The 72,089-nt window shown below is 37.2% G+C and overlaps 3 long non-coding RNA genes and 1 other non-coding gene across 5 annotated transcripts; 3 read left to right on the top strand and 1 right to left on the bottom strand.

The window, feature by feature from the left end:
- The first annotated feature begins 14,695 nt into the window (after positions 1-14,695).
- Positions 14,696-17,647, top strand: LOC141621347 (uncharacterized). The gene is made up of 3 exons (XR_012532250.1): positions 14,696-14,859; positions 16,055-16,140; positions 17,467-17,647. It is a non-coding gene; the product is annotated as an uncharacterized LOC141621347 (long non-coding RNA).
- A 17,926-nt stretch (positions 17,648-35,573) lies between these two features.
- On the bottom strand, positions 35,574-38,468 carry LOC141621346 (uncharacterized). Of its 2 annotated transcripts, XR_012532248.1 has the most exons (6): positions 38,124-38,468; positions 37,746-37,911; positions 37,428-37,489; positions 36,856-37,116; positions 36,574-36,643; positions 35,574-35,764 (listed from the first exon to the last, which is right to left on the bottom strand). It is a non-coding gene; the product is annotated as an uncharacterized LOC141621346 (long non-coding RNA). The 2 variants fall into 2 exon arrangements; XR_012532249.1 differs by lacking the exon at positions 36,856-37,116 and having other exon boundaries at positions 38,124-38,461.
- Positions 38,469-55,955: 17,487 nt separating this feature from the next.
- LOC141624424 (small nucleolar RNA R71) lies at positions 55,956-56,062 on the top strand. The gene has a single exon (XR_012534231.1). It is a non-coding gene; the product is annotated as a small nucleolar RNA R71 (small nucleolar RNA).
- A 10,912-nt stretch (positions 56,063-66,974) lies between these two features.
- LOC141621345 (uncharacterized) lies at positions 66,975-69,592 on the top strand. The gene is made up of 3 exons (XR_012532246.1): positions 66,975-67,064; positions 67,156-67,243; positions 69,415-69,592. It is a non-coding gene; the product is annotated as an uncharacterized LOC141621345 (long non-coding RNA).
- Positions 69,593-72,089: the final 2,497 nt, after the last annotated feature.

The raw sequence follows: 72,089 nt of genomic DNA, 5'->3' as shown, positions 1-72,089 counted from the left end.
TCCCCCCAAATCATAAGACTAGGGCAAAACCCTAAAAGACAAATGACAAAACTCGTAGAACTAGAGGCTTACCGACACAATCAACGCGAAGGAAGGATGAACAAGACTCACGAATGATCCACGAACTTGAGAGAGATTTGGAGATGGTTAGAGTTACGTTGAAAGTTAAGGTTTTGGTAAAAGTGATTAAAAAACTGTAAATCTCGTTTATATAACTCTAATTCTCTCTTAATCAAACCGCGGAAATAATCATCGTCATACCGGATACTCGGTCGAGTATAGAGTGTACTCAGCCGAGTATCCCTTACTCGGTCGAGTATTCCCATACTCGGCCGAGTATTCCTGGACAGTAGCCTGACCAGAAATACACGACGCACTTACTCGACCGAGTAAGCCATATTCGGCCGAGTAACAGACTTAGAAAAACCGTAGTATTACACATCTTAAATCAAGGTTTCATTTTAAAACGTTGCGCAGATCTTTTGAAATTTATCTCAAAATAAACAATTTGGATCTCTGCCTTCAAATGTGACCTAATTATTTCTTGGTGCTTAGTCTTTGTTGATGTAATATTGTGTTGGTCTAAATATTGTACGATGATGCTAGGTATGATCTTCCAATTTAAAAATCTTGTTTTAAAGTTTTTCGGATTTAATTGAGTAATAAGACTCCAATCTCGTTAACAATATAATGCATTGCCTTAATTCGAGAATCTCATCTTAAAATTTTGCCAAATTGTTTTTATACCATAGGGTACATGATTAAATTTTACATTTTCATATTTAAATAAGGTTTCCTTACTTCATAGTGTTGTAATTTTGTTGATAATGTGTTGTTTTGTTTATGTATGGGTCAATGCTTAGCTTACCTTGCGGATTATATGATTTTGATGAGTGAGAACGTATAGACTTGTGATTGAGGGGATGTGAGATGGGAGTGAATCGGCGAGCTCATTAGGATAAGGAGCAAAATGCTAATAATGTGCGATGAGTGAGTGTGGCATCTTGAGAGTTATAAATGGGAAACAAGTGTTTTATTGGAATTGAGGTAAATTTGAGTAAGTGATGTGGATTTGAGTTAAGTAGAGAGGTACATGTATAATGTTATGAGTGGTAAGTCATGGAGTGAATACTATTGGTTTAAACCTTGAATGATGGTTAAGTAGTATTGTAAGTATTGTGGGAATAAGTACATTGAATTCAAGGAGTGATGAAAATTAAAAGATGGTGACAAGAAGTTATGAAATAGGAATATAAGAGAGAATTAGATTGAATTTTTGGTGATCAAGGAGAATTGAGGGTGCAATATGTCTAGTAAAGGTAATAGTGAAAAATGAATGGCGAAACTATTTGAAAGTTAGTGTACATGTGTGATATGGTAATTGATTATCATATTTGTATATCGACGTCGGTTTTTCGGGGGATGATATTTTCTGAGACAAGAGATGAGTTTACCCTGTGAAAGTTGAGTTTTTTTTTTAGGGGAATGTATTTCGTTAGATAAAGTTGTAGATGTAGCATCACCAAGTTGATTATGGGTATAAGTTTGAGAAAGAAATATGTGATGCATGTGGGTTAAATTGTGTTGTTAAGTTTGTTGATCATTGATGTTATATAGGGTAATCGTTTAATTTAAGTATGCATGCACGACGAGTGAGAGTAGTTGGTGACATTTTGGCCTAGCGGTGATAGTATAGATGTTATTTGTAAAGTTGCCTTCCAATCGTCGTGTGAAGCGCCCATAGTGTACATCGTGATCTCGTTGTAGTTTCCATTTTAGGAGGTAGAATGATGGCCTTAGGGCCAAGAGTTCGTCTATTAGCATTTGTGTGATGAAATAGGAAAGCTTGGAAGTAATTTTGAGAGTGAATACCTTCTGTCTAGAAGACACTCGACTGAGTGCATCACGCACTCGACCGAGTGGCCGCCTCCTCGGCTGAGTAGCCGCCTCCTCGGCCGAGTTGCCGCCTATACTCGACCAAGTGGTCTGCTTTGACCCTTGTTTTGTTCATACTTGACCCAAATATTGGGTGTATACCCTTATATTGCGGTTTATGTTAGTTGACTTGTGTTGGATGAACATGTGGACCTTACATGGGTGATATTTTGAGAATTATTTACGTTTGACCATATTGGGTAGTTTTGTTGTTTAAGAGTGAAATTCAAATCAAATTTGTTAATTGACATGTGTAATTGGATGACAAGAATGATGTGATAACCTTGTTTGATGCGTGTTAATTGAGATGATTTTATTTTGTTGTGTACAAGTAAGATGAAAATGCAAGTTAGGTGTCGCCTAGTGGTCATTACATGATTGTGATTGTGGTCTTCCATATAAGCGAAAGTATTAATGATGAATGGGAATAGATATAGAAATACATGTGTGATCATGTGGTGGATTTGACGCGGTATATGCGTGGCATGATATCCGAAAATGGCAATGTAGAACATGGTTGAGTCACATTATAAGAATTTTGCATTGGTTGATTGTTTCCTGGAGTCCGTATAGTTGGTGTTTTGATGTGCATACATGTTAATGTATGAGGATTGACGTGATATTGAAACATAGTAATAATCGAGTTATACCCCGTGATAAATATGTATTCATATAACCGACATGAGTTAGAAGTTATTTATGAGATTAGAGTTTCGAACCGTGGGTTAGACCTGGCGCTTGATCTTTGGGAGGCTCGTAGAGGTACCCGTAGAGAGACTTATAGAGAGGCTTCTAGAGTGGGATTATAGCAATGACATAAGACGATATGAGATTTGATTACGGACTTGTAATGAGTAAGAGAGAGTGTTGAACCTTGAACATAGTCACTTGTGGAAATTGGTAATGAGCGTATAAGAACACATTATGAGCTTGATAGTCGAACTTCGGGGCGAAGTTCTCTTTTAGGGGGACTGTAACACCCGTGAATTTTCCATTTTTGACATTTTAAATTTATTAAACTGTTCGACTACTTTATTTCATATTTTTGAATTATTCAATTTAATTAATTTTATGTCAAACATGATTTTTATAAACGTATTATATAAAAGCTCGTTTATATAAAAATACGTACGATTAAATTATATCTTTAAGGCATGATTTATATAATAATATATGTATACGTATTTTTGGTCGGATAATAATAATGACTGTAATAATAGTAGTTTTCGTCTTAATTTCCGTCTAACATTAGACCGTCACATTTTATTTGAGAATCTTATCTTAACACGGACCAATCGTATGTCGACAACACATATCCTATCCACCCCACACTCTACTTTCACATATTATTATATATTATTATTATTAATATTACGGAGTACTACATTATTATTGTTGTTGTTTGTTCATGCGTGACCCCCACCCCCTGCAATTCTTCTTCTTCTTTTCGAATAAAACAAGCTCACCCTACCAACTACATTTCTATACTATTATTATTATTATTATATATTATTATTATTATTATTATTAGTCATTGTTGTTGTTGCTTTTGGTCCACCCGCAAAAACCTCACACTCTCACCTTACTGACCAATCCCACCCGTTTTCCCTTTAAGTCCTCCCTTCCTTTTACATTTCCTGAAAAACAACAGAATAGAAGGTGCTGCAACAAAAGCAACAAACAAATACTCAGACGCCATTTGTGGCCGAGCTACAAACCAAGATCCCAACCCCATTTCTCAACCAAACTTCACCATTTTTATACCATTGGCTTCCTCTCTTCTTCCTCCTCATTTCTAGGTAAGAAAGTCTTAATTTTGTTAAAGTTCAAAAATACCGTCTCATATAACAACTCGGTTTTCTTACTCTTTTGCTGTAAAGTTTGAGTCTTTACTCTTTTCTTTCGGGTATGGTATTATTCGTCTTAAAGAGGTGTCTGAAACGGACTGTTTGAGTCTGAAACGTCGTGTTGAGCACATGGACCCGTGTTTGTGACTGTTTGGGTTCGGCTTTGGGATGGGTAGGCAGTCTCTCGGAATTGTTTTGGGGTCACATTCTATTTGTGGACCTCCGTTCTAAAACCGTTTCAACGCTGATTTAGTTAGCTCAACCTGTGACTGTTTTATGGCGTGAGAATGGAGTCGTAAGGGGGCGATGGGTACTCGGCTTTGTGCAGAGACGAGTGCTGCTATCGTGGGTTTTCACCTGGTACTTGAGGACTGGGTCTGGGCTCGGTTTTATACACCTTTTTGGGTTCTGTTTTGGACCGGTTTTTATAAGGGTCGGGTGAGATGTGGTTGACTCGATTCGGACAGAAATATTGAGGTTGCTTGACACGGGTTTTGGGGTGGTTGTTTAGGTTGTTGACACGGGTGTTGGTGGCTGTTCGTAAGTTGTGTGGTAGCAGTGGGGAAGGGGTTAAGCAGGCGGTTTTATGGGCCGTATGTGGGGTGTCGTGAGGCCGTGTATGGCCGGGTTTCGAGGTCGGATAAGGGCTGCCCAAATCACAGGTTGAGTGGTTAAGCACTAATTAATTTAGTTGAAACATTTGAATTTCCGTCTCGAGCATGCTCAGGAATCCGTCTTGATATTTATATGTTTTGTTACATTTGAGTACGTGATTGTGGCTGTTATGAGTAGTGACCGGGATTGATTTTGAGTCGGGGCGAGCTTGGTTGAACTAGCTGGTAAAGGGGATAGGTGGTGGACGTAACTTGTGTGGCCTGGCCGTGGCCTACTGTTGGCATGGCCGTGGCCCTCGTGGGCATGGCAACACTTGGCGTGGCTGGCCTGGCCGTGGCCTAGGCAGTGGCCTAGCTAAGTCACGAGTTTGAGGCCATGTGTAGTTGGTGGTTAGGCCGAGTTTGAGGTTGTCATAATAACTTTTGAGCCGTGTCTATAAATTGTTTTGACGCTAGTTTGGTTTATTTAAAATATAATTAAATTAATTTCCGTCTCATATTTTATATAACGATAATTCGTTAATATCGTCCTTTCACATAATTATTTAGGTGACTCATATGTGGTTGAAGATGCAGAGTAATTTTGGGTTTTAGAAGCTTTCTCAAGTTATTACTTGTCTCTTTGCTAGCTTAAGGTAACTATTCCGAGTTACTCGACGATTTAATGTCACATGGATGTTGTGTTTGTTGTTTGTTAAGTGTTTAGGAGATTGATAATGTATTACTTTCGTTTCTCACATGATAGAAATTGGAAATAGCATGAGACTGACATTGTGATACATTTTGTGATTTGGGCCAAGGTAGGCCAAGACTCGAAATGGGCCGTTTGACCGAATGAGTTTGGTCAAACTAGGTTTAAACCGGTCGACCTCGATTTGTGGATGACCCGTCGCGGGACTAGGGTCGAGGGTTTGTCTTTGAGGTGAGATTGGTTGTTATTGGAGGTTTTATGCTATGCCTTGATATTTGTAATTATCATTTCACATGTTGGTTGTTGGATGAATTGGTTGCCTTATACTTGAGTCTTCTTGTCTTGTTGCCATTTTAGCTTATTCTCATGGATTATGATATTGATGGTTAACTATAATTTGGTTATTGATGACATTGAGGATATGGTTGGATTGTCTGCTGAATAGACATTTATATAGCCTTTCACATGATAGAATGTCAGCATTACGTTTGAAAGTTGGACTCTTTGCCCCTCTTATGGTTAAGTGGGTGTCCTACTTGTCTTAAGTGTTGTAGGCTATAGCATTCAGTTGGGACTAGGTCCTAGGTGAGTGACTTCGGTCGATGTCATAGATAGGCCTTTATAGTCTTTGACGAGTGTATGTTCACAGCTTAATAGCCTTTGTGTCTTAGCTTGGTGGGCTTATATCCAAGTTAGGGCATGACCTCCTGACGTACTCTTAGAAGTATGTGGTTAGCTTAAGTACTAGCCAACCCTTTGGTGGACTCCTTAGGGGTACTCATGTGTGTGATCATGAGTCTTGGATGCGTTCCGCATGTCACTAGGTCTCGCGGTTTAGGACTAGGGTGTTTACCTTACCTCGTGGTATAGACTCGAGTTACAAAGTGACTATTGACTGTACTAGGAACTTATGGCTGTCTCTAGATATATTGTCCTTTCTTGTTTGATGATTCTATGAATCATAGAAGGTGAGATGCAAGCTGGCTATGGTTGATAGAGTTTGGATTCCCTGATGTTATGTGATTCACATGATAGTGTAGTATGAGTCGGTCTAGTATTCACATGCTAGGACTATGTGTTGTTATATTGTTGTTCACATGATAAGCACGATTGTCTAGCATTTATATGCTAAGGCTATGTGTGATTCGTATTCATATTCTTATGTTTACATGTTATAGTAATTATGACATTTCGTGGCTGGGAGAACTCGAGTTACTCCCACTAACTCGTGGCTTTCGTATTTGTATAAAATGCGAATGACGGAGTAGGTGATGCATATATGGGGTACATGGACGAGCTAGCGAGCAAAGTAACCTTGGGACCTAGATTGACTTTATTATATTGTGACCCTTAAATACTTTTTATGTCATATACTTTTAGGGACATGTCTCCCTTTCTCATATTTGGGTTGTATAACTTTGTTTCGCGACTTTAGTGATGTTTCATTCATGAGATTTATTTTGGACCTTGCATGTTTGACACCTTCCCATTTGGATATTTTTATAACGAGTTCGGTTTCGTTTCGGTTTTAAAAATTACAGGTTTTTACCCAAATGAACCTATTACAAACATATCCATGCAGTTTTTATCTAGATTTATGTGTTTACTTTTCCGCAATAAACGAGGGTGTCACAGTTGGTATCAGAGCATATTTGCTCTCGACGCACGTTTGTGCACCCCAATATAAATAACTTGACCTTTAAATAATAAACTTGAGAGATGGGTAGGATGGGTAGACTTAGAACCTTATGCTGTAGTCTCTTTGTGATTGCTCTTTGTTAGGTACTAACATGTTTGTTGATTGTCATTTAATAATTGTTGTGTTCTTGGATCAATGACCGTGAGCTTACCAATGTGGTGATCAAGTTTTGGTGCCTATTGCTGAGGATTGAAGATTTGTTCAACTTTGAAGAATGCTTCTACTTCCTCGAAGATGTTTCTCATTCTTTGTGTACCTTGCCCCGTTCTTTACTCCTTAATGCTTATTCCTTCTTCTAAATCCTCTTTTCTTTCTCCTTGTGAGTCACTCTTGTATTTCCTAACTTGTCAATTGTTCCTTGCTTATCCTTCCTTAACGCCTTTTGATAATACTATTTCTTTTGAGAAATGTTGACCTTGGTTGGAAATTACGACCTTTGAAGAGATTGTTTGTGTTTGACCCTTTCTTGGTTTTGAGAGGATTCAATGTTGGAAAGACTTAGGTAGTGCGATAAGACATACTTGATGGTTCTTATACCTATAGATCCTTGATAAAGTGAATACGTTGGATTGGTGGATTTTGTGTCTCAAGTGTGAGTTGCATTTGTTACTAAGGTTATGGAACATGGCATTGTTGTTTATGTTTGGGATACTAGTGCTTAGTACTTTACTTAAAATGGATGAAACTGAATGGTGGATTTGAGGATATAAGATTGACTAAGTAGTCGAGTTTGTGATTGGCTTCCATAATCACTTTGGATATGAGGGCTTGATAATGTATATGTTACCGTGTGAGAAATGTTAAATGTGGGATTACTAGTTGGTTTTAGTGAGTGATATTGATTACTACTTGAGGTATGGTATGAGAGTGAGAGTAAGCTACATTATTGGGAAGTTTTAGCACTTGTTTTAATAACTAGAAAGGGTAACGGTATGGTTGACACCAATTGTTAGGTTAAAGAACATAGTTTCAATTTATGGTTTTAGGAACTTTGAGGTGATAAAGTGTTGTTACAATTAAGACCTTGTTTCTTGGGAATTTGATAGTAAGTAAGTTTTAGGATGTCAAATTTGAAAGAATACTCCTTGGGATGTTGATGACCATAATGGATTGGTGATGTGATTTGGTATTAGTTGGCTCTTGAGAGTTCTTGAGTTGAGAGAGACTTAGTATTGAGAAGAATTTGTTAACCCTATAGTTTTATAGACCTTGAGGTCGCATTGAGTACTTGAGATGATGGGATGATGTTGAAGCTGAGTGTAGTTCCGCTTTTGGGAATCCTTAATAAGTAAGAGGATAGAGAAACTTGAGATCCTATTGATTTTTTCAGATTTTGGGGTTGGTATGTTACTACCTTGTTTTGAAATGAGAACCTTGTGGAATATTTGAGGAACCTTCTCTTGGAGTTTAGAGCTTGGTATTGGGATTCTTGATTGAAGGTTTACTTTTTGAGGAACCCATAGTTGACACTAGTTGGATACGAATATAGCTTTGTTGGAAGCCTTGACCTTAGGCTTGCGAAAGTTGTTTCTGGATGTTTGAGGATTTGGAGCGATGAGATCACACTTATAGTGGAGTACCTTGTTTCAAGGAATAGATTAGGATGAGGTAACATAAGCGATTGAGGAAACCCTTGGGAGTGATGTGGTTATGAGTTTTGTTGTTAGGAAGTTTTCGGAACCGTTTTGAGTGATGTTGTTGTTGGAGATAAGAGTGTCTGGCGTTTCCTTGTTGTCTTATTTCCCTTTCTCCCCGATCATAAGCGTTACCTTTCATACCTCATTTCCTCGCTTCATCTTGCTCCTCCTTTAAGTTTGACACTCGTATCTTGTGAAACTCTATCTTTGACATCCTTGTAATTTTGACTTCAATTTTTACCCTATGAAATTCATTATAGCTCTCTTGTGGCTTAAGTTTGAGCTCTCTTAACATACTTTGTTTTTATGCTATCTAAGTTACTTTCCTTTTTGTACAACTTCTAAACTTTCAAGCTACCAGTTTCGATTCATTCTTAAAAGTTTATGTCACTTCTGCAAACCTAGCCTATTTTTAAAGATTTGAAAATGAAAATTTGATTTAATTCCATAATTGTTCCTTGAGTATAGACTCATTTATCGTAATTTTAATTACTAAACCCGAGATTTCGTTAAGTTTTGTCCAATTTCTCGTTAACTTTGACCTATTTATGACTTCTTTGTCGAGTTTAATGTTACATTTTCGTGATTTGACCCCCATTGGGTTTAAAAGTGAACCCTTTATTTCTATCTTGACTTTTTGCAAAAGAAAATTTGAGTAGATTACCTTTCTCTTATTTTGATTTTAACGTTGATCGGATGTTAGAACTAGTTATTGGAGACCTTTGATAACTTGTTCTACGCTTGTCGGCGAATAGTTTTTGTTTTAAATTTGTCTCTGACTTGGAAAGTTAGCGTTCTTGTGTGCACGACAAGAGCAATTCCGTTCCATGAATGAGACTTATATTTTTGAAAACTCTTCATCAATGTTTTTGAAGGTATTTTGATTTTTGATTTATACAAATGATTTGCCTTTTTACCTTATCTTTGATTTGGAATGTGATGTTCTTGAATACGTAACGAGAACACTTTCGTTCCTTTGATGAGAATCGTTACATTGGAAAATTTTATTTGAAACTTTTGAAAGAATTTTAGTTCTTACGATAAGTAACCTTTTAAATGTTTTAGTTACCGATTTCAATTCCAGTTTTAATTTTTTTTTATATAACCTTTCTTTTATACCTTCAAGTTTCGAGGACGAAACTTTTTAAAAGGTGGGGTGATTGTAACACCCGCGAATTTTCCATTTTTGACATTTTAAATTTATTAAACTGTTCGACTACTTTATTTCATATTTTTGAATTATTCAATTTAATTAATTTTATGTCAAACATGATTTTTATAAACGTATTATATAAAAGCTCGTTTATATAAAAATACGTACGATTAAATTATATCTTTAAGGCATGATTTATATAATAATATATGTATACGTATTTTTTATCGGATAATAATAATGACTGTAATAACAGTAGTTTTCGTCTTAATTTCCGTCTAACATTAGACCGTCACATTTTATTTGAGAATCTTATCTTAACACGGACCAATCGTATGTCGACAACACATATCCTATCCACCCCACACTCTACTTTCACATATTATTATATATTATTATTATTAATATTACGGAGTACTACATTATTATTGTTGTTGTTTGTTCATGCGTGACCCCACCCCCCCTAATTCTTCTTCTTCTTTTCGAATAAAACAAGCTCACCCTACCAACTACATTTCTATACTATTATTATTATTATTATATATTATTATTATTATTATTATTATTATTATTATTATTATTATTATTATTATTAGTCATTGTTGTTGTTGCTTTTGGTCCACCCGCAAAAACCTCACACTCTCACCTTACTGACCAATCCCACCCGTTTTCCCTTTAAGTCCTCCCTTCCTTTTACATTTCCTGAAAAACAACAGAATAGAAGGTGCTGCAACAAAAGAAACAAACAAATACTCAGACGCCATTTGTGGCCGAGCTACAAACCAAGATCCCAACCCCATTTCTCAACCAAACTTCACCATTTTTATACCATTGGCTTCCTCTCTTCTTCCTCCTCATTTCTAGGTAAGAAAGTCTTAATTTTGTTAAAGTTCAAAAATACCGTCTCATATAACAACTCGGTTTTCTTACTCTTTTGCTGTAAAGTTTGAGTCTTTACTCTTTTCTTTCGGGTATGGTATTATTCGTCTTAAAGAGGTGTCTGAAACGGACTGTTTGAATCAAAATAACACAAGGTACGATAAAGATAAATAGTTGTTCACAATCCACCTCCAACTCCCAATCACATCTCATAACTGACTACACACTAAAGTGTGTAGCCCTGCCAGTGGGGGACCGCAACCTTGCCCACCTAAGCCCCCGCTCATCAACGAGCGATAACCCTGTTCATTAATGTGCACATCCCCTCCTGTGCCGGGTTCCACAGAGGGCGAATCTAGGGTGTGAAGCCACTCCCGCAAGTGGCTCCACTCAGCCGAGGACGCACCTCGCAAACATTAATAACCATCTCAACACCAACACCATACTCCAATCCACCAACAACAATCAATCACAATACCAATCGTACAATCAATTACAACACATATCTTAAATCAATTAAACAGTAAACCGAGTAGGGAAACCCTACCTTAGCACAAATCTGACACGAGGCAATCAAGCAAGCTAAAACGGCTCCTCTACGAAGTCTCCACCTAACAATAATCATACAATTGAATCACAAACATGCACAACAACCCCTTCCCCCCAAATCATAAGACTAGGGCAAAACCCTAAAAGACAAATGACAAAACTCGTAGAACTAGAGGCTTACCGACACAATCAACGCGAAGGAAGGATGAACAAGACTCACGAATGATCCACGAACTTGAGAGAGATTTGGAGATGGTTAGAGTTACGTTGAAAGTTAAGGTTTTGGTAAAAGTGATTAAAAAACTGTAAATCTCGTTTATATAACTCTAATTCTCTCTTAATCAAACCGCGGAAATAATCATCGTCATACCGGATACTCGGTCGAGTATAGAGTGTACTCAGCCGAGTATCCCTTACTCGGTCGAGTATTCCCATACTCGGCCGAGTATTCCTGGACAGTAGCCTGACCAGAAATACACGACGCACTTACTCGACCGAGTAAGCCATATTCGGCTGAGTAACAGACTTAGAAAAACCGTAGTATTACACATCTTAAATCAAGGTTTCATTTTAAAACGTTGCGCAGATCTTTTGAAATTTATCTCAAAATAAACAATTTGGATCTCTGCCTTCAAATGTGACCTAATTATTTCTTGGTGCTTAGTCTTTGTTGATGTAATATTGTGTTGGTCTAAATATTGTACGATGATGCTAGGTATGATCTTCCAATTTAAAAATCTTGTTTCAAAGTTTTTCGGATTTAATTGAGTAATAAGACTCCAATCTCGTTAACAATATAATGCATTGCCTTAATTCGAGAATCTCATCTTAAAATTTTGCCAAATTGTTTTTATACCATAGGGTACATGATTAAATTTTACATTTTCATATTTAAATAAGGTTTCCTTGCTTCATAGTGTTGTAATTTTGTTGATAATGTGTTGTTTTGTTTATGTATGGGTCAATGCTTAGCTTACCTTGCGGATTATATGATTTTGATGAGTGAGAACGTATAGACTTGTGATTGAGGGGATGTGAGATGGGAGTGAATCGGCGAGCTCATTAGGATAAGGAGCAAAATGCTAATAATGTGCGATGAGTGAGTGTGGCATCTTGAGAGTTATAAATGGGAAACAAGTGTTTTATTGGAATTGAGGTAAATTTGAGTAAGTGATGTGGATTTGAGTTAAGTAGAGAGGTACATGTATAATGTTATGAGTGGTAAGTCATGGAGTGAATACTATTGGTTTAAACCTTGAATGATGGTTAAGTAGTATTGTAAGTATTGTGGGAATAAGTACATTGAATTCAAGGAGTGATAAAAATTAAAAGATGGTGACAAGAAGTTATGAAATAGGAATATAAGAGAGAATTAGATTGAATTTTTGGTGATCAAGGAGAATTGAGGGTGCAATATGTCTAGTAAAGGTAATAGTGAAAAATGAATGGCGAAACTATTTGAAAGTTAGTGTACATGTGTGATATGGTAATTGATTATCATATTTGTATATCGACGTCGGTTTTTCGGGGGATGATATTTTCTGAGACAAGAGATGAGTTTACCCTGTGAAAGTTGAGTTTTTTTTTTAGGGGAATGTATTTCGTTAGATAAAGTTGTAGATGTAGCATCACCAAGTTGATTATGGGTATAAGTTTGAGAAAGAAATATGTGATGCATGTGGGTTAAATGGTGTTGTTAAGTTTGTTGATCATTGATGTTATATAAGGTAATCGTTTAATTTAAGTATGCATGCACGACGAGTGAGAGTAGTTGGTGACATTTTGGCCTAGCGGTGATAGTATAGATGTTATTTGTAAAGTTGCCTTCCAATCGTCGTGTGAAGCGCCCATAGTGTACATCGTGATCTCGTTGTAGTTTCCATTTTAGGAGGTAGAATGATGGCCTTAGGGCCAAGAGTTCATCTATTAGCATTTGTGTGATGAAATAGGAAAGCTTGGAAGTAATTTTGAGAGTGAATACCTTCTGTCTAGATGACACTCGACTGAGTGCATCACGCACTCGACCGAGTGGCCGCCTCCTCGGCTGAGTAGCCGCCTCCTCGGCCGAGTTGCCGCCTATACTCGACCAAGTGGTCTGCTTTGACCCTTGTTTTGTTCATACTTGACCCAAATATTGGGTGTATACCCTTATATTGCGGTTTATGTTAGTTGACTTGTGTTGGATGAACATGTGGACCTTACATGGGTGATATTTTGAGAATTATTTACCTTTGACCATATTGGGTAGTTTTGTTGTTTAAGAGTGAAATTCAAATCAAATTTGTTAATTGACATGTGTAATTGGATGACAAGAATGATGTGATAACCTTGTTTGATGCGTGTTAATTGAGATGATTTTATTTTGTTGTGTACAAGTAAGATGAAAATGCAAGTTATGTGTCGCCTAGTGGTCATTACATGATTGTGATTGTGGTCTTCCATATAAGCGGAAGTATTAATGATGAATGGGAATAGATATAGAAATACATGTGTGATCATGTGGTGGATTTGACGCGGTATATGCGTGGCATGATATCCGAAAATGGCAATGTAGAACATGGTTGAGTCACATTATAAGAATTTTGCATTGGTTGATTGTTTCCTGGAGTCCGTACAGTTGGTGTTTTGATGTGCATACATGTTAATGTATGAGGATTGACGTGATATTGAAACATAGTAATAATCGAGTTATACCCCGTGATAAATATGTATTCATATAACCGACATGAGTTAGAAGTTATTTATGAGATTAGAGTTTCGAACCGTGGGTTAGACCTGGCGCTTGATCTTTGGGAGGCTCGTAGAGGTACCCGTAGAGAGACTTATAGAGAGGCTTCTAGAGTGGGATTATAGCAATGACATAAGACGATATGAGATTTGATTACGGACTTGTAATGAGTAAGAGAGAGTGTTGAACCTTGAACATAGTCACTTGTGGAAATTGGTAATGAGCGTATAAGAACACATTATGAGCTTGATAGTCGAACTTCGGGGCGAAGTTCTCTTTTAGGGGGACTGTAACACCCGCGAATTTTCCATTTTTGACATTTTAAATTTATTAAACTGTTCGACTACTTTATTTCATATTTTTGAATTATTCAATTTAATTAATTTTATGTCAAACACGATTTTTATAAACGTATTATATAAAAGCTCGTTTATATAAAAATACGTACGATTAAATTATATCTTTAAGGCATGATTTATATAATAATATATGTATACGTATTTTTGGTCGGATAATAATAATGACTGTAATAATAGTAGTTTTCGTCTTAATTTCCGTCTAACATTAGACCGTCACATTTTATTTGAGAATCTTATCTTAACACGGACCAATCGTATGTCGACAACACATATCCTATCCACCCCACACTCTACTTTCACATATTATTATATATTATTATTATTAATATTACGGAGTACTACATTATTATTGTTGTTGTTTGTTCATGCGTGACCCCCACCCCCTGCAATTCTTCTTCTTCTTTTCGAATAAAACAAGCTCACCCTACCAACTACATTTCTATACTATTATTATTATTATTATTATATATTATTATTATTATTATTATTATTATTATTAGTCATTGTTGTTGTTGCTTTTGGTCCACCCGCAAAAACCTCACACTCTCACCTTACTGACCAATCCCACCCGTTTTCCCTTTAAGTCCTCCCTTCCTTTTACATTTCCTGAAAAACAACAGAATAGAAGGTGCTGCAACAAAAGCAACAAACAAATACTCAGACGCCATTTGTGGCCGAGCTACAAACCAAGATCCCAACCCCATTTCTCAACCAAACTTCACCATTTTTATACCATTGGCTTCCTCTCTTCTTCCTCCTCATTTCTAGGTAAGAAAGTCTTAATTTTGTTAAAGTTCAAAAATACCGTCTCATATAACAACTCGGTTTTCTTACTCTTTTGCTGTAAAGTTTGAGTCTTTACTCTTTTCTTTCGGGTATGGTATTATTCGTCTTAAAGAGGTGTCTGAAACGGACTGTTTGAGTCTGAAACGTCGTGTTGAGCACATGGACCCGTGTTTTTGACTGTTTGGGTTCGGCTTTGGGATGGGTAGGCAGTCTCTCGGAATTGTTTTGGGGTCACATTCTATTTGTGGACCTCCGTTCTAAAACCGTTTCAACGCTAATTTAGTTAGCTCAACCTGTGACTGTTTTATGGCGTGAGAATGGAGTCGTAAGGGGGCGATGGGTACTCGGCTTTGTGCAGAGACGAGTGCTGCTATCGTGGGTTTTCACCTGGTACTTGAGGACTGGGTCTGGGCTCGGTTTTTACACCTTTTGGGTTCTGTTTTGGACCGGTTTTTATAAGGGTCGGGTGAGATGTGGTTGACTCGATTCGGACAGAAATATTGAGGTTGCTTGACACGGGTTTTGGGGTGGTTGTTTAGGTTGTTGACACGGGTGTTGGTGGCTGTTCGTAGGTTGTGTGGTAGCAGTGGGGAAGGGGTTAAGCAGGCGGTTTTATGGGCCGTCTGTGGGGTGTCGTGAGGCCGTGTATGGCCGGATTTCGAGGTCGGATAAGGGCTGCCCAAATCACAGGTTGAGTGGTTAAGCACTAATTAATTTAGTTGAAACATTTGAATTTCCGTCTCGAGCATGCTCAGGAATCCGTCTTGATATTTATATGTTTTGTTACATTTGAGTACGTGATTGTGGCTGTTATGAGTAGTGACCGGGATTGATTTTGAGTCGGGGCGAGCTTGGTTGAACTAGCTGGTAAAGGGGATAGGTGGTGGACGTAACTTGTGTGGCCTGGCCGTGGCCTACTGTTGGCATGGTCGTGGCCTGCTATGGGCCTGCTGTGGCCTGGCAACAGCTTGGCAGTGGCCTAGCTAAGTCACGAGTTTGAGGCCATGTGTAGTTGGTGGTTAGGCCGAGTTTGAGGTTGTCATAATAACTTTTGAGCCGTGTCTATAAATTGTTTTGACGCTAGTTTGGTTTATTTAAAATATAATTAAATTAATTTCCGTCTCATATTTTATATAACGATAATTCGTTAATATCGTCCTTTCACATAATTATTTAGGTGACTCATATGTGGTTGAAGATGAAGAGTAATTTTGGGTTTTAGAAGCTTTCTCAAGTTATTACTTGTCTCTTTGCTAGCTTAAGGTAACTATTCCGAGTTACTCGACGATTTAATGTCACATGGATGTTGTGTTTGTTGTTTGTTAAGTGTTTAGGAGATTGATAATGTATTACTTTCGTTTCTCACATGATAGAAATTGGAAATAGCATGAGACTGACATTGTGATACATTTTGTGATTTGGGCCAAGGTAGGCCAAGACTCTGAGCTGGGCCAGTTTGACCGAATGAGTTTGGTCAAACTAGGTTTAAACCGGTCAGCCTCGATTTGACCGATGACCCGTCGCGGGACTAGGGTCGAGGGTTTGTCTTTGAGGTGAGATTGGTTGTTATTGGAGGTTTTATGCTATGCCTTGATATTTGTAATTATCATTTCACATGTTGGTTGTTGGATGAATTGGTTGCCTTATACTTGAGTCTTCTTGTCTTGTTGCCATTTTAGCTTATTCTCATGGATTATGATATTGATGGTTAACTATAATTTGGTTATTGATGACATTGAGGATATGGTTGGATTGTCTGCTGAATAGACATTTATATAGCCTTTCACATGATAGAATGTCAGCATTACGTTTGAAAGTTGGACTCTTTGCCCCTCTTATGGTTAAGTGGGTGTCCTACTTGTCTTAAGTGTTGTAGGCTAAAGCATTCAGTTGGGACTAGGTCCTAGGTGAGTGACTTCGGTCGATGTCATAGATAGGCCTTTATAGTCTTTGACGAGTGTATGTTCACAGCTTAATAGCCTTTGTGTCTTAGCTTGGTGGGCTTATATCCAAGTTAGGGCATGACCTCCTGACGTACTCTTAGAAGTATGTGGTTAGCTTAAGTACTAGCCAACCCTTTGGTGGACTCCTTAGGGGTACTCATGTGTGTGATCATGAGTCTTGGATGCGTTTCCGCATGTCACTAGGTCTGCGCAGGTTTAGGACTAGGGTGTTTACCTTACCTCGTGGTATAGACTCGAGTTACAAAGTGACTATTGACTGTACTAGGAACTTATGCCTGTCTCTAGATATATTGTCCTTTCTTGTTTGATGATTCTATGAATCATAGAAGGTGAGATGCAAGCCGGCTATGGTTGATAGAGTTTGGATTCCCGGATGTTATGTGATTCACATGATAGTGTAGTATGAGTCGGTCTAGTATTCACATGCTAGGACTATGTGTTGTTATATTGTTGTTCACATGATAAGCACGATTGTCTAGCATTTATATGCTAAGGCTATGTGTGATTCGTATTCATATTCTTATGTTTACATGTTATAGTAATTATGACATTTCGTGGCTGGGAGAACTCGGAGTTACTCCCCACTGACTGTGGCTTTCGTATTTGTATAAAATGCGAATGACAGGTAGGTGATGCATATATGGGGTACATGGACGAGCTAGCGAGCAAAGTAACCTTGGGACCTAGATTGACTTTATTATATTGTGACCCTTAAATACTTTTTATGTCATATACTTTTAGGGACATGTCTCCCTTTCTCATATTTGGGTTGTATAACTTTGTTTCGCGACTTTAGCGATGTTTCATTCATGAGATTTATTTTGGACCTTGCATGTTTGACACCTTCCCATTTGGATATTTTTATAACAGGTTCAGGTTTCGTTTTCGGTTTTAAAAATTACAGGTTTTTACCCAAATGAACCTATTAGAAACATATCCATACAGTTTTTATCTAGATTTATGTGTTTACTTTTCCGCAATAAACGAGGGTGTCACAGGGACTGGATGTAATAATTTGGAAATTAAAGAAAGAGTGTGGGAATCGATGTTGGTTTAGTGTGGGAATCGATGTAGGATTAGTGGATTAGTAGCGTTGGTACTATAGAACTTGATAGGTAGCACTAAGGGTGTTCCGGTAGTGAGAGTCACTTGTGAGGTTGGCCTTGTCCGTTGAGTGGATGCTACGAGTTTATGGGACGTCTTTCGGGATAGTGTTACCTTAGGTTTGTGAAAGGAGAGTAAAGACCGAGATTGTGATGGGATATAGAGTATAGAGTTAGTAGTACCTTGTTAGAGTCGTGTGTGAACTTCGGGGACGAAGTTCTTTTTAAAGAGGGAAGATTGTAATACCTCGTAGTTTCTAAGGCGTTCACTCGACCGAGTAGACCAAGTGGACCGAGTATAACCTATATTAGACTTAGTGGAGTTGTGATAATGCCCGTCTGTAGAAGGGTCGTTATAAACTGTCATAACTTGAGATCTAGACATGATATTGATGTGATTTTAATTGGGGGTGATAGCTTGTTCTCTTACGATTCCAACGGTAGGTCACACGCCCAAAATGACCAAGAAACGAGTGAGATATGACTAATTTATGAAAAATGGTCATTGCTGAGAACTACGTCGCGCTCGACCGAGTGAGGTTCACTCGATCGAGTGGACCGACACTCGACCGAGTGAGTGACACTCGACCGATTGGACTCGCCACTCGACCGAGTGGTGCTGAATCAGAACACGGGATAAGGAAATTTTATCCCCTTATCCTTATTCATTCTATCTTCATCCTTATCTCTCCAAACTCTCTCCCTTCTCTATAAAACCCTCGCAAACACCATATTAGGAGATTCAAGCTTGGATTAGAGGATTGCTCACCTTCTCTTTCATCCTTTCACCTTGTAAGTTGATATCTACCCCTTTTTCTAGTCTTATGAACCCTAATTTTTGGGGGTTTTTAATTGGGTTGATTAATTAGTAATTATTGTTAATATATGAGTAATTAGTGGATAATAATAAGGGGTTTTGTGTTATATTATAGTATAGGGTGATTTATGATAGTTAATATGTGATTTATGTTGGATAAGACGGTTTTATGAGATGGATACTTGGTGATTTCGACTAGCTTGTGGATTATGCTAAGAGGTAGGTTAATCCTACTCGGTTTCAATATTGTGGTTGTTACATGTTTTCTGGTTAATGTTGTAATTAATCTCACCTAATTAGAGTAATTGCATTATAACATGTTTAGTCACTAATCATGTCATAAATGAGATAAGCATGATGGTTATTGTGTATCACAATGTAATGATGGCTAAGACGATGTGATGAGTCGGTATTTGGCATATAAAGTGTGTTGGACCATATAGATATATGTTTAGTTTTGATAATGACAAATGTGTACTTTATATTATATATACTCTTGCTCGTAATCGTTTGTTTAGTCTTTAATAGATTGATTAAAGTTTACAATTTAACCAAGTAATGTTATAGCAACCTTGGCTATAACATTGAAGATTTGTGAAGCATCGTTCAAGTAATGTTATAGCGGCTTGATCTATAACATTGAAGATTGTTAAAGCGTCATAGTAACTGTAACAAGTTTCAAGTATGATGATCACTCAAGCAAAAGGCTCGATCAAGTCTATAACAAGCTCAAGATGAAGAGTTTATGATCAAGATAAAGAGATAATTCTACCACTGAAGATCTCCAAGAAAATTAGCTAGTATAGTACATCGTCTAATAACGGTATCTTAAGAAGTAATATTGGGAAGGTAAAGTTATAGTTATTTCACCTATAACTTCACTTACCAAACTTAAGGTTATAGCCATTTCTACTATAACTTTGGGTTGCATTTTAAAGTCACGATTTTAATAATTTTAAAATCAATTTTCAAAAGATAAAATTCTTCAAATATGTTTCGAAATCATGTGTGTATATGATAGAGATGAAATACGGTTTGCTTAGAATGAATAATTTACGTTATCCTATTGGTTAGTAAAACGACTTATTAGTCGTCATGCTACCTAGGGTTTGCTAAATTATCTAAACCTAACCCTAATCTACTCCTTGATATTTTAACCTAGGGTTTCGGCTAAGATGGGCTTATGAGCCGTGTGGATGCCGAGTTAACTCCCTATGCATGTAAATATTATTAGGTCAAATCCATAATATATTGCTATAAGATATTTTCATATCTTATCAATTATATTAGATTTACTTTATTTAATCAATCAAAATATTTAGTAGATTAAATTAAGAAGAGGTAAGATTTGTTTCTTATGAGACAATCTACCATGCCTCACGGCACACTTAGGGTTTCGACCATAACCCTAGTTTCTCTCTTCTACTATATATACGCATGATGTTCATTGATCCAAACAAGCTTTTCGAAATATAAAAATTCCTTGCAAAAAAATTGAGTTTAAATTCTAATCGAGTATTTTATTTGTTTTGCATTTGAAAATCTTTTACGAAAAGTCATGCTCTTTAATTTGCGTATTAATTCTTAAGGTTACGTTATAAGATAATAGTACTTCATATTGTTTCTACTCGTTCAATTGTGTGAACACCTAGAAGAACAATCAAGTGCTTTCTTAGTAACTTAAGATAGTCAAAACCGAATATCTAGTAATATTCAAATTGAGTTATAGCTAAAGTTAGTTATACGAGTGGGTTGATAATTTTGTAATCCGGAGAAAGGTAATAAAATTATTAATCGAGAATAGTGGACGCAGGCTTCAACGTGTGAAGCTGAACCACTTCAAATATCGTGTGTCCTTGCAATTTTCTTTATCGTTCATTTCATTACGTTTATAAATCGTTTAGTTAATTAGTTAAAGTTTAATCAATAAACTTTGAGTAATTAATTATTTAGATATAAAATAAAAAGTGGGCATAAGTTTTTAAATACTCAATTCACCCCCCCCCCCCCCTCTCTCGAGTATTTCGATTTGGATAGACTCTTCAATTGGTATCAGAACCTCGTGCTCTTGATTGCCTAACCGCAAAGAGGCTGATCCGTCTATCTCTTTATCTTTTTATTTTATTTTAATTCCGCTACCTTACACGTGTGAAATGGATTCCAAGTATCTTAAGTGTCCTATCTTTGATGGGAAGAATTATGGACTATGGAAAAATATGATGACACACTACATAAAAGGACATGATTGTTAGTGCTGGAAGATTGTTCAAAGCGGACCAAATATAATTTTGGTCGTTGGATCTACTAAAGGCACTACCTATGAGAAGAAGGAAGAAGACTATATTGAGGCTGATTACAAGAAGGCTGAGAAAAACTCAAAAGCGATAAGGTTGTTGCAAAACGGCATGACATCGACTGAATTCGATCGTTTTTCTTCTTGCACTTCGGCCAAGAAAATATGGGATAGTCTTGAATTGGCCTATGAAGGAACGTCAGCTGTTAGAAGATATCGTATTGACTTGCTGATTCAAAAATACGAACTTTTTAAAATGGAAAAGAATAAATCACTCGATGGCATGTCAGCACGATTTTCTACTATCATTAATGAGCTCGAAAATCTTGGTAGAACTTTTAACTCCGAGGATATTGCTAGAAAGTACTTAGGAGTTTGACAAAGAACTGGCGTCCCAAGGTCACGGTTATGGAGGAAGTTAGAGATCTCACCTCTCTACCTTATGCAGAACTAATTGGAGCTCTTATGGCTCATGAACTCGTCCTGGATGACGATGAGACCGAGTCTAGTAAAAGTAAGGGCATGGCTCTACAAGCTTATGCTAAGGAACATGTCGATGCTGAAATAGAGGACGACGGTTTTGTTTGCTAAATGATTCAATAAAAGAATTTTTAGAAATAAGAAAACAAAATCGTTTAATAACAACAATAAGTCCTATAATAAGAAAACTTCTGAGTCTAAGAATACGTTTGCTAATAGAGGATGCTTCAAGTGTGGAGAATCCAGTCATATGATTAAGGATTGTCCCACATGTGAGAAAATTAAAGACAAAGCAAAGCGCGAGAAGACTAAGAAAGAGTTCAATCAAGTAATGATGGCATCGTGCTGGGGAGATCTTGACACGGAGGACGACGAAGGATCTGAAGAAGAAGAAGAAGTTGTTAACCTATGCCTAAGCAACGTAAGCCTTGACCTATTTCAGACGATGATAAAGATAGCGTGTACTCCTATTGCTGCTTCCTAGGAGATTCAGAAGAAGAAGAAGAAGAAGAAGAAGAAGAAGAAGAAGAAGAAGAAGAAGAAGAAGAAGAAGAAGAAGAAGAAGAAGAAGAAGAAGAAGAAGAAGAAGAAGAAGAAGAAGAAGAAGAAGAAGAAGAAGAAGAAGAAGAAGAAGAAGAAGAAGAAGAAGAAGAGGTAAGCTATCTTGAACTCAAGAAAAGTGTTAAGAAATTGTCTAAGAATGCTTTAATCGAATACTTCGAGCAATCTCTTGATAAATGTCATGAACAAGATCTGGAGTTAAAAGACTTAAAAGAACAAATTCTCGATATTGCTGAAGAGAATCATCTCCTGAAAGCCAAGGCCAAGAAGCTCAAATATAAAGTTACAGCCAATATGGCTACAACTTCAGATGTGACAAATGCTGAGAAAAAGGTTCTTGAGTCCAAAGTTATAGCTAATGAAGCTATAACCTCAGATCTGAAACTCAATATTAAGCATCTTCAAGCCAAGGTTACAGCTAGTGAAGCTATAACCTTAGAATTGAGGAAAGTCAAAGAGCTTCTTGAGTCAAAGGCTAAAGCTAGAGAAGCTGTGATCTCAGATCAAAAGAAGAAAATTGACTCTCTAGCTCAGAAATTGAAGGAATCTAAAACCGTACTATTAAAAACAAAAAGAATGCATACTGAAATGGTACGAGTTCTTGACGAGAGATTCCAAAACTTTCGTGACAATTATGAAGAGACTCATCCTCCCAAGGTTGTTGAGTTAGACCATTCCAAATGCAATAAAGAGATACAGTCTTTAAAAAGACTTACTCTTACATGCTAGAAAGGTCCACGAAAAGTGGGAAGGTAGCACACATGTCCTAAACTTCCTAACGGAGCAATCAAATAATAATAAGAAAATGGGATTAGGACATGAGTGTTATGGTCGTAGAGACCACTCTAAATGTAAATCAACTCCTTCCGAACGAGATTTCAGGAAGAGAAAATATGTCAATCTACCATAATATTTGATTTGCAATTACTGTGGTCATACGGGTTATATCCAAGAAAACTGTGTCAAATACGTTCAGGATTTAAGAAAATGAATCAACTTTGTTAAAGCAACTGACACTGTTTTAGAGGATAATGACTTCCTCCCATCTTAACCTAGCACGAGTGAAGAACGTAATAATAATCATCGTTGGTTCTATGATATGAGCTTTGACTTTAAGAAGGCTACCGAATCAAAACATGTTGGAACTGGTGTCCTCCACAGTTAGTGTGATAACGTATATAAATCTCTTATTGGTTCACAGGGTATACTTAGTATTTTATCAGTTGATTAACGTTTACTTAATAACGGTTGGCTTGCTAGAAGTTTGACGTTATTATCATACTGATGGCGGTGATCAACTGGTCCCTAAAAGTCACACCTAAAGGATGTGTTTGAGAGATGTGATTGTATGAAAATATAATCACATTGATGCCTTATATGACTAAAAGGTTAGTCCATGTATTTGACTAAAAAGTTAGTCAATGTGATGATGAGACAATTATTTAATACAATTAAATAATATTAGCTGAGACGAATTAATTGTTAATTCGTAAATTGAATATAAACTGTTATATTTAATTAATGTATATAATGTTAGCTTAAACGAATTAAGATGTTAATTCGTAATTAAACATAAACGGTTATATTTAATTAGCAAATTATAAATATGCGATATTTATAATTAAAGTATATATTATACGACATTGTCATAATCAATGATTGACAGGCCGGTATTAATAAATCGACTACAAACTGTTGTGTGTGGACTTATTAAATACGTGTCGACATAATTGACAATTGATAAATATACACATTATATATAATTAGAAAATAACCGAAAATAAGAAGATTTTATCCTTATTTTGGTTGTTATTTACTCGGTTTAAGGAAGAGAAAAATAAGAAAAATATCTTCCCATTATTCACTCCTTTTATACGGTTATATGAGGAGTTTACGAGGATCATTTTACTCACTTCTTTTTTACCTAATTTTCTCACATCACAAAAACCCTAAAAATAATTTACAATTAGGGATCTCTTTCTAGCAAGAACAAGGGCATTTCTCAAAGCATTTTAGGTGCAACGATTAGGAGAATATCGATTTCGATATTTGTTCTTAGGCCAAATTGCTAGGACCAAAGGTTAATTCTAATCTCTATTCTTTTGTTTTTACAATTCGTTTATGACTAGTAATTTCATATATCATAATTCGTTATAATCCGAATTTTTCTTAATGAAATATACCGATATTTCCCACAAGTGGTATCAGAGCATAGGCCACGAAATTATTTTATATGATTTTCATAAATGAATTCAAACAAAAAATTTGAGGAAAAAAAAAGGTTCGGTCGTTTCAATTTTTTTTTTTTTTTGCCGAGAGATTTTTTTTGGTTTTTTGATGTTTTGTTTCCATTTGATTTATTGATATTGTTGTTTTAATATGTTAAGATGATAATATGATAAATTTGTAGATGTTTTGATTTAATTAGAATTAAATTGAAATGTAAATGGAAATAGTTTAGCTTTATGATGTTCATTTGTTTTGCTATATAGTTTTTGGCATACATGGTTTTAAATTGTTGTTTAGAATCATGATTCATTAATTTAATAATGTTCAAATCAATTGTGATGAATCACATATTCGGATAATCGATTTAATCATAATTTAGATATTCATTTTTAAGAGGTTAAATTGAATCATCTAGTTTGGATCTATATTAAATTAAAAGTTGATGATTATGCCAATCTTGTTAATATAGCAACATTAAACAAATTTGTTCATCTAAAACGGTATGTTTTCCGAAAAAAAAAATGTTTTTTTTTCGTTTTTTAGGGCATATGCCGCAACAAAAGAAAAAAAAAACTGTTTTTTTTTTTGAAAATGCCGAGAGCTATTGTAAAAAAAAAAAAAAATTTTGTTAGTTTTGGCCAATAATTATTATACATTAAATTTATAATGTATGATTGTTTGTTGTGAAAAGGTTTTGAAATTTTAGATACCTAATTATTTTAAAGAGGTTTAAAATAATGTTGGATTAATTCATATCACTAGTTAATGTGAATTAAGATTGGAATTATTGTGAGTAATTGAGGAATTGTCACATAATTTTGATAATTTTAGAATAGGTGGTTTGGATAAATTACTCTACATAATTAAGGAATTATATCTTGAATGATTAATTTATAGTTGATGCATTTTTATTTAGTTGTATGAATTGTTGAATGGTTTAATTTACGTATTTTTGCAATCGGTTGTAATTTTGTATTACCTAGTGTGGCCTTAGTTGATTATGTTTTCGTAATGATGGAAACATAGCCTTAATGTAATTTTGAGATCTCGAATCTCTTTTGGTTTTCTTTAGTATTATGGTTTTGGAATTAGAATGTAAATAGGTTTATTATGTAATTTTTAATTGTAATTTTTGAGAAGACTAAAGATGGAGATTGGATTGCTCACTCCCGCTACATGGACCAAGATGGAACATCAAGACAAGCTTCTCGGGTCCTAGGAAGGATTCCAAAGTTGTATTTATGTTCATTTTGGTAGATAGGCCACACTAGGACTTTGTTTTTATTTTACGTTTTTCCTTTCATGTTGCTTTTCATCGCATGATAATTAGTGCATCATATTCCGCCTAAACCAAACCACCTACTAATATGCATGAAAATTGACTCATATAGATTGAATGTTAGTTATCATGGATATTAATATGTCACACTTTTTAAGCCATCATCTTAGTTTATTCATTCTCGCATGCTAGATATTAGTTCACTGAAAATGAATTAAAATAAAGTTGATGAGATCTTCCTCTAAAACTAAAATTGAGACTAGTCTTTATAAGGCCAAACAACTATGAATCCCTTCTTCGTTGGTAGGCATATAGGATCTTACTCTCCATGTGACCCCTTCTACGTTGGGTAAGTAGTTTGTGTTGACTTATTTTACCTCAACATTATAATCCGAAGAGTTTCTCGTGATTATGATGCACTAAAGATAGAATTTACAGAAATTTATCAACCAAGAATTCTAACAGTAGAATTAGCCAAGAGGTTGGCTTATCAATTTACATATAATTGAGTTTTGGGATCATTTATATAATTCTTGAGGGAGGTCAATTGTATAAATGCTTGAGTCTTCGCTTATAACAGTTTTGCATTAGACTTAAATCATAATGATGAGTATGCTTATTATGTTTTTATTCTTCTTTTCGCAGTGTATAATTCGTTTTATATTGATAATACTGCTTACAACAAATGGCTGGAAATAACAAAATCTCTATGCCAAGTGCCACACTTGCACGCGAGTCCTGGCTCAAAACTTTCATGGACCACATGAATCAGTCCACACGACTGAAGAATGACGGGTCCAACTTTGCGCACTGGGAGGCAACATTACGGCATGCTGCCATTGCTGACGGTAAGCTCAAGTACTTAACTGAGCCTATACCGCCAAACCCAGGCCCCAATGCAAGAGCTAACGAGTCACTTGCTTACAGTGACTTCGTCATGGAAGCGGGTGCGATAAAGAACGTACTCATTTTTGCAATGGAAACCAATTTCCAAAGACGCTTCATTGCCCAAGGTGCAAACAAGATTTTCACCACGCTCACTAATGAGTTCTAAAAAGCACCGAGAATCGTTACTTATGAGCATACCTGTCGCTTCTTTGATGCGAAACTCCAGAAGGGCCAACCGGTTAGCCCACACATTCTTAACATGATTGAGAATGTCGAGAAACTGGAGGCACTTGATTGCAAAATCAGTGAGAGCATAGTCATTGACCGTATGCTTCATTCACTTCATGATGGTTTTGCCCTTCTCAGGGCAAATTACTACATGAATGACATGAAGAAAAGTCCTCATGAGCTAAACTCACTTCTCGTACAGACCGAGAAGGATATGAAATTGAGTGGGAGCATGAAGCAAGATGTTCTCATGATTTCCAACAAGAATAAGGGTAAGGGCAAAGCTCACGACGACCTAACTGGAGGAAAGCCAAAGTTTAAAAAGTCAGGATACGGTAAGAGTGGGCCTGGTGAGACTAGTGGCTCACAAGGCAAGGCAAAGAGCAAGGACGGTAACGTTGAATGCCACCATTGTCGCAAGACTGGGCATTGGAGGAGGAACTGTCCCGTGTACCGTGAGGACATAAAAGCAGGTCGCGTCACTCTTGTTGGTATGTCATCTTATATTCATATGATTGAGATGAACCATGCAAGTTTCGGAACTTGGGTACTTGATACTGGTTGTGGTTCTCATCTGTGTAATCATTTGCAAGGCCTAAAAAACATCAAACCCCTCGCAAAGGGTGATGTGGACCTGCGAGTCGAGAATAGAGCACGAGTTGCTGCAGTCTGAATGGGAACATATGTAATCCAGCTCCCTAATGGTTTTGAGTTATATTTATATAACTGTTACTATGTACCCAGTTTATCTAAGAATATTATTTCTGTTTCCGTACTTGATAAAGACGGTTTTTCATTTTCGATAAAGGACAATAGCTGTATTTTATCTTTTAATTTAATTGTTTATGGCAAAGGAGTTTCCATGAATGGAATTTATATCTTAGATCAAACCATAGATATATTACATGTGAATAATAAGAAATTAAAGGTTGGTGACAAAGATCAAACTTATCTATGGCATTGTCGAATAGGACACATAAATGAAAAACGTGTAAAGAAACTCATTGAGAATGGGACTATTCCCACATTTGATTTCTCTTCATTTGGCACGTGTGAATCATGTCTTATCGGCAAAATGACTCCAATTTACTTCAAAGGTGTTGGAATGCGCGCTAGTGACCTATTAGGACTCATACATACTGATGTATGTGGACCTATGTCAATCACCGCAAGAGACGGCTATAGATATTTTATCACTTTCACGGATGATTTGAGTAGATACGGATATGTCTACTTAATGAAGCATAAAAGTGAATCTTTTGAAAAATTCAAGGAATACCAGAATAAGGTTGAGAACCAACTGGGAAGAAAGGTTAAAGCACTCCGTTCAGATCGGGGTGGCGAATATCTTTCAAATGAGTTTGATCAACACCTTAATGACTGTGGAATAGTTTTACAGTTAACTCTACCTAGAACACCTCAATTAAATGGTGTGTCCGAACGGAGAAATCGAACACTACTTGATATGGTTCGATCCATGATGAGTCACACGGTAGTACCTGATTCATTATGGGGCTTTGCTCTTTTGTCAGCTGCTCTTATACATAACCGAAGTCCGTCTAAAGCTGTCGACAAGACTCCATATGAAATGTGGAAGGGAATGGTCCCTAACTTGTCCTTTATTCGGGTTTGGGGCTGCAAGGCTTATGTCAAGTGGAGACACGAAGATAAGCTCGGCCCGCGATCGGTCAAGACATACTTTATTGGTTATCCAAAAGGAATGTTTGGTCATTACTTCTATCCGCCTACCGAACATCGAGTTTTTGTTGCAGCTAGTGCAAAGTTCTTAGAGAAAGAATTTCTCGAGAACAAGTCAAGTAATAGAACTTTCGAGCTGTCGGAGATTCAAGAACCAACAACTGAGGAACATATGGAGGAAGTTGTTCCTTCAACTAATGATACGGTTAATATTCCTCAGGAACCTATGAGGTCGGGTAGAGTCTCTAATCCTCCAGACAGATACATTGGTATGGTCGAGGAAAATGACGTTTTGCTCCTAGAGAGTAATGAACCCGCTACCTATAAAGGTGCCATGACCTGTTCCGACTCTAAGCTATGGCTTGAAGCCATGTAATCCGAGATGGACTCCATGTGTGATAATGACGTATGGGATCTTGTTGAGTTACCTAACAAGGTACGACCTCTGCAGTGCAAATGGCTTTACAAAATAAAGCATTCTGTAGACGGGCAACCAGATACCTATAAGGCACGACTAGTGGCAAAAGGTTTCACTCGGGTGCACGGATTGCATTATGATGAAATTTTTGCACCCGTAGTTATGCTGCGTTCCATTCGGATAATCTTAGCGATTACCGCATTTCATGACTATGAAATTTGGCAGATGGATGTGAAAATCGCCTTCTTAAACGGTTATTTGGAGGAGGAATTGTACACGGTACAACCCGGAGGTTTCATAGATCCTGAAAATCCTAAGAAAGTGTGCAAACTTAAACGTTCCATTTATGGACTTAAGCAAGCTTCTCGGAGTTGGAATCATCGTTTCGACCAGGTGATAAAAGAGTATGGTTTCACTCGATCGGTCGAGGAACCATGCTTATATATCAAGTCGAGTGGGAGCAAGATTGTTTTCTTGATATTGTATGTCAATGACATACTCTTGATTGGGAATGACATTCCTCTCTTATCTTCGGTAAAAGGATGGTTGAAGAACCATTTCCAGATGAAAGATATGGGTGAGGCACAACGCATATTGGGAATCCGTATCTATCGAGATAGATCACGATGGATGTTATCACTGAGTCAGGAGTCTTATTTAGATAAGATTCTTGAAAGGTTCAGCATGACCAACTCCAAGAAGGGGAACCTTCCAATGACGTCTGGGATGCATTTGAGCAAGTCTCAGTCACTCAAGACACCTGAAGGAGTTGAACGCATGAGTCGTGTTCCTTATGCATCAGCCATAGGATCAATCATGTATGCCATGATATGCACACGTCCAGACGTGGCATATGCATTGAGTATGACGAGTCGGTACCAAGGCAATCCAGGTGAAACGCACTGGATGGCTGTTAAAAACATCCTTAAGTACCTACGGAGGACTAAGGATTGGATATTGACTTATGGAGGAGATACTAACCTATGTGCAATTGGTTACGCAGATGCTAGCTTCCAAACAGATCGAGATGATTCGAAATCTCAGTCTGGATTCGTCTTTACTCTTAATGGTGCTGCGGTCAGCTGAAAGAGTTCCAAACAGGAAGTTGTAGCAGATTCTACTACTGAATCCGAGTACTATGCCGCTTCAGAAGTAGCAAAGGAAGCTATATGGATGCGTCAATTCTTACAAGGACTAACCATAGTTCCTAGTTCGAATGACCCAATCACCATCTATTGTGATAATAGAGGTGCCATCTTCCAGGACAAGGAGCCTAAGTCTAGCAACAAGTCTAGACATGTACATCGGAAGGCTCGCCTGATCCGTGATTACGTGGAGCAAGAGGAGATAGTGATTGACAAGATTGGTTCGGATGACAACGTCGCCGATCCTCTCATTAAACCTTTGAAATATGATAAGCATGAAGGGCACGTTATTTCCATGGGAATTAAACGTGTTCCTGAGTTGTACTAGTTGATTAAGGATTCGATACATTTTCTCTTTCCATATGCTATTTATAACTTCATCGTATTATTTCATATTTTGTTTTTCATGTGGATTGTACGACAACATTGAATGCCACAAAGTGAACTGAATTACATTATATTTGTTTTGGTCCTTAATCGCCTACATGAGCTGATAACTCTGGCTATTATATTGTGAAGTTGATTGATGGTGGGTTCAACGAGCCATAAGTCAAACGGTTGGCTAATCGATCACATATGCGAGTTATAACGATACCTCGTAGGACAATTGTGACAACGTAATGGAGTCCTAATTGTTTGAAAACATTCGGTGCCAGGTCGTGGATTGGACGTCCATTGTGTTCCTAGAGTCGATTCTTTTGACTATCGACTGTCTCTTGAGATTAAGGCAGTTTTTAGGTGACTTTGGTTTCTTTCTCATGGTCGACCGTAACAGGAGGCTAAGCGATTTTTACTTGGGTCATTTCATACTTTGTGTTTATATCTCGAGGATTCGAGTTGAAGAAAAATCCAACCTTTATCAGGTTTAGTCATTTCTCAGGGCCACTCGAGTAGTTGTAACTGAAATGCATGGCCATGCTCGAATGATGATTCGTTTATCAGTTAAGTTACTCTCTAGTCGGGAAAACCACTCTTGATATTGATCACTTGTAAAATACGGCCTTTGTGAATACGGATTTTGCAAATGTTTTACATTGAGTGGGAGAAATTTTAGGATATGAGAATCGATTATCGCACATACACTTGTGAGGACAAGTGGGAGTTTGTTGGAGCTGGTGTCCTCCACAGTTAGTGTGATAACGTATATAAATCTCTTATAGGTTCACAGGGTATACTTAGTATTTTATCAGTTGATTAACGTTTACTTAATAACGGTTGGCTTGCTAGAAGTTTGACGTTATTATCATACTGATGGCGGTGATCAACTGGTCCCTAAAAGTCACACCTAAAGGATGTGTTTGAGAGATGTGATTGTATGAAAATATAATCACATTGATGCCTTATATGACTAAAAGGTTAGTCCATGTATTTGACTAAAAAGTTAGTCAATGTGATGATGAGACAATTATTTAATACAATTAAATAATATTAGCTGAGACGAATTAATTGTTAATTCGTAAATTGAATATAAACTGTTATATTTAATTAATGTATATAATGTTAGCTTAAACGAATTAAGATGTTAATTCGTAATTAAACATAAACGGTTATATTTAATTAGCAAGTTATAAATATGCGATATTTATAGTTAAAGTATATATTATACGACATTGTCATAATAAATGATTGACAGACCGGTATTAATAAATCGACTACAAACTGTGTGTGTGGACTTATTAAATACGTGTCGACATAATTGACAATTGATAAATATACACATTATATATAATTTGAAAATAACCGAAAATAAGAAGATTTTATCCTTATTTTGGTTGTTATTTACTCGGTTTAAGGAAGAGAAAAATAAGAAAATTATCTTCCCATTATTCACTCCTTTTACACGGTTATATGAGGAGTTTAGGAGGATCATTTTACTCACTTCTTTTTTACCTAATTTTCTCACATCACAAAAACCCTAAAAATAATTTACAATTAGGGATCTCTTTCTAGCAAGAACAAGGGCATTTCTCAAAGCATTTTGGGTGCAACGATTAGGAGAATATCGATTTCGATATTTGTTCTTAGGACCAAAGGTTAATTCTAATCTCTATTCTTTTGTTTTTACAATTCGTTTATGACTAGTAATTTCATATATCATAATTCGTTATAATCCGAATTTTTCTTGATGAAATATACCGATATTTCCCACAAAACAATCACCTAAGCCTAAAGAGTCTTTCAAAACTAAGGCTTCCCTAAAACAACCTGAAAGACCACGTCAAGAAGAACCCAAAACACAACCAAAGACGGTTCCCAGACAAGCCTATTCGTTTCCAAAACGAAAGATTATTAGACAAGTTTGGGTCAGAAAAAGATTTAGTTTTGAGAGTGACTAACGTCAAGGGACCCAACTTAGCTTGGGTACCTAAAAACTGTATCTAATTATTTTGCAGGTTGTGGTGACAGAAAATAATATATGGTACCTTGATAGTGGATGTTAAAGAAACATGACAGAAGATGTTAATTTATTTCTTTCACTTGAACCCTTCGATGGAGGTAAAGTTACATTTGGTGACAATAAGAAGGGTAAGGTTATTGGTATTGGTAAAGTTGGCTTATCCTCTTCTCATGCTATTAGTGATGTTTATCTTGTTCGTGGTCTCAAGTACAATTTACTGAGTATCTCTCAATTATGTGACAAGGGAAATAAAGTTGTTTTTCATTCAGATTCTTATCGGATAATAATTGAAGGAACAAGTAGTGTTGTGCTTGAAGGACAGCGTAAAAGGAATGTTTATATGATTGATTTAAATAATATTCCTAATAACTCGTTTACATGCTTGAAAGTTACAGCGGATGATCCTTGTCTTTGGCACAAAAGATTTGCTCACATTAGTTCAACAATTTTGAATAAACTAAAGAGATGGGATTTGGTTGAAGGACTTTCCTCAATCAAAGTTGATCAAGAAACTTTATGTGACTCGTGTGCTCGTTGCCAAAATGTGAGATCATCGTTCAAACCTAAGAGAGCGGTAAGCACCAATGAACCACTAGAACTCGTGCATATAGATCTATGTGGCCAAATGAAGGTAAGAAGTAGAGGCGGATCCAGGTATGTCTTCGTTCTAGTTGATGATTACTCTAGATATGTTTGGCCAATCTTTCTCAATTCAAAAGATGAAACTTTCGAAGAGTTTGCAGTTCTAATGAAGCTTGCCCAAAATAAGTATAAATTAAAATTAGTTTCTATTCGTACGGATCATGGCACCGAATTTGATAACCATGCCTTTATAGAATAATGTAGGGAGAATGGTGTTGGGCATAACTTCTCAGCACCACAAATAACCCCACAACAAAACGGTGTTGTTGAGCGTATGAATAGAACATTGGAGGACATGGCACGCACTATGTTGTTATGTAGTGGTCTACCTCGTAATTTTTGGGCTGAAGATATTAGTACTGCATGCTACGTACATAATCGTGCTTTGATTAGACCAATTCTCAAGAAGACTCCTTACGAGCTTCTGAGAGGACGTAAACCCAATGTATCACATTTACGTTACTTCGGGAGTAAGTGTTTTGTCCACAATAATGGCAAAAATAGACTAAGCAAACTGGATCCTAGAAGTGACGAGGCTGTATTTGTGGGTTACTCTAATCATAGTAAAGCATATAAGGTTTTCAATAAGGGAACTCTATGCATAGAAGAAAGTGTTCATGTTGTGTTTTATGAGAATAACATGTTTGACATAGCTGAACAGGATAAGGAAGAGGATATGAACGGACCTGATTTTCGACTATCTAGGGATGATCTTCCAGAATTGGATGAGGAAGATAAAGAAATTGATGGCACAAATGATGAACAAGGAAGCCCTTCGAATGATAAAGGAAAGAGAACTGAGACTATAGTTGATGATACTATAACTTCTTCTCAATCCAAGCAATTGGAAACTGAAGTTATAGCTGATGATGCTATAACATCAAATCCAAATCAAAGAACAACATCTAGAGTTATACCTGATTCTGTTATAACCCCAGGATTGGAGTCAGGGGGAACGAGGCTTGGACCTTAATCATTCGAAGAAGGCGAGCCAAGTTCAGATGACGGTGCCTCCCGTCTTTAAGAAATGGAGATATAAGGATTCTCATCAAATGGAAACTATCCTAGGTAATGAAGGAGTTCGAACTCATAGAAAGCTTAACAACTTTTGCTCATTTTACTCCTTCCTCTCCGTCATTGAGCCAACAAATATCAAAGAAGCACTTGTAGAACCAGATTGGATCGTGGCCATGCAAGAAGAGCTTCAACAGTTCGAACGGAACAAAGTTTGGCATTTGGTTCCGAGACCTAAAGACCGAATTGTTATTGGTACAAGATGGGTTTTTAGAAATAAGTTGGACGATACGGGAGTTATTGTAAGAAATAAAGCCAGATTGGTTGTACAAGGGTATAATAAACAAGAAGGAGTTGACTATGATGAGACCTTCGCTCCCGTGGCCAGACTTGAGGCTATTAGGCAATTAATAGCTTTTGCAGCTCACAAAGGAATTAAATTATTTCAAATGGACGTTAAGACAGCATTTCTTAACGGTTATTTGAATGAAGAGGTTTTTGTTGAGCAACCTCCAGGATTTCTCGATAGCAAGTTTCAAAACCATCTTTTCAAATTAGCTAAAGCCTTGTATGGTTTGAAACAAGCTCCTAGGTCTTGGTACGACAGATTGTCAAAATATCTTCTTGAAAGTGGTTTTAAAAGAGGATCTGTCGACAAAAACCTATTCTTGAAATCCGAAAATTCCGATCTATTAGTTGTACAAATTTATGTTGACGATATTATTTTTGGTTCAACTAATAATCGTTTGTGTAAGTACTTTTCAGAATTGATGGCCTCTGAATTCGATATGAGCATGATGGGAGAATTCAAGTTCTTCCTTGGGCTTCAAATTCAACAAACTAGTGAAGAAATAATGATACACCAACAGAAATACATTAAGGAGTTGATCAAGAAATTTTGTATGGAAAATTCTCATTCTAATCCAACCCCTATGATTACAGACAAGAAGTTGACTAAGGATGAAGACGGTAAGTCTGTCGATGAGACAACTTATCGGGTATGATTGGCTCACTTCTTTATTTAAATGCAAGTCGTCCTGATATAATGTTTAGTGTATGCGTATGTGCTCGATTTCAATCGTGCCACTACTAGAAAAAAAGCCAAAGAAACCATTGGAAATTGGCCTAAGAAACCAATGTAGAGATGGTCTCTACGTCAAAGGTCTCTTAGGGTAAGAGACCATGCAAAAAAAAATGGTTTCTTTGAATAAAATTAAAAATCATCCCTCCTTAATAGATGGTTTCTTTTCCTGGTGAGAAAGAGAGCATTAAAGTAGAAAAAATGGTTTCTTATCTCACTATTAGAAACCAATCAACTGAGAAAGATGGTTTCTTTCCTAAAACCAAGGATTAGAGAAGTATGGTTTCTTTGATTTTTTTTATTAATTTTTTTTTTCAATTGACCTGCTTTCATTGTCATTATTTATGGGGCACACATACCAAAGCTGATTGGGCGTATAATCGTATACTCATGTTTTGTTGCACAGGGCACACATACCAAAGCTGATTTAAAAAAAAAATCATAAATATATAATAATAAAGAGTGTATTCGTTTTTACAATCACTTGAAGCAAGCAATATTTTGTGCCATTAATACAAAAAAGATGACTAATTTACAATAAAATTACAATAACAAGAAAATCTAACTCTCATATATCTACTCCGGCACCATCTTCCTTAACCTCGTCAAGCATTTGTTGGGAGTAAGTCACTGCGACATCTTTAAAATACTACAAAACGAAAATAAATAAGCATATTAACTAAAACACAATACTAATATTTGCGAAATAAAAGAAAAAAAATTATGTACCTTTCACAATATCAGACTTATTCTTAAAAACAACACAAGAAATTAAGAATAATTTAGGCTAACTTTTATAAGTTATCCTTAAAGTTTACTTGAAAAACAATCCTTAAAAGTTTGTGACAAATGAATAAGAGTAATTTTGGCAGAGTTTTCTTTTGTTTTATGGACAACTATACGTATCTAATAATTAGCTTTTATCGAAATATAATCCATTTTTAATCACAATATCACACCACCACCACTATTCATAACAACTCCTCCGTACTACAACCACAACCAGCACGTATCCGCACAACCACCAGCACGTTATCCGCACAACAACAAGCACGTTATCCACACAACAACAATCTGAGCACCTCACCCGCACAACAATCATAGTATGACTAATACACACATTACCACAAGCACAACTATAACAACCCATAACTTTTTTTCTTGGGTTACAAACAACCCATAACTAAAGCAACCCATTACTATATACGAGTACTAATATACTTACCTTGGACAGAGTGTAGTTAAAGCAAAAATGCAAGTTAGATACTACCTGGTCCGGAATTGTTTGCAATTGTTTCAAGCATACAACATCAAACATAAAATCCACAATCTAACGAGTCAAGTGATTGTCGATGACAGATTGTCGATGACAGATTGTCGATGACAGATTGTCGATGACATTATTACAACAAAAACAATATCAACGTGAGGGTGGGGAGCAAAACAGAAGGGGCTTACCGGATGTCACGACACAATATCTAGAACATGAACTCCATGTCTCTCTATAGCCTCTCTATAGCCCGCTGAACTGTTTAAAAGTACAACATCAAAATGATCTCAGTAATAGATATAATGTGACATATGAGTAACATTTATGAACTTCGGAAAGTATGCAAAAAACATAGTCAAAGGGTGAAAACTCAAAACATAGCATATTAGGCATTGAACTAGGAGACTTTGCCCCTCATACCCATTACAGTACTTGCTAGCTGGTTGAGAAAGTTAAAGCATAGAACTCACAATTTACCAAATTCATTATTCACCCTTCTTCATGAAAAGATCAGCTAGACGTGGCGAAATGACCTCACCAGAGTCGGTAGTTGCTCGCTGGTTGAGAAACAATATTATATTGGCCCCGCTCAGAACAACTCGAATCTTAAAATGACATTACGAGGCCATAGTTCTGATGAACTAGATAAATCCTTTAATAACCCGATCTAAAACACCAAAACCCAATATAAAGAACCAAGGGCTAAGCGAACCAAAAACCGCCTTTACTACCTGCAGCAGAAGTCATGGGACATGCACATACAAGTGAAATTGTTCTATGTAAGTTATTAAGCAAAAAGTCAGTAACCCATATCCTCATCTATTATGCCAAATTCTTGAATGAGACTCTCTACTCTCTAGTGACCAACCTAGTTACTCATAACTACTCGAAAATCTGAAAGTGAACATACATATGAGTTACCTTACTTGAGAGTGAGTTTTAGGAATACAATCAGCAAGTCACGACCCATGATAAGTACCAATCACTTTCATTTTCAAGTAAGATGCGAACAAACCGGTAACTTAAAACAAATATATATTACCTCATTGGTAGCAAGGATCTGACCATTACTCCTCTTAACCTTCTTCCTCCTTAAAACAGATCCTAACCCAAAAAAAACACCATAAATCATTTCATGAAATAAATCGTCACTCCCAAAGAGTGAAATAGTAATGGTTGTGAAAAAATATATTGATGCGAACAGGCCTGGGCACCTAATAAGTATCAATCATCGGCGCAAAAATGAAATTCAGACATGTAGATAGGTAAATCAAAAGACCAAATGTAAATAGAATAAATTAAAACCCAAAAACTGATAAGAAATAAAGATCAAATTTAATACATTACGATAACCCCTTACCTATTCTTGCAGTCATTACTGATTGAATTTAGTGTTAATCCATTGCTCAAGCCTCTTAACCTTGCGCTGAACTACCCCTCGTCACTAATATTTTACATGGCTTGATCTTTGTTATTTGGAGTACTTGATCTCAATTACCAAGAATTTTTGGGACAAATAATAACAACTGTACAACAAAAGTATACCTAATTTCAAAATTCAATTAAAATCGAAAATTTGCATATAAACCCTAATTAAAAACTCATTAATCTACTCTACCCATGAACTCGAAAACTACTCAGCTTTAATAAATCGGAAACATTCAAAGACACGAACCTACTAACCAAATTCTTAGATAAAATTCCTGAAAATTTTCCATATAGAAAAGGGATTTATTACCTCGTAACTCTATTTTCTCCTGCTCGAAAGCGGCGACTCGTGTTGAATGACTATAGAATTTCGGTGATGCTGCTCCGATGAGGGGTGTCTCTCCGGTAAGTGGTGTTGAGCGCTAGTAACGGCGCCGTCTGGTGGTGCTTTGATAAAGATTGGGTGTGAAATGAGTGGTGGTGTTATTTAACAAAATAAATAAAGTAAGAAGATCAGGGGGATTTTTTTATAGGATTTTTGTTTATTTAAATTCAACTTTATTTAAAGAATCATTTTTTATAGAAATGGTTTCTTTGCTAATTTATGAGAGACCATAGATTTGTAATTAATGGTTTCTTTCACAAAAGAAATCATCTATGTACTTGGTTGGTTATTTATCAATGGTTCCTTTTCCATATATTGTAGTAGTGTGCCCTAAAGAATTGCATATGATTGCAGTTAAGAGAATTTTGAAGTATTTAATTGGTACATCGAAATTATATATGTGGTATCCTCTTGAGTGTAATTTCGATCTCATAGGGTATTCAGATGCAGACTATGCAGGTTGTTCACTTGATAGAAAAAGTACTTCCGGCATAGCTATGTTTGTTGGACCTTGCATTATTACATGGGGGTCAAAGAAGCAAAATTCCATTGCGTTATCTACAGCTGAAGCCGAGTATATTGCCGCTGGGTTGGTATGTTCTCAACTTTTATGGCTTAAGCAACAATTATGTGATTACGGTGTTAACATTGGGTGTATTCCCATTTTATGTGATAATACGAGTGCTATAATTATATCTAAGAACCCTGCGGAGCACTCGCGTACTAAGCATATAGACATTAGACACCATTTTCTACGTGACCATGTAGATAAGGGCAACAAAAGACTGGAATTTTGTAGTACAGAAAAATAATGGGCTGACATTTTCACCAAAGCGTTAGCTAGAGAACGTTTTGAGATTTTACGGTTGGAAATTGGTTTCAATGGTGGCAGCTAAAATTGTCACAAATATTTTATTTCCCGTATGACTGACTAGATTTGACGAGATTGTATGACTATGTTCGTATTTTCCGTTGCAAGTACATTCTTATATAGTATTTTATTATTATATAAGAATATTCCGTTTGCTAGTCTGTTATATTTTGTGTTGTATACAAACCATATTTCTCTTTATTCACATATACATTCTAAGGTTTAGAGCTTCATAAACCAATGACATCCATGATTGGTTTCATTTAGGATGTGAGTAGTACTCCTTACATGGCATGTAACATCAAATTGCATAAGCATGAAATTTGTCTCTTATTACTTGCATACACTTGGGTTTGTGGTGGTGACACATGTGGAGAGGCGACCTTTCCTTTACGTTTTGCCCACTAACCTCACATTAGCCAAATTTACCTTGTTTTGATCCATTTCTTCAACTACACTCCATATGGCCTACCCTTGTCAAGCTAGTCTTGTTGGTAAATTTGAAAGTCTTGTTGTGGTCAATTTTGTTGCTTTTGTGATGGATATTGGAAGGAAGAAGAAAAAGATGGACCAAAAAAAATGAAAAAAAAAAAAGAGAAAAATGATAAAAAAGATGGAAAAGCAAGAATCTCTTATTACTCCTATTCTTATCATTTCCATATTACTTGAGGAGGAGTACTTGTTGATGTGAGTGAGTTTGTGCCATACTTATCATGATGCATCATCTTTCATGTTAGGTTGGAAAGTGGAATATGGCTACTTTTGATTGTGATCCATTCTAGCTTGGCTTTTACCTCCACATATCCAAATTATTTTGCTCCTTCTTAACCAATTACCTCACCTCACATTACTTTGTAAGTCCTCGGCATGTGTTTTGGACCTCGCTTGGTTGGAGTGTGTATGTACGGTTACTAGAGATATCTATCATGTTAGATTGCACGCATGCTTCAGTAGTGACGTGAGCGTGTCGTTGTACACCCAATAAAACACATTTATATTCTCAACAAACAACTAGTTAGTGGTTAAGTCGAGGTCGATCCATGGGACGGTGTGATTTGGGTTCTAAGTCTATCTATCTCAATTTATGCTAGTATCATAATTGTTGGGGTTTGTAGTTGTGTTCTAAACTAATGCAAGCAATAAAGTAAAACAAGCAATAAAAGGAAGGATGTAAAAAAATGATTAAAAGTGATAGGATATCATGGGTTCATAGGAGATTCATGAGAGTTAACCATACAAACATGTTCACAAAGTTGCAAGCAATTAATGTTGTAAAAGAACCGAGTTGGTGTATGTCTTACGGTTCTTAGGAAGAGTTGGGTCCCGGAGCCGAATCGATTAGATTGTACAACACCTACAAGTTGACTTACTTTCCTCCTAATCAACTTTTATGCACGGTCTAACTCGACTCGAGTTGGTTTATATCTTACAAGTCAAGTTGAATAGATAAGAGATGGTTGTAAATGCAAGGATTCATAGGCTTAGCATTTCATCAAACATAACATGTGCATAGGTTGACATCACAACAAGCAAGCAAATTAATTATGGAAACATATTGGATTAAGCATGATTATTCCCCATGTTTACTTCCCTTAGTTACCCACTAATCCTAGTTAAGGAAACTACTAACTCATTATCATGGAAAACATGTCATTAATGGTGTCAATCATTACAACAAGTATAAACATGATAAGAGCTTAAGAAAATAAACAATAAAGAGTAAAGAGTAACGGAATTATACCAAACTTGAGATGATCCAAATAATAAAGCAAAGAATAAAAGAAGAGAACTTGATTGATTGATGAAGGGTTGTCAATTCTCCAATAATAACCCAATAATCTTCAATTACCTAATAATAATAAACTTGGACAATGATTAAGGAAAGATTAATGTGTAATTTTGTGGAAAGATTGAAATTAATCTATTTTAATCTACTCCTAATCTAATCTAAGAGAGTTTTCTAATGTGGAAGCCCCCTTTGATTATCATCAAAATGGGGTATATATAGTAGTGCCTCATTAGGTTAACTAAGGCTAAATTAGTAATTAACAATGCTAATTGTTGAGTAGGGAAATGCTCCTCTCAAAGAGAGATGCTAGTCTCTTTTTTGCTAGTCTTTCAGAAATATGCGCATCTCGAGTGACACAAGGAAGAGGACGTTTTGCACTGTGAAGGAATCCGAGCGGATTGTGGGTCGGGACGCTCGGACTGTAGCAGGGGGAGACGAGCGGCTGGGCAGTCGGGACGCTTGGATTGTTGGAGCAGAGGACGAGCGTCTTGTAGCTTTGGACGCTCGGATTGTTCTTCAGAGTATTTAGCTTCTCCTCTCGCAACTTCTTATTCTTGCAATGTTGGTCTTAGTTCTTGCCTCTCCTTCCATACTTGTTCAGCCAAATTTATCAATGTCCTTCCAAATAAGCTCAAGAGATGGGAATTTCTGCCTAATTACTTTCTTTCCTACAAAACATACGAAATGCACTAGGAAAGCAAAAATAGGAAGCATTTGATGGATAAAATGGCTATGGAATGTTATATTAGTATACAAAATGGGCTCATTAGGGGACTAAATGTGCGCAAATAATATTCACATCAAATATCCCCAAACCGAACCTTTACTCGTCCTGAGTAAAGAGGTGACAAAAACTATGACCCTTATTCAAACTAACCTACTAATATAGCCGATGTGAGACAATTAACGGGTCTCACTCCACCTCTTCAACTCACAACAAGACAACCATGAGGTAGGATGCCTTCTTGCAAGGCAAGGTGGGTCTTGCCAAAATGACGACATATCCAATCATTAAGCACACAAAAACAAGTAATGGATGCATCAACAAAAATGAATAGCCACTTTCCTCATCTAAGTGGCGGAAATTATCTAAAGGGGAAGCGATTCAAGGGTACACACTCCTTCATAGATATGGTTTCTTCAAACTACTAAGCCTAGAAAGATACCAATAAATCACCTCTAAATTGTGTCAAACTAGGGTACCTGTGTCCTCAATCGTTAAATGATTTGTCAAGAATAGACTCCCTATAGTGTTAGAAACACTAGGGGATCGCGGAATTCCTCTTCTTGCCTAGACAAGGAGAAGGGTCGTCCCCTCTCTACCATGCACAAAAGTGGATACGATAGAAAAGGGATCAATAGATTTTGAGTTTCATGTGGGAGTTTGCTTTTGTTGTTGTTATTCCCCCCAATTTCTTGTGGCATTTGACATTTGAGAACATTTTCTTTTTGCCATTTCTTTGATGTTTGGCATTTTAATATTTGACAACTTTCAACTTTTGCATTTTCTTTTGAATATTTTCAAAGCTACCCCATTTGTAGTCAGGGTGCTTATATTTGAAGCATAGGAGTCTATTTTCGCTCCTCTTTTCATTTGATGCAATTGCAAACTTTTTCAACTTTTCATTTCAATTCTTGAACTCAAATTTTGAACAATTTTTGTGCCCATCCTCTTTTTGATGACAAAATGTGGTAGAACATGGATGATGGTTGCATGGTTTCAAGGGTCACCTTATAATAAACGGTAGCCAAGGAGTTATCACACCACAAGGTACTCTTGACTAGGCCTTAATCCCTGGGTCAAAGGATACTAGCATGATACATCCTAGGGTGTTTTACAAGCATTCTAACAAGCAAAGTCTTAAGAAGAAAATGTATCTACAAGGGCCTTATATACACTTGTCAAGTTTCCCAAATAGATGCTTTCACAAAAATTTTCCTAAATGCAACTATATGTCATGATGCAACTAACATCTATACATCCTAATGCATATGCTTCTACCAACTAGTATGTCATATAAACTAAATGCAACCCTATAATCATATTGTGTATACCACATCAATCAAAATAAAGCCACATAGTCATTAACATAAAGAGGAAAAAGAAGATCAAAAAGATCATACCATGCGGTCTTCATGATCCTCATGTCTCGGGTGTGGCATAGTCGATCAATGTGAAAAAGGATAAACAAACAAGCAAACAAATAAGTATATACAATATATACAATTCTATACTAAAAAGGGATGAACATGTTTTTTGGTTTTTCAATTTTTATGGTTTTTGTTTATGAAATAAAAAGACATGTTTTTGTATTTTTCAAAATTTTTCAATTTTTATCATTTTGGAATATAAATTCTCATCCCCCACTTTATTTGGACATTATCCTCAATGTACATGTAGGAGTAGGAATGAAAAAGAAATACATGTTTTTGGATTTTTAAAGTTTTTATGGAAATTGAAGTGCAAATGCAATGTTATGAATGAATGCATGCATGCTCTAACTAAATGCAATTCTATATGACATATATAACAAATGAATGCAATCTACACTATACTAGATGTGCATGATTTATAGTAAACTATGGTCACCTATGATCAAACCTCCCCAAACCGATTTAAGCACTATTTCTAGTGTAGAAAGAAATAGGTTTGGTCATTAGTGACTATGCATGAATTCTAGTCTATATGCAACTAACTATATGAATCATGTGAGATATATTACAATGCAACTATATTATATGAACTAACTAATGTAAATGCAATATGAAATATAATACAAATTCAAGTGAAGACTAAACTAAATGCAATGCATTATACAAAAAGGGAGAGGGAGAGAAGAGTATCATACAAATGGAGATGGTGAGGTAGGCATCTCTCACTCGTCATCATCATCATCATGGTGGTATCCATACCTTCTAGAACTTCCTCCTTGGTCATACCCATCTCCTTGACCAAAGTATCCTCCACATTGACCATCAAAGTTCCCGGCTTGGTTCCCTTGATTAGGGAACAAAAGGTGTGGTTGAGCCCAAGATGGTCGAGGGCCATTAGGGTCGATATACCCTTATTGTGCCATTTGGTAGTATTGAGGATAGAGGGCCAAGTAGTTATCGACCCGCCCATCGTGTACTCCAAGATCAACCTTCTTCATAAGATCCATCAAATCATTCATATCCGAAGCATCGGGGACTTGCGGTGCGAATGGCCTATGAGGAGTGGGGTATGGTGGGATAGGCACATAGGACGGCGGGGCAATGGGCCTTGCCGATAACCCACGAGGCGGTGGAGGGTGGCAGGGTACTTCTTCTCTTTGAGGGGGGTTAGTGTGGATTTCAATGTCGACGAGGTAACTCAGCCTAGGTGAATATGGGCTCAACCTTGGCTCGGTACCGGGTATATTCCACCCCGAAAGAATAATAGAAGAACACTCTTTTGTGAACCATTCGACACTCCCGTCTTAAGTGTAGGCACACCACCGGTGGTGGTTGAAGACGGCGTCCTCATCAATCAATGTACTACCCTCAAGAGGTGCATAAGTCCCCTGGGTGTTGAACCCGGGACAAAGGTAGTTAGCCAAGATAGTAATTAGACCTCCCATCACGAAGGTCTTAAGTTGGGAGTTCCCTTGAGAGAAATCGTAGAATCTCGTAAGCATCTCAAAGGGGTTATTGAAGTTGTATCGCCTTATCCCCCGAACATTTAGATAAGACTCAAGGAATGTCAAATCGAGGAGAGTGCACCTATCTTGCTCGAATCTCCCATTAATGGTGCCGGCTACGAAACGTTCGGTGATCCGAATCACCGGGTGTTGAATATCAAAGGTATAGCATTGATTTTGGTGAATGAAATCCCTCCCGGAAATAGCCTTCCAAACTAGGTCCACATCAAAGTCGGAGGGTTTGTTGATGTTGCTTGTTCGTACAACAAGACCAAAAATATGAGCAAATTGGTCAAGTGATAGGATATGGTCGAGGTTGCACAACCAGAACTCCATAACAACGGTGCTTCGTCTGTTCGAAACAATGCGGAGGCTACTCAAAAATTCCAAGGTAAGGCTAAGGTATGTCTCTTCATGGGCATAGAATAATTTCCCAAACCATCAAAGAACATTTCGATTTGATACCTTATACCTAGGATTTCTAATACCCTAGTGTCAATAAATTGAGTCGGTTCGTAATGCTTACCTAGCAAATTGACAAACTTAGTGCAGTGGTCATCGGATGTGAAGAGTACCTCCGGAAAGTACTCAAGTTGCTCCACCCCTCCTCTTATCACGGGATGGAAGTTTCTTGGCGGCATCATTTCTTAAGGGGATGAAGAAGATGAGCCCTTGCATTTCTTGGTGGCGGCTTCGACGAGCTTCTTGGCTTTTCCCTTGAGATTCATCATTTTTGATTTGGGAAAGTTAGGATTTGGTTGATTTTTTGTTGTGATGGGAGTGTTTGGAGGTGAAGATGAGTGGATTAGGTTTAGATAAGATGAGGAAATGAGGGATGGTGGGGGTGATTTTATAGAAAAGTGGTGTGGGATGAGCGGCTGAGGGTCGGTCTCAGGCATATTATTCGAGGTAAGTGCAGGAATCCGAGCGTCTTTAGGGTCGGGACGAGCGTCTTCCTGCAGGTGGTCCGAGCGTCTGGTAAAAAATCCGCTCGCATTTCATTCCAGGGATTCTGCTTCATCTGGGGTGGACATAAGACGAGCAAATCGAGCTTGAGATGAGCGGCTTAAATTGAGACGAGCGTCCTCTTCAGAATCCGTTTAGATTCTAGTTCAGTGCGAAATTTTTCTTCAGATGTCTTATAGGACGAGCGTCCAATAGATAATACGAGCATCTTTTTCTGGACGAGCGCCTTTCCCATAATCCGCTCGGATTTCAAGTCAGCGCTAAACAGTACCCTCAGGGAGGCTGAGGACGAGCGTCCTGCCCTCGGGACGAGCGTCCCTCGCTATTTTTCATTATTTTCTTTCTTTTCTGTGCAAGATCGTACCCTTGCACCCTTTTGTCATTCCTCCTTATCGTTTTCTGAAATTTTGCTCAATAAGAATGTAAGAAAACTCTCCCTCACTACTCTCATGCAAGAAATTGTAAATAAAAGTGCGAAAATGTACAATATTATACAAGGTAAAGGTTCGAGAAACGTCTTACAAATGGTGGTTTGAGATAGGACTACACCAAACTAGTTCACATTGTAGAATTTCTTTGTCCATAGAGCTCAAGGCTCTTAGAAGAAGATCGAAAGCTTGTGAACAAGCTCCAAATAAGCATAAGTATGGTTTGCTTAACTTCAAGACGAAGCTTGGCCAAGGAAGTTTGTCATTCATTCTTGTTTTCTTCCTTTTCTTGGCACTTGAATATTTACGATGCTTCAAACCGATTAGCCCATGATTCTTGTTAGTGTGAGGTAGGAAGTATGGTTCATGGTTGTCCGGAGACTTCCACTCACTACCTTTTTCTTCAATTTTAGTGATGATGATAGCATTTGGATTTATCAATCCTTCAAGGGTAGAAGGAGAATTCTCATGGCATTGATGACGGGGTACCTTTGGAGCTAAAATTGTGGGTGCCAAATTTCTACAAGCAAGTTCATTTGCAAGTTTGTTCTTGAGCTTTTCCACCAAGTACCCTTTATATGATGTTTTGACCTTTTGGAGAAGGTATACCATATCCTCTCCAACAATCTTAGGTTCCATAGTGGGTGCGAAAATGTCTTCATGATCAATAGGAAAGAGGAATTCATCTTCTTCATGGAAGCATACCTCAAACTTCTCAAGGATGGGCTCCTCAAGTAGAGCAATCTCACAACTCCATTCCTCTTCTTCATTGCAAGACACATATCCCGCATAAGCTTCTTCCATAAGCTTGTCATCATCGCTATCTCCATACGAATCATAGATAGGGGCTTCACTCCTCTTCATTAACTCTTTCTCCAATACCTCAATGTTCATATCAAAAGTCACACCCTCATACTCACAAAGGTTAAGAGTATTTGGCTTACTCAACCTCATATCTTCCTCATCAAATACCAAACTTTCATACTCACAAGAGCTCAAGGAGATTGGCTCTTCCCACTTCTCATCTTCCATATCAAAGATCACTACTTCAAACTCACATTCATGATCAATGTCTAAGGAAGGGTAGGGAGTGGTTGCTTGGGATTCTTTTATTTGGGCAATTTGAATCTCCAACCCCTCACTTTGGGTAACAATGCCTTGAAGAACATTGTCCCTCTTTTGGCTCTCCTCTAGCATTTGTTTGAAGAAGTTTTGTTGATCTCCTATCATTTGGAGAATCACATTTTCGAATGGGTTTATCTTCTTGTTGTGGGTGGGTGTGAAAGTGGTTGTATTGTGGCAATTGAAATTCATTATGAAGTGGGTATTGGGTGGGTGGTTGTTGGTGGGAAAAATTGGGGTAGTAGTTAGGATTTTCATTGTATGAATAGTAAGGTAGGTTTGTGTTGACTTGCTCCTCAAACTCCCCATACCCATAGTCATACTCAAAGAATCTACCACATACTCCATATGTCAAGTCTTGAGCCATCATAGCTAAGACAAGGAAACAACTACAAGCATGGAAACTATTGGTCGGATTAAATCTTTTCGGTAACTTGTCGTTAGGAGCACCTAGACCAAAACACAATTTATAGCTTCACAAACAAATCTACAATTAGTAAAGAGGCAAGTAAAGGTCGGATCCCAAGGGACGGGAATTGAAATGAGATTTCTATTGAAACTAGTGGTGTCTTAGGGGTGTCACAATTTGGGTTGATGTAGAAGGTCACTAAACTAAATAGCAATAAAAGTAAATAAGCAAGATGAATTAAAAGGGTTGTAAACAATTGATAAAAAGCACTAGGGTATCATGGGGTCATAGGGGAATCATGGGAATTGATCATACAAACATGTTCTCAAATTTTAAGCAAGCAATTATTGTTGTGATGGATTGAGTTGGGTTATATCTTACAATCCTAGGAAAGTTTGGGTCCCGGAGCCGAATCGATTAGATTGTACAACACCTACAAGTCAACTTAGTCTTCCCTACTCAACAACATGCATGGTCTAATGAGACTCGAGTTGGTTTATGTCTTACAAGTCTCATTGAAAAGGTAGGTGATGGGTAAAAAATGCAAGGATTCATAGGCTCGCATTTCATCAAACATAACATGTGCATGAGTTGAGATCAAAACAAGCAAGCAAATAAACCATGAAAGCATATTAATTTAAGCATGAATCATTCCCCATGTTGGTTTCCTCTAATTACCCATTAACCCTAGCTATGGAACTACTCACTCATTATCATGTTGATCATGCTAGCAAGGTTGTCAATCATACCAACAAAGTGAAACATGATGAACAAATGAAAGTAATTAGCAATAATTAAAAAGGGATTAAGAGAATTATACCTACTAATGATTCCAATAATAAAGCAAAGAATAAAAGAAGTACTTGATGCTTGATTGAGAGGTTGTCAATCTCCCAATAATAACCCAAATAATCTTCAATTACCCAAAATAAAGGATGAACAAAAGAGAGATTAAGGAAATAAAACTTGTATTAAAACTTGATTAATTGTTGATTACAAAACTAAAGAGAGATTTGATTGATATTAACTACTCTAAGAATTGATAAGAAGAACATGCTATTCTAATTAGACTAACTAATGGGGTATTTATATTGAAAATTAGGTGGATGCATTAGGGTTAAATAAGGACTTAAATGACGATTAAGTCCCTACTTAGGGAAACGCCGGTATTTTCTGAAGGATGGGCATCTTTCTTGAAGCTTGAATAAACGAATTTGCTTTGTCTTGGAATCCGTGCGTCTTAGGCTCGGGACGGCCGGATTCTATTGTCTCTGCCCGGACGTCTTTGGGAGAAGACGGGCGTCTTCTGGGGTTGCTGCCCGGGCGTCTTGGGTAGAAGACGCACGGATTGTGAAGGTGGAGGACGGGCGTCTTCTTGGGAAGACGCACGGGTTGTCATGCAGCGTGCTTTCTTCTTCTTTTCTTCCCTTTTCTTCATAAAATCCTTGGGGATTTCCTCGGGGATGCAAGGATCTTTTCTCATCATTGCCCATCTACTATAATATGTACAAAGGCCTTCTAATCTTGTCTCTCCTTGATGCTTAGTCATTGAATTCAATCAATTTAGTCTCATTTTGCCATGAAAATGCAAGGTTTGCACTCCTTTCCTACCAAGGACACAAAACCTCAAAGAATATGCAAAACAAAGAACTAAAGACAATAAATGACCCAAATATGCACTAAAAAGCATGGGAATAAGGCTAATTTGGGGACTAAATATGCTCTAATTATGGTCACATCAAATATCCCCAAACCAAACCTTTGCTCGTCCCGAGTAAAGAGGTGACAAAGACTAGGACCATTATTTAAACTAACCTAATAACATAGCCGATATGAGACAATTAGCGGGTCTCACTCCGCCCCTTCAACTCACAACAAGACAACCATGAGGTAGGATGCCTTCTTGCAAGGCAAGGTGGGTCTTGTCAAAATGGCGACACATCCAAACATTAAGCACACAAAATCAAATAATGGATGCATCTACAAAAGGAATAGCCACTTCCTCATCAAGTGGCGGGGTCAACTAAAAGGGAACAAATTTAAGAGCATATACTCCGTCACAAATACTAGTTCAACAAATCACTAAGGCTAAGAGGATGGCACTAAATCACCTCTAAATGGTGTTAAACTAGACTACTTTCGTCCTCAATTTCTAAATACTTTCGTCAAGAGCGATCGGATGGCGTGGAATGATGATCCCCATGATGCTAGTAGCACATGACATGACAAGTCTCGAGTTCTCTACAAAAGTAAAGGTCATGGATCGTCCCAAGCTCGACAAAGTGGCTTGACAAAAAGGCTTTTTGAGAATGAAATGCTCAAATCGTTGTAGACAAGGGTGGATATGACTAGCATTCAAAAATTGACCTCATTTAAATTTCACATTTCAAGAATTAGAGATGGGGTTTGTCCCTTCCGTGCTAATGTCCTTTACTTTCGCCAATCGCTTATTAGGCAACCGGTTAACCTCTAGACAATAGCTTTTCAGGGTGATAGTCACTCTGTCTTTGGGCGGTTGAATTCACAACCGTGTGGGGGCCCAATTCAATGGATCCCTCTCCAAAGCACATAGAAGTGGTACGCCTCCATCAAAACGACTAAAATTCTCAACATTTCAACATTTCAAAACATTTGAGGTTTCCTTGGCAATAAAACGTTTCCACATAACAAAATCCTTGAAATGAGCACTTCAAACTTATTGATAGAAAGTATTTTTGGGTTGCCATACCACAAGGTCAATCAAGGTCACCTAGACAAGTTAACCAAGTCAACATCGCATCACGGGGTTGGATAGGTGACTCACATGCAAACCCTTGACTAGGCTTTGGGTCATGGGTCGAAAGACACTAGTATGACACAATCTAGGGTGTTTTACATCCGTTCTAGTAGGCGAAGTCTTAAGTTGAAAAATTATTTGTAATGGCTTAATTGCTCTTGTCAAAGTTCCCAATTAGGCACTTTTCAAAACATTTCATCTAAATTCAACTATATGCCATGATGCAACTATTATATACATCCTAATGCAAGTGATTCTACCAACTAATATGACATATAAACTAAATGCAAGTCCTAAGTTCACATTGTTATACCGCATCAATCAAAATAAAGCCACATAGTCATTAACATAAAGAGGAAAAAGGAGATTGGAAAGATCATACCATGCGGTCTTCAATATCCTCATGTCTCGGATGTGGCGTAGTCGATCAATGTGAACAAGGATTGAACAAACACAATATATACAATAATATATACATGACTACACTACAAAGGAAATGAACTTGTTTTTGGTTTTTCAATTTTCAAAATTTATGATTTTTCGAAATTTTTCAAATTTTTTTGGATTTTTTGAATAAAAGTTAAATTAGAATTCCCCATCCCCACACTAATATGGGCATTGTCCTCAATGGCCAAAATGATGGGAAATCATGCAAGCATGATGCATGAATTCTACACTAAATACAAGCTACACTAGTCTACACTACATGATGCATGGGTTTTTGTTTATGACGGAGAGGATAATTTAGATTACCTCCCGTTGTGTATGTATGTACTTCCCCAAACCAAGTTAGACATTATTGCTAATGTCCTAAGGTTGGGTGTAGTTCATGTACACACTATGCAATGCATGAAACTAAATTTGTCATTTTGGATTTTTAAAAGTGGGAACAATAAAATGAGAACACCTCAATGGGGCCGAGGTCTTAGTCCTCTATGGTGCTAGAACTACTCCAACAATGATCAAGATAAATAAATAAAACAAAGAGAAAAATAGACAAACCTCAAGAGGGTAGGAGCCTCCAAAGATTGCTAATCTTCCATCATATCATCACTATTATCATCTTCCTCAATAAAAGTGGACTCATCACCACTTCCTTCTTCACTTTGTTGTTCACTTTGTTCATCATCCTCTTCTTCTTCTTCACTAGCCTCTTCATCATCATTATCCTCATCAACCGCATCACCAACAACCTCATTGTCACCCGGACTCTCATCCCTAGATGCACTCGGAAAGAAGACTTCCCTATCCGCCCAACTAGGCAAAGGACATGAAGGATCAAGTAGTCCTTGCCTAGCTAAATTAAGGAGGGGTGGATATTGGGCTAAGTAAGCATCTTCCCGATCCTTGAAAGCTTGCTTGTGCATCTCTTGCATAAGAAGAGTCATATAATCATTTCTTGCTTCAACACCTTCGGGTTTGAACTCTTGGTACTTGAAAGGATAGGGTGGTGTGACAATGGAAGAGGAGGGCATTTCAATTTCACCCTTTTGTTGTTTGATGATGTACTCGGCCTCTTTTGAAAAGGGAAGGAGATAGTTTGTCCGGTGGACACTTAAACGACAAATCTTCGAAGGCAAAGTAAAAGATCTAGCCTCACTAGTGAGCCACCCATACTTGGTGTCAAGAGGGTTATGAGAGACCCACTTGTACTTGTTTATCATAGTATCAATATCAATGAGATGACCACCCTTTTTCGCCACATACTTGCTATCCTTGTTGAAGTTCGGATCAAAGTATTTAGCTAGAAGAGTGACTAGACCTCCATTCACAATGATGGTAGTGCCTTGCTTCCCACAATCAACATTTAGCCATCTATCCACCAAAAGCCTTAGAGAGTTGAAGGCTTGGTGAATTCCCTTCCAATATTCAAGGCCGACTCAAGAAGAACAAAATCGAGCTTGGTAAAGTGGTTGGTGTCTTTTCTTGCATTGATGGTGTTTCCTATGACCTTGTGCCACACTATAATGCCCGGATGGTGGACTAATAGAGCGCGACTAGCATGATAGTTCTCAAATTTCCTTCCGGAAATCGCCTCCCAAAGAGGGTCGGGGTCTTATTTGCCAACATTCTTGAAATAACTCGGTGAATCACTAAGACCCAATGCTTTACCCATTTCCTCAAAGGAGATGCGCTTACTAACATTTGCTAGTCGGAACTCGATGGTTTCCATAGTCTCTACCTTATTGACTTTCAAAGAACTCAAGAATTCTAAGGTAAGGGAGGGGTATGTCAATTCTTTTGTTGTAAACAATTTCTCCAACCCAATGGCTTTAAAGAAGGCTCTAGTTTGCTCAAGGACACCCAACTTATCTAAGGCATCTTCACAAATAAACTTGGTGGATAGAAATGATTTTCTAGCAAACTTGGCAAAAGTGTCCCTATGGGATTTGGAAATGAAAATTACCTCCGGATAGTTCGAAAGTTGAGCAATTTCCGGAGTAGTAGATGTTGTTGCTTCCATGGGAGGTTGTTCTTGTTGCACTTCCAAGTTTGGGCTAGCTACCACCATAGCCAATGCTTTCTTTGCTTGAAGACTCTTTTGTCTTAATGAGAGTGCATTTGTCTTTGGTGCCTTTGTTGCTGCTTTTGTCCTTGCCATTGATGCTTGAACCAAGAAAAGAGTAAAAATCTTCAATTTCTAGTGTACCCAAATCGATTTAAAGATGAAAGGCTTTGCCTTTATGAATTCAAAAATCGACTCAAAGGTTGAAGATTTTGTGCTTGGTTTGATTTTTGTTGAAAGAGGAGTGATTAATTTTTGTTCAAAGGATGTTTTGATTTGATTTTGATGAATGTATTTGAGGAAATCTTGTTTTTGTGATGGAGAGGATGAGGCTTTTGAGTTATGGGGTTTTTGGGTAGTGTTTTTGAATGAAGAAATGAATGTGGGAGGGGGTTTATAATAAACCCAAAAATTTTGAAATGCAGGGGGGAGACGGGCGGCTTTCCTTCGGGACGCCCGGATTCTGTCTGTTCTGGGTTGGGAAATTCTAGCCTAAAGACGGGCGTATTCTAGCAAAGACGGGCGGATTTGAAAATGCGGGACGGGCGTCTTTCAGAGAAGACGGGCGGATTCCTTTCCAGAGATTTTTCTTGTTTTTCTCAGCCAAAAGACGGGCGTCTTTATGAAGACGGGCGGATTCTTTGCAGGACGCTCGGATTTGCTAACAGTCCAAAAATTTCAAAAATTCAGCTCATGAAGGACGGGCGGATTCGGACCAAGATGCCCAGGTTGCCTGAAGACGGGCGGATTCTCTTGAAACCGCTCGGATTCTACCCGTTTTACCCGGATTCAGTTCCATCCGTGTACTTGCATATCCCTTATCATTTTTCATTCTTCAAAATCTCGTGTTCTTCATTGTGGTGGCACTACTAAGGCATGGATAGCCTAGGCAATTGATATCCCCACACTAGGCTAAAGCACTACACATTAATTGAAATCATTAGTCCCTCCCTCACTTCTCTCAAACATGATAATTATCTTGATCAAGGCATAAAAATCCAAAAATGACAAAAATGCAAATTAAGAATTAAAATGCGAGTTAGGGAGTTAGAAATATTTACAAATGGTGGTTTAGGGAGGACTCCACCAAACTCTCATTCTTGATGAGATGTCAAGGGGGCATGTCCAAGGTGTTGTTGATGTTGCTCAACACCTTGAAAAAGTAATCAAAAGCTTGTTCATTGTCGTGATAAAGTTCTTCAATAGATCTTTGCCCTTGTTGTCGATCTTGGTCAATAGCATTACCAATATAGGGATTGAAAATCCCTTCAAACTCATCGTCCCAAAGACCACACACTTCATCTACTTGATCACTAAAGATCTCTTGAGTTGATAGAGACAACTCTCCCATTATCTTGTTTTAACCAATGAGGCCATCTTCTTCATTGCTTGACTTTGGTGAGCTTTGCAAGCTCTCTTTGTTACAATTCACTTGCTCTTTGAATGGAGCATCTTCAATTTTCTTCTTCCATTGGAGTTCCGACTTCTTCCTATCATCCTTCCGGCTATAATGATCAATCATAAAACATGGTTCATGCAAACGGGGAGCTCTCATGGTCTTGTCAAGATTGAAAGTTATACTCTCATCTCCCACTTCTAGAGTAAGCTCTCCATTTTTCACATCAATCACCGCACCCGCGGTGTGTAAGAAAGGTCTTCCTAGAATGATTGGAATGTTGGAATATTCTTCCATATCAACAATGACAAAGTCCACCGGGATGAAAAATTTCCCAATTCGCACGGGAACATCTTCCCATATCCCTAATGGTGTCTTCGTCGATCTATCGGCCATTTGGAGTATAATATTGGTGCATTTAAGCTCTCCCATCCCCAACCTTTTACTCACCGAGTACGGCATAACACTCACACTAGCCCCTAGATCACATAAGGCTTTGTTGATCGTGGTGTCGCCAATGGTACACGGTATTGAGAAGCTTCCCGGATCCTTGAGTTTTGGAGGTGAACTCCCTTGAAGTATTGCACTACTCACCTTAGTGAAGGCGATAGTCTCAAGCTTCCGGATCGACTTCTTCTTTGTGAGGATGTCTTTCATGTATTTCGCATAGGCCGGCACGTGATTGATTAATTCCGTGAAAGGAATTTAGACTTCCAAATTCTTCACAATTTCCATAAACTTTCCAAGTTGGTCATCAAATTTGGGCTTGGCCTGACGACTTGGAAAAGGAAGTCTAATCACAATGGGCTCCTTCTCCTTGACCTTGTCTTCATCTTTCTTTGAGATTTCTTCTTTTGATGATTCTCCATCTTTGGAGTTTTGCACAATTTCTTCCTTGTCACTAGCTTCCACAACCTCATCCTCAACTTGCTTCTTCGGTGCTTCATACCTTGTACCACTTCTCAAGTGAATGGCACTAACCGTTTCATGTCTTGGGGGGATTACTTTGAGGTGGTAATTTCCCCTTTTGTCTTTGTGAGCTTGAAGATGCTAGTTGAGTCAATTGGGTTTCCAACATTTTGGTGTGAGCTAGGATGTTGTTGATGGTGGTTTCCTTTGCTTGACTATCTTTTTGCATTTGAGTGAAAAATTCTTGTTGATTCTTTTGCATTTGAAGGACCACTTTTTGAACATCAAAATCTTGGTCATTTTGTTGATTGTATGGAGATTGATTTTGGTAACCTTGGTTTTGGTTGTAAAAGGGTCTTTGATTTTGGTTTCTCATGGGAGGTGGGGTGTATGTTGTTTAAGGGTTTTGAACATTTTGGCTTTTGTATGAGAGATTTGGGTGGAATTTGGTGTTTTCATTGTAATAGTTGGAATAAGGGGTACCACTCTTGTATGCTTGGAAAGCATTCACTTGTTCATTTGTTCCCCTACATTCACTTGGGTCATGTCCCAAAGTTCCACAATTCTCACATATCCCACTTGGGATTGATGAGGATGTCGTCATGGCATTAACAGGATGCTTTGGTGATTTTGAGGCTTCTTCAAGTCTAGTCATAGCCTTTTCAAACTTCAAATTGATTGTGTCAATGTGAGCACTAAGTTGAGCACCCAATTGAGTAACGGAGTCCACTTCATGCTTTCCTCCTCTAGTAGCCTTGCGAGGTCTACTATATTGTGAGTTATGGACCGCCATTTCCTCAATTTTGTTCCAAGTTTGATTGTCATCAACTTCGGTGAACATTCCATTTGATCCCATGTTGAGAATGTTCCTTCTTGAATATTCATATAGACCATTCCAAAATTGTTGTACCAAGAACCACTCGCTAAGTCCATGGTGAGGACATGAGCGACAAATTCCTTTGAACCGCTCCCAAGCTTCATACAAAGATTCTTCATCCCTTTGCTTAAAACTCGTAATTTGAGCTTTTAGCATGTTAGTCTTTTCCGGTGGGTAGAAATTTTTGTAGAAAGCTAGAGCCAACTTCTTCCAAGAATCAATTTCGAGAGTGGCCTTATCAAGGCCCTTCAACCATTGTTTCACGGTGCCAATTAGAGAAAAAGGAAATAAGACCCATCGAATTTGGTCTTGAGTTACACCGGTTTGAGAAATCGCATTACAATAGTCACAAAAGGTCTCCATATGAGAGTGAGGGTCTTCACTAGGCATCCCCACAAATTGGCTCCTTTCGACTAATTGGATAAATGCGGATTTGGCAATGAAATTTCCGGTTAGATGTTGTGCTGTGGGAGTACCATTGGGTAGGTTCTCCTCGGTGGGTACGGAATGTGATGAAAACTTAGGCATTGTGGGTTGAATTTGTGTTATATTTTGTGTTGGGTTCTCCTCACCTTCTCTTGCAAAAGGGTTGATGAACTCAATAGTTGGTTGAATATCTACAACCTCACTAATACCTCTCAAATTTCTCCTAGCAAGTCTTCTATTGGTTGTCAAAGTTCTTTCAATTTCACGATCAAAAGGTAACAAGTCACCTTGTGACCTTCTAGACATGCAAAATATCAAACAACTTGAAAACAATTAGAACAAACCTTGAGGAGTTTTACTTACTCAAGGCAAAGAAAGACACAACTAATAACAATATAAGAAAATTTAAATCAAGTTAACACCGTCCCCGGCAACGGCGCCATTTTTGGTCGGACTAAATCTTTTCGGTAACTTGTCGTTAGGAGCACCTAGACCAAAACACAATTTATAGCTTCACAAACAACTCTACAATTAGTAAAGAGGCAAGTAAAGGTCGGATCCCAAGGCACGGGAATTGAAATGAGATTTCTATTGAAACTAGTGGTGTCTTAGGGGTGTCACAATTTGGGTTGATGTAGAAGGTCACTAAACTAAATAGCAATAAAAGTAAATAAGCAAGATGAATTGAAAGGGTTGTAAACAATTGATAAAAAGCACTAGGGTATCATGGGGTCATAGGGGAATCATGGGAATTGATCATACAAACATGTTCTCAAATTATAAGCAAGCAATTATTGTTGTGATGGATTGAGTTGGGTTATATCTTACAATCCTAGGAAAGTTTGGGTCCCGAAGCCGAATCTATTAGATTGTACAACACCTACAAGTCGACTTAGTCTTCCCTACTCAACAACATGCATGGTCTAATGAGACTCGAGTTGGTTTATGTCTTACAAGTCTCATTTAAAAGGTAGGTGATGGGTAAAAAATGCAAGGATTCATTGGCTCGCATTTCATCAAACATAACATGTGCATGAGTTGAGATCAAAACAAGCAAGAAAATAAACCATGAAAGCATATTAATTTAAGCATGAATCATTCCCCGTGTTGGTTTCCCTTAATTACCCATTAACCCTAGCTATGGAACTACTCACTCATTATCATGTTGATCATGCTAGCAAGGTTGTCAATCATACCAACAAAGTGAAACATGATGAACAAATGAAAGTAATTAGCAATAATAAAAATGGGATTAAGAGAATTATACCTACTAATGATTCCAATAATAAAGCAAAGAATAAAAGAAGTACTTGATGCTTGATTGAGAGGTTGTCAATCTCCCAATAATAACCCAAATAATCTTCAATTACCCAAAATAAAGGATGAACAAAAGAGAGATTAAGGAAATAAAACTTGTATTAAAACTTAATTAATTATTGATTACAAAACTAAAGAGAGATTTGATTGATATTAACTACTCTAAAAATTGATAAGAAGAACATGCTCTTCTAATTAGACTAATGGGGTATTTATAGTGGAAATTAGGTGGATGCATTAGGGATAACTAAGGGCTTAAATGACGATTAAGTCCCTACTTAGGGAAACGCCGGTATTTTCTGAAGGATGGGCATCTTTCTTGAAGCTTAAAGAAACGAATTTGCTCTGTCTTGGAATCCGTGCGTCTTAGGCTCGGGACGGCCGGATTCTATTGTCTCTGCCCGGGCGTCTTTGGGAGAAGACGGGCGTCTTCTGGGGTTGCTGCCCGGGCGTCTTGGGTAGAAGACGCACGGATTGTGAAGGTGGAGGACGGGCGTCTTCTTGGGAAGACGCACGGGTTGTCATGCAGCGTGCTTTCTTCTTCTTTTCTTCCCTTTTCTTCATAAAATCCTTGGGGATTTCCTCGGGGATGCAAGGATCTTTTCTCATCATTGCCCATCTACTATAATATGTACAAAGGCCTTCTAATCTTGTCTCTCCTTGATGCTTGGTCATTGAATTCAATCAATTTAGTCTCATTTTGCCATGAAAATGCAAGGTTTGCACTCCTTTCCTACCAAGGACACAAAACCTCAAAGAATATGCAAAACAAAGAACTAAAGACAATAAATGACCCAAATATGCACTAAAAAGCATGGGAACAAGGCTAATTCGGGGACTAAATATGCTCTAATTATGGTCACATCAACTACACAAAAACGGTAAGAACAATCCTTGAGGAAAAAGTTCCTCAAGGTGAAAGCAAAATCAAAATAGACAAACAAGTAAGAACTTAACCACATAGCACCATCTCCGGCAACGGCGCCATTTTGACGTGAGCGTGTCACTGTACACCCAATCAAACACATTTATATTCTCAACAAACAACTAGTTAGTGGTTAAGTCGAGGTCGATCCATGGGACGGTGTTCTTTTTGTTCTAAGTATATCTATCTCAATTTATGCTAGTGTCACAATTGTTGGGGTTTGTAGTTGTGTTCTAAACTAATGCAAGCAATAAAGTAAAACAAGCAATAAAAGGAAGGATGTAAACAAATGATTAAAAGTTCTAGGATATCATGGGTTCATAGGAGATTCATGGGAGTTAACCATACAAACATGTTCACAAAGTTGCAAGCAATTTATGTTGTAAAAGAACCGAGTTGGTGTATGTCTTACGGTTCTTAGGAAGAGTTGGGTCCCGGAGTCGAATCGATTAGATTGTACAACACCTACAAGTTGACTTACTTTCCTCCTAATCAACTTTTATGCACGGTCTAACTAGACTCGAGTTGGTTTATATCTTACAAGTCAAGTTGAATAGATAAGAGATGGTTGTAAATGCAAGGATTCATAGGCTTAGCCTTTCATCAAACATAACATGTGCATAGGTTGACATCACAACAAGCAAGCAAATTAATTATGGAAACATATTGGATTAAGCATGACTATTCCCCATGTTTACTTCCCTTAGTTACCCACTAATCCTAGTTAAGGAAATTACTCACTCATTATCATGGAAAACATGTCATTAATGGTGTCAATCATTACAACAAGTATAAACATGATAAGAGCTTAAGGAAATAAACAATAAAGAGTAAAGAGTAAAGGAATTATACCAAACTTGAGATGATCCAAATAATAAAGCAAAGAATAAAAGAAGAGAACTTGATTGATTGATGAAGAGTTGTCAATTATCCAATAATAACCCAATAATCTTCAATTACCCAATAATAATAAACTTGAACAATGATTAAGGAAAGATTAATGTGTAATTTTGTGGAAAGATTGAAATTAATCTATTCTAATCTACTCCTAATCTAATCTAAGAGAGTTTTCTAATGTGGAAGCCCCCTTTGATTATCATCAAAATGGGGTATTATAGTAGTGCCTCATTAGGTTAACTAAGACTAAATTAGTAATTAACAATGCTAATTGTTGAGTAGGGAAATGCTCCTCTCAAAGAGAGATGCTAGTCTCCTTTTTGCTAGTCTTTCAGAAATATGCGCATCTCGAGTGACACAAGGAAAAGGATGGTTTGCACTAAGAAGGAATCCGAGCGGATTGTGGGTCGGGACGCTCGGACTGTAGCAGGGGGAGACGAGCGGCTGGGAAGTCGGGACGCTCGGATTGTTGGAGCAGAGGACGAGCGTCTTGGAGCTTTGGACGCTCGGATTGTTCTTCAGAGTATTTAGCTTCTTCCTCTCGCTTACTTCTTATTATTGTAATGTTGGTATTAGTTCTTGCCTCTCCTTCCATACTCGTTCAGCCAAATTTATCAATGTCCTTCCAAATAAGCTCAAGAGACGGGAATTTCCGCCTAATTACCTTCTTTCCTACAAAACATACGAAATGCACTAGGAAAGCAAAAATAGGAAGCATTTGACGGATAAAATGGCTATGGAATGTTATATTAGTATGCAAAATGGGCTCAATTAGGGGACTAAATGTGCGCAAATAATATTCACATCAAGTAGGTTGTAGTTAGGTAAGTGACTACTTTTCTTCTCTCCTACAAAATCTGTACTCAACTTGGTTTGTATTATACACTTTATATGTAGGGCTTGCTTATGTTGAAGTCGTTCTTATGCTATAATATATGCTTTGATTAAATATATATTTCTTGCCCCTTGCTTATTTTTATTTTTGGGAAAGGTAAGAATGTATTAATCAATCAAAAGAGGAGAGTATTACAACCTAGCAAAAATACATCAACCTGCCAAGGACACTTCTAAAGAATAAAAGAATAAATCATATGCTTTGTAACCAAATTTGATCTCTATTCCTAAGAGTAGACAAGTTCATACGGTATAGCCGAGCCTTAATGTCTGCAATCACTTGTTAAACAATTACCACAGGTTTCCTGACAAAGCATTTCAATTGAGCTTCATTTCTCACTTTCCATATTTGGTAGAATAAGGCCACATAGCATGCAGCAACCACACGTTTCTGCAACCTTGATTTCCTAGCTGTAGAGAACCATTCAGTAAGATCAGTCACAGGTAAACTGATATGTAAGCATTGCTGCAAGAGTCTGCTGCACTCTGAACTGTAGGTGCAATCATAAAACAGATGATGATGAGTCTCAGGCACAAGTCTGCAGATATCACATGAGGAGTCCACCATCATACCCATTCTCTGGAGCCTATCTTTAGTAAGAAGTCTTTGATGCTGAAGAGCCCAGAAGATGAAGGAGGTCTTGGGGATATTAAGGTTATTCCAGCAAAGAAATCTCCAAGGAACAAGAGGTTTAGCTTGTCTTAACCAATTGTAACCAGACTGAATAGTGTAGGGAAGGGTAGAGTTATGCCATTTATCATTTATGTATGCTTGGGAGAAAAGAGACATGATTTGTGAAATTTTCCTCCAGGACCAACTACTATCAGTAGGGGGAGAGTAGTCAGTCCAAGCAGTGTCTTTCATATAAACATGGTGAATCCATTTTACCCATAAATGATCTTTTTTTGAAGCAATCCACCAAGCATACTTACCCAAAAGAGCTTTGTTCCAATTTTTCATTTCAGTTAAGCCCAAACCACCCTCTGCCTTAGGGGTGCAGCATGTATCCAACTAATTGTAGGAGCTTTCTGATAAGTATCTTTCCCAGACCAGAGAAAATTTCTACAGATGGCACTGATTCTATTCAAAATCCCATTTGGAATAAGGAAAATAGTGGCCCAGTAAGAGTGAACATGAGAAAGGACAGAGGAGACCAAAGTCAGTCTCCCTGCATAAGAGAGATGCCTAGTGCCCCAACCTCTAATTCTAGCCACCATCTTATCAAGCAATTTCATTCCTTCATTCTTGGTAAGTTTCTTAGAAGATATTGGAACCCCCATATATTTGAAGATGAGGGTCCCTCTTTGGAAGCCAGAGACTTGCAAAATATTAGCCACATTGTTTGTTGGAACTCCATTAAAATATATTTCAGATTTGGATTTATTGAGTTGAAGACCAGAGGCTGTTGAGAAGGTAGCAAAACTTCTAAGGATCCACATTATAGAAGTTTCAGTCCCTTTGCAGAACATAAGGAGGTCATCAGCAAAGAGGAGATGGTTCAACTTAATATGCCCACACATTGGGTGATATCTAAAGTCATCCTGTTGAGCAATAATACCCAGAATCCTCGAGAGATATTCCATACAAATGGTAAATAAAAGGGGAGACATAGGATCACCTTGCCTTAATCCCCTCTTCCCTTGAAAGAACCCAAAAGAACTCCCATTTACAGATAAAGTATAAGAAGGAGTTTGCACACACTCCATAATAAGTCCAATAAACTTTTTAGGAAAACCCAGGGCATCAAGCATTTGCTCTAAAAAGGTCCATTCAACTGAGTCATAAGCTTTCCTCAAGTCTATTTTAATTAAGCACCTAGGAGAAGCAGCTTTTCTATTGTAAAGTCTAACAATGTCTTGACAGATGAGTACATTCTCAACAATATTCCTCCCTTTCACAAAACCTCCTTGACTCTCATTGATAATATCAGGTAAGACCTTACTAAGCCTATTACACACAAAATAGCCATCAGGCCCAGGGGACTTGGAGGAGGGAATAGAAAAGAAAGCTCCTTTAATCTCAGCAGCATTAACAGAGGACAACAGAAGAGACTTGTGATGATCAGTAAGCAACTTGCCTGTTCTCACAGTGGGAATGTGAACAGGACAGGTTTATTGAGAAGTGCCCAGCAGCTGCTTATAATACATCAAAAAAGCCATTTCAATATCATGAGGATTATGGTAATGGACACCATCCACCCCCTTTATATTCATTACTCTGTTGTGGATCTGACAAGCTCTAATATGATTATGAAAAAATCTGGTATTTTCATCTCCATGTTTTATCCAATCAGTCTTAGCTCTCTGACTCAAGAAACTGTGTTGGATCTTTGACAGGTGCCTGAGAGCATTTGAGGCCTCATAAATATATATTTCTTATGTTGAAGTCGTTCTTATGCTATAATATATGCTTTGATTAAATATATATTTCTTGCCTCGGTTGATATCATTCTAGTCGTTTTATGTATGTTCTCGTCTTTTCGATGATGTCAAGAGGGGGAAGAAATGACCATGATTAAGTATTTGCCTAAGCTTGCTCCTTGTTAGAACCTTTAATCTCTTAAGGTCCTTAGATGCTATACTTTGTATATAAGTGGATTGTTCTTGCGTTCAACTGACTATGACTTTTATAGTATTATGTTGAGGGGGAACTTACAATTAGTCACAAATCTTAAGAGACTTGTCATCATCAAAAAGGGGAATTTGTTGGACCATATAGATATATGATTAGTTTTGATAATGACAAATGTTTACTTTATATCATATATACTCTTGCTCGTAATCGTTTGTTTAGTTTTTAATAGATTGATTAAAGTTTACAATTTAAGCAAGTAATGTTATAGTAACCTTGGCTATAACATTGAAGATTTGTGAAGCATCGTTCAAGTAATGTTATAGCGGCTTGAGCTATAACATTGAAGATTGTTAAAGCGTCATAGTAACTGTAACAAGTTTCAAGTTTCAAGTATGATGATCACTCAAGCAAAAGGCTCGATCAATTCTATAACAAGCTCAAGATGAAGAGCTTATGATCAAGATAAAGAGATGATCCTACCACTGAAGATCTCCAGGAAGATTAGCTAGTATAGGACATCGTCTAATAACAGTATCTTAAAAAGTAATATTGGGAAGGTAAAGTTATAGTTATTTCACCTATAACTTCACCTACCAAACTTAAGGTTATAGCCTTTTCTACTATTACTTTGGGTTGCATTTTAAAGGCACGATTTTAATAATTTTAAAATCAATTTTCAAAAGATAAAATTCTTCAAATATGTTTCGAAATCATGTGTGTATATGATAGAGATGAAATACGGTTTGCTTAGAATGAATAATTTACGTTATCCTATTGGTTAGTAAAACGACTTATGAGTCGTCATGCTACCTAGGGTTTGCTAAATTATCTAAACCTAACCCTAATCTACTCCTTGATATTTTGACCTAGTGTTTCGGCTAAGATGGGCTTATGAGCCGTGTGGATGCCGAGTTAACTCCCTATGCAAGTAAATATTATTAGGTCAAATCCATAATATATTACTATAAGATATTTATATCTTATCAATTATATTAGATTTACTTTATTTACTTAATCAAAATATTTAGTAGATTAAATTAAGAAGAGATAAGATTTGTTTCTTATGAGACAATCTACCATCCCTCACGGCACACTTAGGGTTTCGACCAAAACCCTAGTTTCTCTCTTATACTATATATACGCATGATGTTCATTGATCCAAACAAGCTTTTCGAAATATAAAAATTCCTTGTAAACAAATTGAGTTTAAAATCTAATCGAGTATTTTATTTGTTTTGCATTTGAAAATCTTTTACGAAAAGTCGTGCTCTTTAATTTGCGTATTAATTCTTAAGGTTACGTTATAAGATAATAGTACTTCATATTGTTTCTACTTGTTCAATTGTGTGAACACCTAGAAGAACACTCAAGTGCTTTATTAGTAACTTAAGATAGTCAAAACCGAATATCTAGTAATATTCAAATTGAGTTATAGCTAGAGTTAGTTATACGAGTGGGCTGATAATTTTGTAATCCGAATAAAGGTACTAAAATTATTAATCGAGAATAGTGGACGTAGGCTTCAACGTGTGAAGCTGAACCACTTCAAATATCGTGTGTCATTACAATTTTCTTTATCGTTCATTTCATTACGTTTATAAATCGTTTAGTTAATTAGTTAAAGTTTAATCAATAAACTTTGAGTAATTAATTATTTAGATATAAAATAAAAAGTGGGCATAAGTTTCGAAATACTCAATTCTCCCACCCCCCCCCCCCCCCCCCCACCCCCACCCCCCCGAGTATTTCGACTTGGATTGACTCTTCAAAGTGTCAACTTGCATTTGTTATAATTATCTGGTGTATTGGAGGTTGGTTACGATATGGTGGATTACTTGTTGTAATGGAGACGTAAAGCGGTTGGGAGACCGTCTTATGCTTGAGTCGCCTCTTGGAGCTTCCCACTCTAAGAGGGATGTGCACATTAATGGCTTGAGTTACGGAGGGACTCGTGTGGTTGAGATACGACGTCTGGCAGGGGATCCGGTTGGCTTCCGGACCCGGTAGGTCTGGACATATCCCGGTACCTGTTTGTGGTTGTTGGTATGTCTGACCGTGTCCCGGTACCAGTGTAGGTTTCGGTATGTCTGGGCGTGTCCCGGTACCGTGGTGGTGGTTGTTTTTTAGTATGTCATTCATATCATAGTCATGTTGCATATTCACACACTCATGTCGTGTCACACTTTATATTTATTGAAACTGGCGTGTTGTGTGTCTGTGTTATTGTCACCTATTTCCGGGGTGGCCTGCGTTGATCCATATGATATTTTCGATCATATGAGGAGCAGCTTAAGTACAGGTTGTTTGGATAGCACGCGGGCGACGGGACGAGCTTGATGAGTCACGAGACGAGTATAGTTGACTAGAAAAGTATAGTTGTCATGAGTTGTACTTTTATTCATTTGTTTACGTTTATGTAATTCATTAAACATAATATTTATAAAATGTTCTTTGATTGGAGTTTTGAAACACTACCTCGGGAAACCGGGATGCTAATGCCTTCAATTATCTTGGCCGGATAATTGAAGTGTTACAACAAGAGTTTAAAGTACATCTTTACTCAGAAGGAGTTCAACTTGAGATAGAGGAGGTGGATGGAGCTCATAGGAGACTATGATATGGATATTATATACCATGAAGGGAAGGCTAATGTGGTGGCCGGTGCGTTGAGCAAGAAGAGTATGCATTCTCTATGCACAGCTATGTCACTTATGAGGCTGAAAGATGAAGTGACCTAGATGGGGATACATGTGATCCAGAAGGGGAATGCTAGGGGAGATTTGACAGTTCAACCGGATCTTTAAGATGATATTCGCAGGAAACAGGTTCTTGATCCCAAGAGTCAGGAGTGGAGAGCTGGAGTAGAGAAGGGGACAGTATCTCAGTTCTCTATTCATTCTGATGGGAGTGTTCGGTTTTATGGGAGATGGTGTGTACCTAAGGATAAGGAGTTGAAAAACATAATCACGACAGAGGCTCACTGCACACCGTATTCAGTGCATCCAGGTGGTCACAAGCTTTATAGGGATCTTAAGAACACGTTTTGATGGCCTGGGATGAAGAGGGAGACAGCTAAGTTTGTGGCTCGGTGTTTGACTTGCCAAAGAGTCAAAGGGGAATGGCGAAGACCGCAAGGTAAGATTCAGTCTCTTGAGGTACCTGAGTGGAAATGGGAATCTATATCCATGGATTTCATTGTGGGATTACCGAGGAGTCAGCAAGGTAATAACATGATATGGGTGATCGTTGATTGGTTGACCAAGTCAGCTCATTTTATTCCCATGAAAGATACGTGGAGTAAGGTGCAGTTGGCAAATGGCTACAAGAAGAATGTAGTGAGGTTACATGAAGTGCCAAAGGACATTGTGTCAGATCGATATGCGAGGTTCATTTCTCGATTTTGGCAAGAGTTGCAGGAATTGATGGGGACTACCTTGAAGATGAGTATTGCATTTTGTAACACCCCGCAATTTACACGTCATCCTAAATAATAAAACTCCTATTTTTTAAATAATAAGAATGATTCACAATAAAATTTTATCCTTTAAAATCTATTATTTTTCGACAATGATATCCAAATACCCATCCTAAACTTACACTCCTTGCCCGACGAATAACTACTTCGTCGTTGATGCTAATTTTATGATATTTTAAAAACAGATTTAGCTCTTGATCATAAAATGAAAGTTGTAGATATTTCTTTTAGCTTTCCAACGCCACCGAAAACACCTCAATCGGAGTTATGTAGAGGAAATTATGCCCGAAATACAAAAGGCTGTCGCAGAAATCCGCGAACAAGACCCACCCTCGTTATTCCTCTTTTCACCTTGAATTATCATTTACGTCATCACCTAGGCACATGGCAAGTTGGCAACTTGTTTTTTTTCCTTGGAGCCCAAGGCCTACCCTCATAGGCATGTGACTACTTTATTTAAAGTAATAGCCTAAGGTTTAGCCTTAATCATTCCTCTAACCTATTCCTTTTTAGCCTCCTACTCATCTATAACTTACACAACACAATTTGCACCCACAAATCTCTCCTCTTTACCGTGAGCTTCTACCCCAATTCTCTACATTTTATTTCTTCCATTCTAACATCTCTTTCATCTTATTCCTTAGTAAGTGTAATTGATTATTTAGTTCCCATCCTTTTATTAGTTTTTTTTAGAGTAGTATTTAATTAATTGTTTTTCATTCTTATGTTTGTTCAAGAAGGTGATCAAGAGACATTGGTTGAGGGAGATCATTTGGGTTGATCTTATAACACTATCCTTCTTATTTACTAATCTTAATCTCTATCAAGGTAACTAGGTTTTCTCCTTTCTATGATTTTTGAATTTCAAGTGCTTTTATGGGGTTATAATAAGATTGATAATATATATGATGTTTAAAATCATGGAAATATATGAGATTCATGATTTATATAATAAATAGTAGTTTTTATTATTTTTGTGATGAATATATACTTCTTTAATGTTTTCTATGATTTATTTGTGTTTTTATGTGATTTAACAATCTAATCAATATGTAAAATGTATGGATGATTGTAGAAATTATATTTTTGATTTATTCTAATTTATTATGATTATTTATAAGTTTGCATGTGATTATTTTAGTTCTATAATTATCATATATTTATTTGTTGTTATTTGATATTTAATCACGGTTTTATGTGATAATCGTCTAACAAATATATAAAACATAAAATAATTTCGAAAAATTTACTTCCTTAATTTTATTCTGGCCTATTATAATTTATATAGTATTTAAATTGATTATTTTATTTTTTACAATTATTATTGCTCTTATTTAATATATATTCGTGTTTTATGCAATTAATCTCAAGTAAATATGTAAAATATATAAATAAATGTTAAAATTGAATGTTTTATCATAATTAGACTTATTTTAGTGTATTAAAGTTTTTCATGTCCATTTTGTAATTTGTATAATTACTTTTTAATTTTATAACTAATTAGTCAATAAATAAGGTTTAATTGTGTTAGAATAATAAATAAATATAAATAAAATATTTATAATTTATTTTTATGCATATTCCGTCCTATACTAATGTAAAATAAATTATTAATGGTCGTGACACAATTTTCTTATTTATTTGTTTATTTATGCTTGAAATCGCCTATTAAATGCTAATTTTATGTTAAATATGTGAAACATTATTAAATAATTTATTAGGTACTGTTTTTATTGAATTTATAACTCACTAAAATATCTAGTAATTTTTCATGAGTAGAATATAACTTTTGTTTAATTGTTTAGAATTATTAGATGTTTAATTAACGAATTTAATAAATGTTTGTTAAGGAAATAACTAATAACATATTTGATGGTATCATGTCTTGTAAATATATTCTCCATAACTATGTTTATAATGTGAGATTACAATAGTGTATTTGTTAAGAATTGATTGTTACTTCTACTATGGTAAATGGCATGTATACGCTTTTTGTGATATTGCCTTTCGGAAATTATATATTGACATGAGTGTCTCTTGTTTTATATTGGAAAAGTTGAAATTATACTCTAACTTTGATTACCATTATTGAATTTCATTTAATATTATTTATCCCTCAGTTATGAGCATTTTGGCATATTAACATGAGGTTATTCATGGTGCACATTTGTTATCTTTTGGACCTTGTTCCATTTTATATATGGTTTAGCTAGAGTATAAGATATCGAGTAGATTTCGGGTTATTGGTCTACTTGAGATGAGCAATACCAAACTGGGTAGGTTTCGTGTTATTGGCCTACCTAGTTCCCCGGCATGGTTTCGGTTATTGGCTGCTATGGGTTGACCGTCCTTTTTGGATACTCTTATGAGTCTATGGATATGTCGTTTGGGGGTCAAGAGTCTGCACTTTTACGCCTTGACTGGTTAAGGGTCCGCACATTTACGCCTTAACCAGACATTATGTCCCTCGAGAGTCTGGCCAGTCTTAGACACGGGTTCACGGTTATGTGTCCTGCCGTAGGGTTATTTTGGTGTCAGGTTATTGACACCAAGGTTTAGGGTTTCAGGTTATTGGCCCTAGACGGTGCTCGTTCTTGTCTCATGTTATTCTATGTATTTATGGTCCAAGATTTGGATGTGTTTACCACTCGTATATTATCATTACTCATTTCATATGTCATTCGGGTAAATTGGTGTTATTTCTTTTTTTATTATGACCACCTTCTTTTACAGTATTTCATATAATCATGTAAGTGACATGAAACTTGTAAGTTGTTACACATTTTAATTAATCATGTGGTATCATTATTACTCACTCATATGTGATTATATACCTTGATATTAAATTTCCATGAAGTTCACATGTTTTCATATTTTGAATGGATTATATGTTGTCTCTTATTATTTGCTCATAATTGTTTCTTGAAATTTCTTAAGTCATGGCTGGGAGGACTCCTAGTTACTCCCCACTGACGGTGGTTGTTGATATTTTTTTTCAGGTTGATGTGCTTCTTGGTCATGGATGGGTTTTGAGAGAGATATAATAAATAATAGTTATGATGTTTAGTAATCGAACCTTGTTGTTTGATTTTGGACGGGTTTTTCATTCCCGAGAGTAGTTGTATGCGTAGTTAACTATTACTTTATATATTTCGGTAGCACCCGGATTTATCGTCATGGTGTTTCCGCCACCATGGACTTTTATTAATATAAAATGCAATATTTATCTAGCTTATTTGTATTATTAAATCCGGGGTTGTTACACATTTAATCCTGTGACAGATGGTCAGACAGAGAGAACAATCAAGACCTTGGAAGACATGTTAAGGGCTTGTGTGATTGAGTTTGGTGGTAGCTGGGAAGATAGGTTGGATCTAATAGAGTTTTCTTACAATAACAGCTACCATACGAGTATTGGGATGGCTTCGTTTGAGGCTTTATTTGGGAGTAAATGCAGGAGTCCGGGGCTGGGATGATAGCACAGAGGCAGTGGTTTTAGGTCCACAGATGGTACAGGATATGGTTGAACATGTGAAGTTTATTCGGTGAAAGATGAAAGTCGCTCAGGATCGACAAAAGAGTTATGCGGATTTACATCGTCGGGACATTGAGTTCTAAGTTGGGGACAAGGTTCTTTTGAAAGTGTCACCTATGCGTGGGGTGATACAATTTTGTAAGAAAGGGAAGCTAAGCCAAAAGTTCATTGGTCCTTATGAGATTTTGGATCGTGTGGGAGAGGTTGCTTATCGGTTAGCTTTGCCACAAGCTTTGGATCGTGTACATAATGTGTTTCATGTGTCTCAACTACGGAAGTATATAAGTGACCCTTCTCATGTGCTAGAAGTTGAGCACATTGAATTGGATGAATCCTTGTCTTATCTTGAAGTGCCAAAAGAGATCCTAGATCGCAAGGTTTGCAAGACTAGAACTAGGGAGACAGTGTTGCTAAAGGTTTTATGGTCTAATCACAACGTTGAGGAAGCAACTTGGGAGGCGGAGGAAGCTATGAAGGAACGCTACTCGTCTCTTTTTGATCAGGTATGTGTGGTTACGGGGACGTAACCATGTTTCTTTTAGGGGGTAAGAGATGATTGCATAAGGTTTTGGTACGGTTTTTGGTCAGTTTTGATAATGTTAGTGTTTGTTTTGAGTCATAAGGAGTTGCGTCTAAGTTTTGTTTTGTTGTATCTAAGATTTTTTTTTTGAGTTTTAGTTGTGTCGTTGCGTTATAGTTGAGTTTAGTGAGTTGTTTTTCTGTATGGGTTTGAACTTTGGCAATGAAGTTCATTTTTAAGGAGGGGAGACTGTAATACCTCAGATTTATGAACTGTTGGGTACTCTATCGAGTAGGACTTACTCTGTCGAGTAAGTTAGTTTTTCATTCTAGAGTACGTTCTGCCTGATGGGTACTCGATCGAGTAGGCGGTACTCGATCGAGTACCTTAGTTACTCAATCGAGTATTACGGGTTTTACGAGTTTTCGGCTGGGTTTGGTAGTAACGTGTGAAGAGTTATATAAAGAGTTTTCGTCAGTTCCTTTTTACTTTTACCTTTATTTCTCTAAACTTTTACAAATAACAACATTCTTCTCTTCACTCATTGCTATCAAATCAAGAGTTAGGGTTGTCGGATTTCGGAGTTATTTATACCTTTGTGATCGTCGTATTGTGGTTAAGGCCTTTGTACTATTTTTATGTCATTTGGTTAATATTGTTTAAAACCCTAATTGGGTGATTTGGCGGTTATTGGGATTGGTGATGTTATAGATTGTAATTATGTGATTATTTGATTATAGGAGGTGATTTCGTAGAAGAAGGTTTTTGATCCGCTGCTTGTGGTTGATTATTGGTGATTTCATCTCAGGTAGGGTTTCCCTACTCAGTTATTGTGTAAATATTATAAGATGGTTGTGTGATTGATTGACATATTGTTGTATCATTAATTGGTATTGACATTGTTTACATTGGTATTGTGGTTGGTTATTGTTTGTCTGTGGTTCGTGAGGTGCGCCCTCGGCTGAGTGGGGTCACTTGCGGGAGTGGCTTCACGCCCTTTATTCGCCCCTTGTGGTTCCCGTCACAAGGGGGTGTGCACATTAATGGACATGGGTTATTCGCTCGATGTAGATGAGTGGGGCTTAGGTGGGAAAGGCTGCGGTCACCCACTAGCGGTGTGGAATATCTGTTGCGATGGATATTCTGGCAGGGCTACACAATTTAGTGCTTAGTCAGATGTCTGGTAATGTGACGGAGTTGGAGGATTGTGATTGTGTGACTGTCTGTTGTATTGCCTTATATTGTTTATGCAGTAACTGACCCCGTTTAAATGTTTTGAAAACTGTGGTGATCCATTCGGGGATGGTGAGCAGTTGTTTAGTAGGTATATCTTGGATACGCGCGGGATCTAGCTGGGAATGGAGTCACCACGTGTCAGAGTTGTAGTCTTCCGCTGTTTTGTCATAACACTTTTTACTTCAGTTGGATTTTGTTTTTGGAACAGTTGTACTTTTACATTTCAGTTGGTTTGATGTACGCATATTTAAACGTAATTACTTAAATACGTTTCTTGATGGTCACTTTTGATTAATATGCCTCGGGTAACCGAGATGGTAGCATCTCCGTGTGCTAGGGTGTTTTTAGTAAGGCACCTTGGTGTATGGGGTGTTACAATGACT

Source organism: Silene latifolia, chromosome X (assembly GCF_048544455.1).
Source record: "Silene latifolia isolate original U9 population chromosome X, ASM4854445v1, whole genome shotgun sequence".
NCBI classification, from domain to species: domain Eukaryota; kingdom Viridiplantae; phylum Streptophyta; class Magnoliopsida; order Caryophyllales; family Caryophyllaceae; genus Silene; species Silene latifolia.
The sequence above is the reverse complement of the archived record's forward strand: the minus strand, read 5'-3'. Positions and strand labels throughout refer to the sequence as shown.